Raw genomic sequence first — 72089 nt, 5'->3', positions numbered from 1 at the left:
GTTCGGAAAGTAAATTTACACAATCTATAAGGAATTTGTTTGATAGCTGACTCAATATTTTTTTAGCAAACTACAAAGACTAACCACATAATGTTGTCTATAATTAAAGTTTTTCAAATCTGTCAAAATTGTTTTATAAAGAAAATAAAAACATAAAAAAAAAAAATTAAAAAACAAAACAAAACTTAAGTAGAAAACGAAAGTGTCAGGATTGAATCTAAAACCTTTAATATTCTCACAACATGCACTAACCATTTCTAGTGTTCTTAATTCGTACATTACAAGGAAATAACCATATTAAAGAGAACTCATGAGTCATTATATAGTTATATTCCACGAAACATTGTTAAATTTTCGTGAGCTAACCTAACGACACATTCGCAAAAACATTATTGTTAAGGCATGGCCCATTTAGCGTAGTCCAGACCTCAAAATCTGGAGCGATAGCGTTGTCTGGCGACCTCCAGATGCTCGACTGACGACCCCAACTCCTTAACAATTGGGCCTAAACCGGATGGGCCTAAGGCCTGACTTAACCTCCCTTTGACCTAATTCCAGTAGGAAATGACATAATTGCCCTTCTAACCTAATTGTCCCCTATAATTAAAACATGCCCCCCACATTTTTAAGGGATCTTCACTGTCCTAAAAGAAAACCTTAAAGGACCTCTCTTTTCTCTCTCAACCTTCACACATCCACCATGGCTAAACATATAACCCGTTCATCATCTTCATCGATCTGACTTGATCGTCGGAGCTTGCTTCCGGGGATCCGGCCCCAGAGCAACTCTAACAATCGGTTATGGTTCTTGCTAGGTACAAAGTCGAGAATACGCAGACGGCATCAGACCCGGATCTCGGACCCTGAACTAAGACTCAAGACCCAAAAACCCGGTGAGATGACATAACAATTATCATGATTGCGAAAAACTAATAAAGTTTGCACGTTATTGTGTAGAAAAAGCAAAGTTTTAAAAATTGGTTTGAATTAGGTGAATTGGGGACCGGGGAAGAGAACGGTCTAACTAGCACCGGTTTTATGTATATTTTTGAACCAAAACGAATTGGCTGCTTTTTATAGAAACCTGGTTGAATCGTTTAAATTGAATAAAAATACATAGAAATGAAGCATATTGCATAATAAACATTGGTGATCTTTTTCACATCTATTTAGCTTCTCTGAATAAAAACACATTGTAAATGTTATAAAGTTTTTTGATGCGTTTGTATTTATCAAAACTATATTTTGTTTTGGTATTATACTTTTTTATGTGTGCGGAATTATGTAAAACTTATAGTTATATGCTTTTTTTAAATATATTTAAATTAATCCACAACTTATTTTTATGTATTTTTTAATGTTTGAACTTATGGATATCAAAATTTTGATTTATGTATGTATTTATGTATGTATGTATGTACGTATGTATGTATGTATGTATGTGTTTAGAAAAATAGGAAAATGGATGAAAATTATAAAGTTGGTTTATCCGACAGTCGAACCGGTTAAACCGGGAACCGACGAGCACACCGATTCAACTAAAAATCCGGTTTTTAAAACAACGAAAAAAAATGATTTCAAGAATTCACAATTTTTTTGCGAGTTAAATAGTCATTTAGTGAAATATTCTAAAGATGGATTGTTGAGTGATATGTCAAACTTATTCGATCGTTTTAGTAATAACTCTAAAAATTGGCTTGGGAGCAGATTTAAAATAGGAATGTAATAGTATAACTGAAATAAAAAGTGGTAATAAGTATCATTGGTTTATGAACGTGGTTGTTGATAAGAAACTATTAACTGGATCAAACAAGGGGAGAACGTGGGAAACATCAAACATGCTTCATCATGTTGTTTGGTTAAACTTGACCTATGTTCTTCACGTGCTATTCCTAGCACCTTAATCTTGTAATATTTAAAATTAAAGAGATTGTACATATTTTTTTATTAGCTTTTATTTTAGAAACACTTTGTCACAAAGTTTATATTCTTTTAAATTCACCATTTTACGACTTCAAGTATTATCCCACGCAGTTATAAAATTAGTTGATTTATTGTGATAGGTAGCTACATAAATTAAAATTATGGATTGATCTTAGTAATGATGTTAAATTAGAGTTGTAATTTGTCATTTGAACAAAATTTTGAAGCCACTTGTTCCATGCTAAGTCATTAGAATTAGAATTTTAGGTATTAGGTCAAGTTATTTAAGCCAATGAAGAATTTTGGAGTTTTCTCGTAATTGAGCAGATGGATGGATTTACACACCTTTATAACCAATTAGGCGAATACTTGTGCGTTGCATAGAATACAATAATATATTTGAAATATTTACAAATATATGATTTTTAAATATATCGATAATGTTCTTCTTAGCTCTTATAATAAGTTGGTATAAACATTATTTGTTTTGAATTATATAATAATATAAACATCTTTTAAAATTCTATAATTTCAATTGTCTTAATGATCTTTACATACGGGTTAATAACAGATAAAATTAAATCTAATATATGGTTTGATGATATTTATAGTTGTTATGATTAATTAATTTTAAAAAGTTTATTTACTTAAAATTTAATTTCTATCATTGTAATTATTTAAAACATCCAACGTTGTTTTTGTTTTTAAATGTAACAATATAATTTTTGTATATAATGTTACCTTTAACCGTTATTTTAAACTACGGAAGTACGTTGGATACACCAACGAATTGAAAAAAAAAAAAAAAAAAAAAAAGGAAATTTGCACAGCTGCAGACATTAAACCGAGTTTTCTGCACCAACAATTGTCCATAGAAAAAATATCAAAAATGATCAAAATTAAGCACTTAATAAAGACACAAAAGAAATTCTTTGTAAGGTCTATTATAATATTCAATCTTGCTTTCATTTATACACAAAGACTCAAAGCTTCATCTAGAGGACTCTTTGCAGTCGCCTCCTTTAAGGCCTCAACACGTCTCTCAGCTTCACCTGGTCTGAATCTGCGAACCTGATCTCTTTGGTCTTATACTGTTTATCATGTCCAACTTGTAATTAGCTTGTGGATCTTTAAAGGGATAATGACTTAAAAAGATAATATATTTTTCAATTTTTACACATTTGATCACTGAGTTTTTTTTCTTTTTCATCCACATTTACCATTTCAACTTGTTAAACTGTACACATCCAGTCATTATGACCGGTTACTCCAGGTTAGCCGGGAAAAATGACTTATTAGGGTAATATATTTCTCATTTTGTACACATTTAGTCCTTAATAATTTTTTTTTTTTTTCTGTTTCAAAATAAGTCATTTTTTGTTTTTGTACAAATCCAGTACTTATGAATGATTTATTTAGGGTTTTTCTCACGACATCTAATATGAGACTATCATTGATGACATGGATGGTTCTCTTTGGGTGTCCGCAGTGGCACCGACAACCCCTGCCTTTTTCTATACGCAGTGTAAATTTTTCAATATATTTTGATTTTTTTCTTTTCTCTACTTACCAGCAACACCTACTACTGACCGGCAACACTTACTACCAAATCTTGCGTCTGTCCCTGATTGATGAGGTTTTTGGGGCTGTTGATGCTTATGTCCATCACAACTTCGACTGATTGGTTGCATATGTCTTGTGGTTTGGCTTAGGTTTTGTATTCCGAACGTCGTAACTTCTTCATACGATACCTGATTTTAACGATTTTTATATCTACGTGCTCGTTTTTTAAGTCTGCTATAACTTTCGTTAAGATTACTCCCATTAAAAAATAATATGTTTTTACTTACGATTTTATAAAAAAAACATTCATACATGCATTCATAAAAAACGTATGGATATAAAGATCTTAATTAAAAAAATATATTACTTTTTAACGGGAGTAATATAAACGAAAGTTGTAGTAAACTAAAATACAAACGCATAGATATAAAGATCGTGAAAATACGAGATAGTATGAAAAAGATATAACGTTAAAATCACATGATCTAAGCAACCAAGTAGTCGAGATCGCGATAGACATAAGCATCAAAAGCCTAAAACACCTCGTTAATGATTGTTCCATGTAAGATGTTGTGAGAAAAAACTTAAAGATTACATTCATAAGTATTGAATGAGTACAAAAACAAAAATAAATTATTTTTCAACAAAAAAAATTAAGGACTAAATATGTACAAAAATATTAAGAACTAAATATGTACAAAATGAGAAATATATTACCTTATTAAAACATTTTTACCGATTAACCTGAAATAACATGTCATAAGGACTGAATGTGTACAGTTTAACAAGTTGAAGGAGTAAATATGAGCAAAAAATAAACTCAATGATCAAATATGTACAAATCGAAGAATATATATTACCCTTTTAAGTCATTATCCCATCTTTAAATCTAGGTTGTGGTTCAATACATTAAAATACTATTTTTTGGTCAATTAAATCATTGCATATTAGTATGTAAAAATGAAATAATTTTTACCAGATACTTTAATTTTGGTCATGACCAATTTGGCCATTTTGGTAAAAATAACCATTTTAGTCGTTTTCTCATTGTGCACTAAAATTAACATGCAATGATAAAACTTCCGAATAACCTTGGTTTCTTCATGGTATGAACACCGCCTTTTAGTAAGCTGATGTGGACAGTGGTATAATTAAGCACGGCATGGAAAGCATCAAAATGAACATGACAATATGAATGTGGTCCAAGAAGATATTTGGGTGGAGTTCTGAACTCATGAACTCGTAAATACATTCCATAGAAAAAAGTATTAGCATTTTGCAGCATTCCCATGTGGAAGTCTTAAAACCCTGTAAAAATATAAGGAAAATGGTTAAAATTGTGGAACTTTATTGGGCTTAACAGTTCTATTTAATTAAGTATCATATTTAAAGACTTCACAAATATGATAGTCTGAAGCTCAAAAAAAGAAATATAGGCCTACCACGTATTAGTAAAATAAACATATGAGTTTCTTATTCAAGCTCTCCTGTGAACTGAATTTTATGAGTTTTAAAATGGAATGTCCAAATGTAACACGATGGATCCATTGGAACAATCAATGGAATGGAATTAAATTCCCTCCACTGAGGCCATCAACCCTCTTTCGCCTCTATATCTCAAAGGTTCCTTCCTGGTCGTCATCAATGGAATGGAATTAAATTCCAATTAAAACCAAATCTAACAGAAATCCCCTCTCACAATTTACATTTAAACTTGACTTATTAACTTTTTTAAAAGATTTTTAAAAAAAAATATATATTGAACTGCTTTTAAAGGGTATTTTGATAGACTCACCAAATCCAATAATGTTGTATCCAGCCTCTATTCTTTTGACATGCTCTTCTCCAATAAATAGAAAACTTACCTCTTGCATGCCATACCTGCAACCATCTGAAATTATTAAAAAAAACACACACACACATCCAACCATAAAAAAATTAATATAAAGGTGTTTAGTTATTGATTGATCATGTTGTTAGTTTCTTACCAATCTGGGATACACGAAACTTACTTCATTGGTTTAGAAATTTCATGTGATTCTTTAGTAGTTCTCAACAAATGTATCTACTTGTAAGAAAAAAATATGCTTAGATTGCAGGTATGAACAGGTTATAAAAGTCTACACAAAATGCATCAGATAATTAATTCTTTAACAATATCAACACAAAAGTTTTTCCACTTTTCAGTAATCGAAGCAAATTAATTGCAGTCATAAAAAATTTCTTACGGATGAAGAAAGAAAATTGAAATTATTTTGAAATTGAAATGAATTCATACTGTCATAATTAAGAACCTTAGAGAACACTAATGTTGGTGTTAGAACATACCATATTTGTGTGTTACAAATAATAAATTTCTAAAATTTTCAAACAAAATCCCTTACTCCTCTATTAGATGTCAAAATCAATTAAAGTAAGATAATGAATTATTAAAAATTTAAAACAACAGAAGCCGTAAATTCTCCAAAGCATCATTATATCAATAGGAACATGAAATCTATGGGAGAGGGTATTAGAAAATGAGACCTGGTCTTTTTTCCATTTGTATCTACTTGTAAGGAAAAAAGCTTAGCCACCACCAAATTTTAGCATAATTACTTTAAAAAATTGAAAGATATTGTTAAAAAGTTGAAGAAACTTACCACAATGATCCTGCATTTCCTTCAACAAATTCATATCCTCACGTAAGTTGTAAATTTAGATCTTGTTTTCAATGACATTAATATTATAGTCTAACAATACTCTTCAATAATCGTCTAACAAAGAGGCCATTCATTCCTCCATAAGGGCAAAATGGACCAAAACCCCACCACAAAAAAACAAAAAAAATCATCGAAAAAACAAAGAACCCAGCTAAAATCCACACAAACAGAATAATCGTGTTGAGTGTACCTCAAACAGAGACTTGGGCTTATCGAATTTCATCATGGATCGATGCGGTTGTAGGCGTACGACCGGTGAGTCAGTGACCTTTGTGAAGCAGAAAAGAGGCGGTACGTAGGTGAGTGGTCCCAATGATAGATTATGTTGCTTTTATATAAAACCCAAAACTAATCATCAAATTTGATGATAATAAAAGTAAAAATGGGAAGAATCTTAGATTTAGGGGTGGTTGGTTATCTTTTTGGAAGCCAAAAGTCCTTTTGGCAAAAGTTACAAAAAGTCAGCATTTCCTGATTTTTCCAAAAAATCACTTTTCCTTATATCCAAAATCCAAAAGTAGCTTTTAAAATGTTTTTACCAAACATCTTTTGCATTCTATCTTTTCCAAAAAGAACTTTTGGCCCCTCAAAAGATAAGTCAAACACCCCCCCCCCCCCCTTAAGATGTTCAAAATTGCTATGCATAACTATTACCATTGTGACTGGAAGTCATAGCGATGACAACTAGGAAGGAACCTTGGAGATAGAGAGGTGAAAGAGGGTTGATGGATTGAGTTGAGGGAAATTAGGGCTTACCTGCATTTATACCCAATTCATACCCAAAGTCAGGGGTATATCGACGCATCAAACTCCTGGAGGTAAAATTAGGGCTTACCTGGAGAATGGTTGTGAGTTGAAGACGATGGATTAAAGAGAAAGGGAGGAAAAAAGTGGTGATGTAGACGTGTATTGTACAGATGGAAAGCAAGGCGGTGGATCATGTTGATTGGAAGTACAGGGAGGAAATCGGTTACCGTGGTAGAAACTCCTCTTGCGTTCATCCTTGTCTCTAAAAAATAAAGGGAGATGAGGCAGTGTAGGGAAGATGCAAGATATATTTTACTGTGAAGTTAGGGAGGGACTAAACTACAAGAGAGAAGCATCTGGGGGCAGTGGTGGTAGGATCGGGAAGAGTAGCCGGTGTGGAAAGAGCTGAATTGGGTTTAATGGTGAAGAGGAATGAAGCGGTGGATACTCACTAGGGATGAACAGTTTTTCCCAAATCTCGATCCCGTACCGGAACCGGTATCGAACCTTACGAATTTAAAAATATGGGACGGTACTTGGTACTCCAAATACACAAAATTCGGGATTCGGTACCGTCGGTATTGGTACTAGTACCAAAAACCGGTACCATTCCCGGTACCGATACCGGTGATTTTAATTCGGTTCGGTACTCGGGATTAACTTTTGATCGAATTTAGTTTTCGAGAAATCGGTAATGGTACGGATCGGTACCGGTTCCGTCCTACGCTCATCCCTAATACTCACCTTAATTTCATTGTTATTGGTTAAACAGGCGGTGCAATCAGGCAGAGAACACGTTGCTTGGTGTTATTGACATCCACTCCACTGCCCAAAATTAATGGAAAAGATTATAAAAAATAAATTAAGAAGTGGTCCAATAGGAAGCAAGTCCTGTTCACCTGGCACTTCAAAATTAGTGTGTATATATATATATATATATATATATATATATATATATATATATATATATATATATATATATATATTTGGAAACTCTTAATTATTTTAATTTGGTTTCAAAATTTTAACTTTTTAAAATTTATTTGATGAATATTGTTTGTTTCTTTGATTGCAATTATTTCAAACAATAAACATTGTTTTTGTTTTTAAAGATAACTTTATAATTTTTATATAATATTATTTTTTAACTATTCTTATTGTAAGTTATATTTAAGTTACTTATTAGAAAATTCTTAATGATTTTAAAAAAATAGTTTCATGGTTTTTTGGTTAATTTAGTATTACCATTTCAGTTTAACACTATAACTTATAACTTTTAACTATTTATAGAATACTCTCTCGATTTTTTTCAAGTTTAGCTGAAATTTTGATTTAAGTTAACCGTTTAACATTATATTGAAATTAATAACTTAACTATTTTCCATAAAATCATAAATTATAGAAAAGTTGTGACTTTAAAATAACAATTGCTCTTATACAACAACATATCTAAATTAATAAGTTAACTATAATATTTTAAAAAGTTAAAGTCATAATTTTATAAATAGAAGTAAAATATGATATTTTAATATTGTCGTTTAGTTAATTTATGATTACAATTTAGTTTTTGCATTAATTTAGCATTATTATCCGATTTATAATAATTATTAGAAAGAAATCGAAAAGTCATGGAGGTTATGCATGTGGTGCAAGTAAAAATGTTTTCTTTATAAGTATACCAGGCGAATCTCTGCGCGTTGCGCGAGAATAGAATTATATAGTTAAAATAATAACTTTTACCAAATTAGTATTTAATATTTATACTTTGAAACAAAATGTTAGTAGTAAAGTAAACATATAGTTACCATATTAGTTTATTAAACATTATAGTTTAATTTTGAAAAAACATCATAAATGGTCCCTGTGGTTTTCCAAAATCTGAAGTTCAGTCCCCGTGGTTTAAAAACCTCATAGATGGTCCTTATGCTTTTAAAAGTTTTGACGATTGGTCCTTATTACTAACTCCGTTAAGTTTGTCCGTTAACTGAAATGGCATTTTCGTCATTTAACGACCACAGGGACCATTTATGATATTTTCATTTATTAAAAAAAAAAGAAAAAAATACACAAGGGGTCCCACCCCCATCTCTTTCTCTCTCTCTCTCTCTCCTTCTCCCTCTCTCTCTCTCTCCTTCTCCCTCTCTCCCACCCTCTCTCTCTCTCTCTCTCTCAACCAACATCATTGACGTAACTTTCTTTCCTCCTTATTTCTGTAAACATTTACAACCATTGAAACCTAGCACCCATTGTTGTTCGTAATATGCTTTCTTATCTAGACACTGACAGAACAACCACTACCGACCTATGCCCCTTCCCTGATGCCATCGATTTGCCCTTATTATACGCTTTATCTACATTTTATTCATCTTTTTTTTTTCCTGTGGTTTGAGGGTTTTAGATCGGAGAATTTTTCTGAATCATAGGAATGGTGTTTCTTTTTCCAGACGATGAGAAAGACGTCGACTGACATTGAGAAGGACGATGATTAGACATAGGGGTGGATAGATTAGAGATATCAATTAGGAGTGGGAAGTGGTCGTTGGAGTTAATCAGATACCAGTGACCTGATCTAGACCACCACCTGTGAGTTTGCTTTTTCATACAAACCAGGAACAATAAAAGTTTATGAGAATTTTTAACTTGCATCTTAAATCTATCGATTTACAACTTGCAAATAGAATTTGAGTAATTTTGGGAGAAACACGTATGTGGAAGAAGGTAGGATTATTAAATGTATGTGTGTTATTGATTAGGTTAAGAACATAATTTTCAAAATCATCACAGTGGGTTAAGAACCCAAATTTCAAAATTTTGTTTCTACAAACACACACGCATACACGATTAGTGGCAGAGGGTATTTGAATGAGATCGACGAGCAGAAAAGGGAAGAGGAGGAGGGTTGTTATCTCTCATGTTTGCACCGAAAAAACACCCACTCCGATGGTGTGTTCTTGACAGAAAACAAAGAACGAAGGAGGATAACAGTAGTAATGATCTTCAATGGGTGTTTGTGGGATTGCTAAATGACCAGAGGGGGCTGAGAATTTGTGAGCTCGTCGGTTCTTCTTTCCCCTTCTTCACCGGAGGTCAAAATATGTGTGTGTGTATGTGTGAGAGAGAGAGAGAGAGAGAAATGCAGGATGAGAGCTAGAGGGAGATGAGTGTCAAAGATACTTCGTGAGCGTGCAATTGATTTGGAATTGTATCTGATCTAATTCTTCAAAGATTTGAGTAAAATTCTAAATGATTTTGGTTGTACAAAAATCATATTTTCTTTTGAAAGATATGGTGGAGGATTGTATTGATGGCTTGATTTTTTTTTGGATGGAGAGAGAGAGAGAGAGAGAGAGAGAGGTGGGACCCCTTTTGCATATTATTTTTTTTAATAAATGAAAGTATCATAAATGGTCCCCTGTCGTCGTGAAATGATGAAAATGCCCTTTCAGTTAACGGATAAACTTAACAGAGTTAGCAATAAGGACCAAACGTCAAAAGTTTTGAAAGCACAAGGACCATCTATGAGGTTTTTAAACTACGGGGACTGAACTTCATATTTTGGAAAACCACAGGGACCATTTATGATGTTTTTTCTTTAATTTTTAAATCATTGTGATATATACAACTATTTGATAATTTTATATACTGTTTAAAATTTTTGTAAATTATATATCAAATGAATGATAATATAACGGGTTACAAAACATATGAACAAAAATATGAACTGCAACTTTTAAAAACATAAAAATAGAAAAACATTTATTATAACATGTGTATTAAAATATATATATATATATATATATATATATATATATATATATATATATATATATATATATATATATATACAACGAATAATAAAAAAATATGAGAAATAAACACTATAACTTTTAATAATATAAAAACACAAAAAGATCTATTATAACATTTATATTAACTCTTCATATTTAAATCACAAATCTATTCAAATACATTAATGTTTTTAGTGAGCAAAACTTTATAACCTTATAAAAGAAAGGAAAATAAAAAGTTATTAGTGATTACTAATTAATAATCATAAGTTAAAAACTCTTGAGTTGTAACTAATAAATATACATAAATTAGAAAACTCTTGAGTTGTAGTGTGAGTTTCAAATGAATGTGGTACTTGAAAATGTGTAATTATTATTATTATTATTATTATTATTATTATTATTATTATTATTATTATTATTATATTCGTCTAAATAATTGGTTTTGATGCATCATTTTAATCCATTCAATTATTAAACATAAAGATATTTAATTATAAATTTATAACATACATAGGTGCATATACATGCTAAACAAATCACATATAATATATATATTTTTTCGTAAATGTCATATATAATTATTGTCGTAGTAATATGGATAAATTACTTTCATATGAAGAACATATTATGATAAGTCTATTATAATTACATATCAAATGTTAAAAATTATGTTATCTTTTAAATATTGTCTTTGAAATATGTTGTGTAGGATAACCCAACAAAAAAAATAGAAAATAAACATGATCAGAATAGATAAACTACAATCAAATAAATAAGAGCATTGGGTGGTTGAATATATAAATAAAGATGTTACATAAACATACATTTAAATTAAAAGAAAAAACTAATATTCATCAACTTTGCCCAAGCAAAAAAAAAACTTATATCCGTTTTCTGAATCTTTTTTCTTCATTTAACACCATTCAACCATAGAAACTTGATGACAAATCTTCACTAACCTGCAATCAAAATATTTTTCTTGAAAAAGAAGAATAAGAAATGTATTCCAAGCAAAACATTGATGTTTGGAAAGTTACATTCAAGATTGAGTAATACATACAAATCACAAATAACGATTAAATGAGAAACTGAATATAAAGAAAGAATAGAAAAACTTCATTTGTTTTGGTTAAAAGATATTCCAAGCAAAACATTTATATTATGACATCCTTCTTACATGTAAGATTTTATATAACACAAAAGATACAAAAGATTGACCTTTTTATAGTAAATTTTTCACTAAATGCTAATTAAACATAATATAAGTTATAAAACTTTTGAGGGTTAAATCATAATTAAGAAAACTTTTGAGTTTCATTAGTTAAAAAAGGGGGTTTCAAATTAATGTGGTTTGAGGAAATTAAAAAATAGGGGTTTCAAATGCATGAGATTCAAGAAAAAATGTTAGCTTTATAAGTATGTATGATATATATAGATTGATATATATATATATATATATATATATATATATATATATATATATATATATATATATATATATATATTACAAAACCTTGTAACACATCTGAATATCCTAGGAAATGCAATTTGAGGAGTTGTTGGATGATATCCTACACTTTTGGGGTGAGTTGTATACCTTGTAACACTAAAGTTTACTTTTGACTGGAATTATATATTATCCAATTACACTATTTATCAAGGATTATTTTTAGAATGAAGTATTTGAAACAGACCATTTTATTGATATTTCTTAAATGAATTTTTGAAGTTTAAAATTTCACACCCCTGAACCAACGAAACGGCGGAAACGTCCGGGGGTTGGGTGACTTCATCTTGTAATATCATCACAGTATATATAATTGAAACAAGTCAAGCATCATCATCACACATACAATATAACAACCATCATTGATTACATCAAGTATTGTATCATAAATTTACATGCCAAAATATTCAATGTATAATGATAACAAAATACGACAAAAGTTCGTGTGTTCTCGATGACCAAATATGTTTAACGATTCCCTGAGAATACAAGTTATTTTGAAAACGTCAACATATATAATGTTGGCGAGTTCATAAGCATGTTGTAAGAAAAGTCTTGTATCACTTTGTAAACACCAGAAAATCCGATATTTTCTGTAAAATGGATTGAAAGTTTTGTATCAAATCTTGTGTTAACACATGTGTGTTTCTGTTTTGAAAATGTACAAAAAGAGTATTCTAGAAAATCCTATATTTTTTTGTTGTAAGTAGAAGGTACTGTATAATTGTATGTTTTCCCAGAATATTCGATATTTTCTGTTTATAAAAGTGTTGTGGTCTCAAAACCCTAAGATCGGATACCAGTGTATGTATGTATGCTTTTGTATCATAAAAACTGTATATGTATTCCGTAAATTTTATAGTGGAGTTAATCTTAATGCGATTCGTTATAACATACTAGATAATGACTGATCCGCCTGTCATGACGTTTTTCAGGCACCGACTTGTTTAAGTTAATGTTTGTCACCCTAGAATGGCCTAGTCTAACTGTAGCGAATAGCTCAGATGTGGGGTGTCAACCTCGTATAGATCTATACACAAACTCTCACTCTCCCTCAAGGAGATAACGATTGTACACTAGATAGGTACAAATAAATGAAATGTCTCACAAGAGTCTTAATTGAATTTACGCGAATTTTGTATTACACTATGTAACGCAATAAATAATGTTTTTGTGTATGTTTTAAGTTTACTAGGCCCAACAAGCATGTAAAAGGACAACAAAGGCCTAATAAACATATAATGTATATTCCAGACCTAATAAGCATCTAAATGGACCACAAATAGAGATGTCAAAAAGTCTCGTGGGACCCTGATCCCGTTGGGGGGCCCGACCCGTATGGGGGCATTTGTTGAAAAAAATCAGGGACGGGGGCAAGGTTAACCCCCGTTTTGATTTCGGGGGCGGGGCGGGGGTTGGTAGTCTCGTCCCGAAACCCCGTGGGGACCCCGTTAATAAATTATATAAATTGACATATATTAATTAAATAAATTCAATAAACAATAAAATGATTTTTATGTACAAAAATTCTAAAAAAAACATGTTTTTAAGTTATTTGTAACATGTAAAATTATGTTATAAATATCTATTTGTTATCCAAAAAATAGTTTCTTTAGCCCAAACAAGAACTTCTTTTAGCCCAAATAAGGTAGCCCAAAATCAATCGGGGGCGGGGAACAGAAATTTTTTGGGGGCGGGGGCGTCCCGTTTGCCCCCGTTGACATCTGTCACACCCCCGAACCAGACAGCGGAAATGTCCGAGGGCTCACGTGACTTTAATTGAATATCATCACAACGAATACATGAATCATAACATAAACGTCACCATGCATCAATATATTACAACTGGAATTGTTCACATTAAGTACATTGTTTTAACATTACACATTCATAGCATAAATTGTTTGAGTACATTTAACAACATAACATCTAACATTACTTCTTATTACTCTTTCGCTTACCTGTTATCTGAGAATACAAGTTGTTTTGGAAAAACTTCAACATATGAAATGTTGGTGAGCTCATAAGCAATGTTGTGATAAAATGATTTGTGTAGTTTGTAAAACCCAGAAAATCCGATATTTTCTGAAAAGAGTTTTGTTTATCAAATTGTGAAGATCCATAGTTGATGCATGAGTGATTTCAAAAACATATATATAAAGGGTATTTTGTATTATAGTTATTAAATTTCGAACGAGTAGTATTGAATTCCCCGTAAAACCCAATGTTTTCCGATTGTTGAAATGTATTCGTGATTACTGATTTTTGTATTGTCTTAACGAATGAATATTGATTAATCCACATTGTATATCGTCCTAATTTTGTCTATTTTGATTTCTCGTAAGCCTTAACGAACGAAGAGAAGGGGAGCATTATGTCCCACCATTATCGTAAGTACCTTAGGTTGTCTGAATTTTCTATAAATAAACCCGGTTTTTTGACTTCGTTTTAACCCTTTTTAAAGATCTGGTTTTAGTGATAGTTTGTGACTGTTATAAATCGTTTTGACAGTTGGAGTAGTTTTTGGACAAAGAAACCTACCTTGACAGTTTTTCATACAAATGATATACATAATCATTCTTTGGTCATTTTTTTCCTGGTACAAGAACAATCACGAAATCATAACTTCATATTCTCTATTCTAGAAACTCTTATGAGTCTTATCCGATTAAAGGTTGGAGTACCACCCAAATACTTTAATCTGAAAGTGTTTAACACGATTCTCAGGATTTCCAAGTCATTCCATACCCCAATTTTATAACAACCCAGAAATTGACGAATTTCTATGGGTGTTGTTGGGATTGCCCATCCTTCGATAGCTTGGATTTTAGAAGGATCCACATGAATTCCTTCCTGACTAACAACATGTCCCAAAAAGTTCACGCTTTGGAGCCAAAACTCTCCCTTGGATAGTTTTGCGTACAACTTTTCGGTTCGCAGGGTTTCCAGGATTTGTCAAAGATGTTGGTCGTGATCTTCTTCGCTTCGGGAATACACTAGGATATCATCGATGAAAACGATTACAAAATTATCAAGAAAAGGTAGGCAGATTTGATTCATTGGGTCCATGAATGCGGCAGGAGCATTCGTTAGACCGAAGGGCATTACAAAAAATTCATAATGTCCGTAACGAGTTCGGAAGGCGGAATATTCTCCTCCCGGACCCTGATTTGGTGGTATCCAGATCGCAGATCTATCTTTGAGAAATGACTAGCTCCTTGGAGCTGGTCAAATAGGTCGTCGATTCGTGGAAGTGGATATTGGTTTTTGACAGTGAGCTTGTTAAGTTCTCTGTAGTCGATACACATCTTGAATGTACCGTCTTTCTTCTTGACAAAGAGAACTAGAGCTCCCCAAGGTGAGAAATTGGGTCGGATGAATCCTTTATCCAAAAGCTCACTGAGTTGGCTGGACAACTCTTGCATCTCCGTAGGAGCCAATCTGTAGGGCGCTTTGGTGATGGGGGTAGCTCCTGGTACAAGGTCAATTCGAAACTCGACTTTTCTTTCTGGGGGTATCCCCGTATGATCATCAGGAAAGATATCCGAGAATTCACAAGCTACTAGGATATCTTGAATGCTGACCTCTTTCTTGGATTTGTCTACTATGTGAGCCAGGAACGTCCAGTCCTTCTTTCGTTGGTACTTCTGCGCTTTAATGCACGAGATAAGACGAAGGTTCATGCTGGGTTTATCCCCGAAAACAACTAGGGTTTCGTGATTTGGGAGATGAAGGCGAACGGCCTTCTCGTGACACATAATTTCAGCATAATGGGGGCTTAACCAATCCATGCCGATAATCACATCAAAACTCCTAATGGAAACATGCATTAAGTTTATTTGAAATACGTGGTGATTTAAGGCTAGGGTACATCCTCTATAGATTTCCCCAGTAGATTCTGTCTTCCCATTAGCCATTTCCACCGTGAAGGTTTCATTAAGCTTCTGGGGTTGTTGATTTAACAAGTGTTTGAATTTATTGCTCACAAAACTCCGTTCTGCTCTGGTATCAAATAGGATGCATGTGTAAGTGTGGTTTAGGAGAAATGTACCGGTAATAACAGTGGGATCCTGAACCGCTTCTCCCTGACCCACAGCTAGCACCCTTCTTGTTCCTACGTTCCCAGGGTTGTTGGTGTTGGGGCAATTCCGACGGATATTCCATGACCTTCCACATCTGTAGCAAGTGGGGCTTGATCCCGTGTTGTTGTTGTTGTTGTTGTTTTTTCGGTTGTTGTTACTGTTTTTGTTGTTGTTTCCTTTTAGTTGACTTTAGGGAGGATAGGTCCTGCAATACTTTGTTGTGTGACCCATCCGATTGCAACTGGTGCAATGCATTTCCATGCATTCTCCATTATGGTGGAGACCATATTTGTTGCACTTTGGAAGAGTTCCTGAATACTACCTAGGAGCACTTGAATTAGCTGAGGTTGGAGCATGTGGTATGAAGGGTACTTGAGTGGTTGCAGCATTGACCGTCACCGTTTGTTGCTTCTTTGCCGATTCCGAGCCTTGTCGCCCTTTTCTCTTGTTGTTCTTTCCTTTCTTGTTGTCATTCTCTTTCTTTCCCTCGATTTCCGCTGGCTTCTCGCCCTTTTTGTTGTTGTGGTCGAACAGCTTCTTGGCCAATCTCTTGATACTGTCGAACATTTCAGGTTTTGCAGAGATCATGTTCCCTTGAATTGGGGAGGTCAATCCCCAGATGAATCATTCAATCTTCTTTCCTTCAGACGTAATCATGCCAGGGCATAGTAATGACAGCTCGCTAAACTTTGATATGTATGCATCTATATCAGAGTTTCGGACAGTGAGATCCCACAGCTCTTGCTCCATCTTCTGGATTTTGCCACGAGGGAAATACTTAGCCATCATCATTTCCTTCAACTTCGTCCATGGCATAGAGTTGGCTACAGGGAGAGTCATGGCCTCTATATGTCCATTCCACCAAGTGAGAGCCTGGTCGACAAAGGTGCACGCGACAAACTTCACTTTCAATTCCTCGGGGCATCCACATATTTTGAACACTAATTCCACCTTCTCAATCCACCTTTTTAGGGCTATCACACCACCCGTTCCATTAAAGGTTCGCGGCTTGGCATTGGTGAAATCTTTGTAGGAGCATGTTTTGGTTGGTCCTTGATTGATCCCGTTGTTTGAACTTCCTACCCCTTGTCCGTTGACTCCTCCATTGTTTCCTTGGTGAATCTGTGTCATTGTTGCGGTGACCGCAGCAGACACACCTGCTTGGAATGCAACTGAGTCAACTTCTGGAGGGGTTGGCCCAGGGTTACCGCGAGTTGGTCGTCGAGGCATCTTTTTGTCATGGAACGGAAAGATGTTGAGTGCCTATGGTTTTGTGAGATTGTGATCCTATAAACTAGGTTTATATCATGTATTTAGGTAGTTTCGTATATCAACATATAAACATAGAAGCATAGCACATAACAAGTAATCACAACAAAAACTCATATATTTTTCATTAATAATATTCGTACTTTGTTACATGAAAATTTGCTTTAAAGAGCATACATAAGCAGTGCAAGTTCGACAACATAACGACTCTATGAGTAGTTTAATCACTTAAACATAGAGTTGGGGTACATAGCATAGATCACATAAGCCTAATACTAAGGACGGGTACAACTATTTCCCATACGGTGAGGCCTATATAGCAGGTAGCAGAGCAGGCCCTATGAGTAAGAATGACGTCGTCGCTCAATCGTCGAGATGACGTATCAGAAGTTCAGCCAGTTCATCCACTTCTTGGTTGATTACCTCTACTTTTTGCTTGGCTCGCACAACCCTTGCCTTGGCCATAATAAGTTGAAGCTTTAGGCTGATAATTGCCTCCTCGAGAGAGCGTAGATAGTCTGTATCAACCCCATGAAACGTGCGAGAATCTGGCGGGGTTTCCGACTGGTGATGTTCACTGCGTGCCTCCTCTACGCCCTTTTCTTCGTCTGACTCCTGGCCCAGTTCATCAAGATTGAAATTAACTATTACGTATTCGTCATGTTCCTCTTCAGTTCCAATGTCGTGTGCTCCTCCTTGATCTACCTCTGGCTCATTCTTGATCCTCCCGTGGGCTACTAGGACTTGATGAAACTGAAGGCCCTGGTGTTCTCCTTCCATATCGACTAAGAAGGGTTATGCGAATAACTATCATTACTCCTATGATGCTTTTATTATTGTATAGATTAAGTTCCTGTTCTCTTTTTGGTGATAAAGGGGTACGTTGTTAGGTTTATTTACTATCGCAGTTTCCTCGGGGACTGCGATAGTTGTACTTCAGAGGAAATGTAGTTAATCAGGCTACATTCCTTCCTTAATACAACCATGTACAGTCCCGGCTTACCCGAGATGATAGCATTATCTTGTTTGGTTTGGTATTATATTTTGTTTCCTAATTCACACAAGCAAACATGTTTTATAGTTGTGTTTTTATTCATTTTGTTTTGTTCAGAGTTGGGTTTGTCCCTTTTTGGTTTATAGTTGCATATCAATGTGTGGTTACATATGCTAGTTCGCTATAAACAATGCTCTAATACCAACCTGTCACACCCCTGAACCAGACGACGGAAACATCTGAGGGATCACGTAACTTTAATTGAATATCATCACAATGAATATACATGAATCATAACATAAATGTCATCATGCATGCATCAATATATTACAACTGGAATTGTTCACATTAAGTACATTGTTTTAACATTACACATTCATAGCATAAATTGTTTGAGTACATTTAACAACATAACATCTAACATTACTTCTTATTACTCTTCCGTTTACCTGTTACCTGAGAATACAAGTTATTTTGAAAAAACGTCAACATATGAAATGTTGGTGAGTTCATAAGCAATGTTGTGATAAAATGATTTGTGTAGTTTTGTAAAACCCAGAAAATTCGCTATTTTCTGAAAAGACTTTTGTTTATCAAAGTGTGAAGATCCATAATTTGATGCATGAGTGATTTCAAAAACATATATATAAAGGTATTTTGTATTATAGTTATTAAATTTCGAACGAGTAGTATTGAATTCCCCGGATTACTGAAATGTATTCGTTGAAATGTATTCGTGATTACTGATTTTTATATTGTCTTAACGAATGAATATTGACTAATCCACATTGTATATCGTCCTAATTTTGTCTACTTTGATTTCTCGTAAGCCTTAACGAACGAAGAGAAGGGGAGCATTATGTCCCACTACTATCGTAAGTACCTTAGGCTATCGCAGATATGTAACGACCATAAAAGTTCCAATCAATTTAAACTTTTCAAAAACAACCCAATTTCATAAAGTTATTACAAAAAGGTTTTCAATACATTTATTATCAAAGTATTTCCCAGAACCACATCATAAACACATAAATCATGAGGAGCGGTACGATCACGCCTTTGCCTTGCCACGGTCTCCTGAAGTACCTGAAACATTTAAACCACAACTGTAAGCCCGAAAGCTTAGTGAGATACCCCCAAAATACCAACCCCATATACCATTCACATAACATGCCATATCATAACAGAACACAGAACAACCATGCACTTCGGGTCTACTGTGTGACTAGTCCGCCGCACCGGGCCTTCAGTCCACCTGGTCCACCCTCCGAGTCTAGCCATATCCATCGAGTCTGCAGTGTGGTTGGTCCACCCGCACCGGGCCTTCAACCCACCTGGTCCACTCTCTGAGTCTACAGTATGACTGGTCCGCCCGCACCGGGCCTTCAGTCGGCCTGGTCCACTCTCCGAACCACAACACGTCTGGTCCACCCTCGTGGGGCCTACAGCCTATTCGGATCGCTCGTTGGGCCTTCGGGATAACTGGTTCGCCCTAGGTATGTTGGCCTACAGCACAAAGCAGGACCCGCCTCAACCCAACCCCAGTCCAACAACCATGTGCACATAAACATACAATCATATAGCAATTCACATCCAAACACACCGATCGAGCAGATCACATAACATAATATCATCCTAACTAGGATACCGACCTAACCGGGTCTCTAACGTATACCACCCTAACTACCAGGATGCAAACATAGCAAAGCAATAACATAACAACGATACCCGGATTACAATCCGATAAAGGGCCGGCCTTGGTGCCTTAGACCCTGTCGATATAGTGAGGATAACTCACCTCGCAACTGCCGAAACTCTGAACTGAAGAAGCAGATGCTCGAATCACCGCCTCACCGAGAATCCCGAACTATCCGAAACAGCAAAACAATCATTAGCTCAAGCACAATATCCTTCCAAGAGTAAATTGACCATTTTACCCTTAACCGGAACTGGTCCATGACTAAGGCCCAACACCAGAATATGAAGGGCCCAACACTAGGTAAGCTTCTCAAGCCCACTAGTGACCCATTAATGGCCCAATTTGCTACATTGGGCCCAATCCCTTAATGGGCCTCATCCTAAGCTCACAATATATTCCTTGGTCCATATAATATGATTTCTGATGGCCCACTAAGGCCCAAATACCCAAACATGCCCCCAAACCACGACCCAAAAACTCAAGGCCCAACTGGCAGCGTTACGCGGGGCGTAACTCAACGTACGCTTAGCATACCAACTCCATGACGAGTACGTTGGGTGTACCTGCACGTACGCTCATCGTAGTGCTCTGTTAAGTCATTTCCTCATTAAGTGCTCACTACTCCATTCCAAGGGCTACAAACTCAGATCCAGGTCTTATTTCACGACTTAAACGATAAAGTCACTGACTTTGTGACTTAATATGGCTCAAACCAACTCAAACTTCCAAAATGATCTTCTACATCTAAGAAAAGGACTAGATCTCATGCATGGGCTTAATAGAACCCCAAAGGTTGGAACTTTACTGCTTATGGGACTCATATGACTCTAAGGGAGGCAACCCTAGTCTTAGAAATGAGCTTAACCCACCAAGACCCAAACTTGGGACCAAAAAGGTCCATAAACTTGTACTAGAGGTCTGAAATGAAGCACTTACCCCGGATCTACAAGCTCTAGCTTCAAAGGTTCCTCCTTGCCAACCTTCTTCTCTTTGCTTCCAAGCTTTAATCCACCAAAATGGGTATTCCAAGGTCAAACACACCCAACAATGGAGGTGGGACGGCTATCTAGGGTTTCTGAGGATAAGAGAATGTTTATGGAGGCTAGGGTGAGAACCATTATGTTCCTTTTATAGTGGATGTCCCAAAAATTAGGGTTTAATGACTCTGGGCGTACGCTAGGCGTAACTCTAGTACGTTAGGCGTACGCATCCTGATACCCGCGATCACTCACCCTACTATGTTGGGCGTACCCACGCGTGTTCCCAAACGCATGGATGGTCCTTTTCATCAATTTTTCCATTATGGGCCATAAATGTCAATATCTTTAAAGTATCATAACTCCTTCATTCTAGATCCGTTTCCGACGAACTTTATATGCACGGAAGGTGGCGAGAAGATCTACGCTTCTAGCAACACACCCCGATCCGAAACCTTCCCGAATAATAACTCATTGCTCATGAAAGACCGAACGCCCTTACTCTTGATCTCGGGATTCCATGATTAGATACTTTAAAAACGGGGTGTTACATGATGCGAAAGACACGATGGTCCAACTCGCATGTGATTACTGTGACCTTACTAGCTTTTCTAACGGGAGACTTTGGCCCACTATCACATAAAAGCTATTGAAAGTCCTTTTATAAAATATTGGGTCATTGAAGGCCCAATAACATATAAGCGTTATCCCTTTAGGCCCAAAGATCATGTTGATGGGCTTGCAAGGCCCAACAAGCATGATTTGAAACTCATAAGCCCAACGTTTGTAGGTTTATTCATTTTAGTCATCACATAACTATTGGAGAGTTTTGATTTAACGATTGTTGTTTTGTATTGATTCGAGAGCGAATCAATTCGTTTATAACGATATTTGGTATTGAAGGTGTATTCGTTTTTCCGTTTTGTCGCCAGTTGGGTATCTTGTATTTTGTCTTAATGAATTAATTTGTTTAAAAGTATGATTTTGACCTTTTCACTACCTTTCTTTTGTAAAATAACACTTTTAGTCCTTTATCTAAAAGAATTTAATTTTTAGTCCTTAAAACATTTTCTTGACACTTTTGTATCATAAACTTGTTGAAAAGACAGTTTTAACCCAAAATTAGTTTTGTTAACAGCTTTAGCGCTTCCAGAATGGTATTTCTCAGTTTGACCCCATTTTTCGTAACTTTTACAGTTTTGACCCTAAAATCTAAAAAGTTTACATTTTTGGTCCTTTTTGAAATTGAAAAGAATTTTTGACCTTTGAAATAGTTTTATTACACTTCTTATCCCTTGTTTTGCAGAATGTTACATTTCATCCCCTTTAAACTTCAAAATTTCGCAATTATGGGCTTATTGGGCCGAAAAGCCCAAATTTAGTCCATTAAGCTAAATTTTTGCATTTCAAGTCCTTTGAAAATTCTAATATTCAGAAAAATGATTATAGAAACTGTTTTGACTCTTTTCACCCTCAAGAAACCGTGACTTGACAGTTTTTAACCCAAGTTTTGTATTTTTGACAATTTAAGCCCTAAAATGGGTTTTATGTTAGAATATGTTTCTCATAACCTTGTAAGCTATTTTTCTTGACTTGTTTAGTGTAAAATAACTTAGATTATGTTTATTTCCTTACTCAAGTCATATATCTAGAGTTAACACCCTTTTGGTTACATATTTATCACAAAAACACATAAAATCACACACATACATGCATAAAATCACACACATATATGCATGAAATCACACATAGCATACATATACATATAGATCTACATATTTTCTTGTATTCTCCCCCATAAAACATATAAAAACCGAAAAGAGAGGGGTATAAAGCTCACCTTGAGTTGTATTTTCGGTTTTGAAGAGAGAAAAGAAGAAAAGTTCGATCCTAGCAAGTCTTCTTGGTAGATCTCGAGTTTAGTGACTTCTAAGGTGCAAGATCACAAGTTGGAATTGATTTAGAAGAGATTTTGATGAAATGAAGTAGCTAGATCATGGATTAGTCATCAACTTACCTTAGATGATGAATTACTTGATGAAAACCTCTTGAAACACAAGCAAATTTCAAGATTTTTGGATGAAGAAGAAGATGATCTTGAGAGTGGTTTAGAGAGAGTTTTTGGTGAGGTGTGTGTGTTGTGTTCGGCCGAGATAAGAAAAGAGAGAGGAGGAGAGAGTGGTGATGGGATTGTTGCATGGAGATATAAGTGAAGGATTGGATGTATGATGAATAAATGGCCTAGTTATCCTCTAGACAAAAATGATGTGGCAAGCAAAAGTCAAATTTCCTCCTTCTTTGTGGGTTTGGGTCGAGAATGGAGAAGGAAGAAAAGAAAATTGGGCCTTGAATGCTTAAGCCCATTTTATGGTTAAGTTAGGTGATTTTTGGCCCAAATAAATCAAAGCATGATTTTTATGATCTATTAGGGCTAAATTTAAATTGGTTGTGACCCATTAAGGCCCAAAATATTATGTTTCATGTATATGGGTCAATTAGGCCCCATTAGAGAGTTCTAGATTCAAGACGGATAAATTGGAAGTTTATTAGTCCATTAGGCCCAATAAGGAAATCCTAGTCCAAAATGGACTTGAATCAGGATTTCAAAGGTTTCCAATTCTTTGTTGACCATTTGTAGTGTTAGAATGAAGTATTTGATGGAGTTTTGTTGTTATAGGATAAGCATCATGCATGCTTTCATGTTATTGATTCATAGTTGTTATAAGTGTTGTAGTTACAAGGCCTCAAAATTCCTAGTTGTGACAACATCCCTAACCACAAAATGATCAATAAACATGTAATGTATATTCCAGGCCCAATAAGCATGTAAATGGACCACTAAGGCCCAATAAACATGTGATGTATATTCCAGGCCCAATAAACATGTAAATGGGCCACTAAGACCCAATAAACACGTAAGGTATATTCCAGGCCCAATAAGCATGTAAATGGACCACTAAGGCTCAATAAACATGTAAGGTATATTCCAGGCCCAATAAACATGTAAATGACGTATTTAGTCCATTTGTTATTACATTGTTTGTTTACCAAAATGACATAAAAAGCCCACTTTTTTTAATAATGACATTTTTGGTCCATAAAACCGAAAATTTACAATTAAGGCACATTTTTGGTAAAAATGACACTTTAGGTCCCTTAAGACCAAAACTTTACATTTAAGGGCTTATTTCAAATAAAATGACATTTTTAGCCCACTTTTGTTAAAAATAACATTTCGGCCCAATTTTAATGAAAATTGACATTTTAGGCCCAATTGTATTGAAATTTACTCTTTCAGCCTAAGTTTAACAAAATTGACATTTTCAACCCATTTAACTGAAAGTTTACATTTTTGCCTCAAATTTGTTTAAAATGATAATTTAATCCACAAAAGTCAAAAGTTTACAAATTAAGCCCATGAAACCATGAAGGCCCAACTCTAAGCCTATTTTGTGAAAATTTACACTTTTGGCCCTTTTAAAACCATAAATATCTTTAAGACCCATTTTTATTTAAAAATGACTCTTTTGGTCCTTGAAAAACCGTGAATGTCCTAAAGGCGTCACATTTTTGTTTATTTGTCAAAAATGGCCCATATTGTTTTCTAGTGCATGATAACATGTTTTAAACTTTCCATTCTTATAGTAAGTTGTATGTAATGATTTAGTTTGCAAATATCACCAAGTTTTGTTAACAATTTCGAGTTTCATGTAGTTTTAGCACATAATCACAACATATAACATGGAAAAACACACATATACATACATAAACACATAGATCTAACACAAAGCAACTTGTATAATTTGGATTAGTGTTTAAGCCCATAACTATAGTTGGTATGTACTTGACCCGATTGTGCATGGTCCTTTTGGGTTGCCTTCACCAAAGCAACTTGATAGGATCATTTATGGAGAAAAAGGATTAATTATGATTTATTAATATATTATATGAGTAATATATTAAAGGAGAAATCATATTGTTTAATTAATATTAGTCAAGAATTAATTGATAGTTAGTTTTGTAACTAAAAGACATTAATTAAACTTAAGGGAATGGAATTGTAATTATAAGATAGTTACAATTAGGCCATGGATCACCTTGGAACATAGGTTGGACGAATTCTATGGGAAGCCCATAAGGAATTCGTCCAAGGGCTGTTCTAAAGGGAGTCTATGGGCTGCTTAGGGCTTAAGTAGTCAAATTAGGGTTTCCTAGCTGATAACCCTAATTGTTTCACTATATAAGGACCCCTATAGCCCCAAAAACGTGTGGAACTCCTTTAGAAGAACCTTGGGTCATTTTTTTTGCTCCTCCTCCCTCTCATAAGTCATTCTCTTGCTTGTGGTGTTTGTAATACATTAAAGGAGTGACACTTGTGACTCTAAGCTCCAAAGAAAATAAGATTCAAGCCATTCCACAAGAGGTACTCATATAGATCTGATCTTATGTGATAATTTCAAAATGTATATGCTAGATTAGGGTTCTTGAGTCTTGGATGAATTGCATGTACAATAGATAAACCTAAATCCAAGCATTAGGGTTTGTATGAGCACATAAGATGTTCTTATGTATAAAATCATCAGTGGTATCAGAGCCTTGATTGGTTTCTGTTGTATGTGATGCAATAATTGTTCATCTACTGAAAATCGAGTTTTTGGCCTCTGTCCGACCCGACTCGGCGAGTCAGCCCAACTCAGCGAGTCCAGGAGTCAGGCAGAGGATATTTCAGGATTTATTGTTGTTTTGTTGTAGGATAATTGCTAAAATCGTTTTTATATGATAAAATCTGAATTTTATTTTTTCTATGTGATTATCCTTACCAAAACAAAAGATAATTTCAAATTGGTTGAATAATAATTTCCTTATATGATAAAAGTTAATTATTTAGATTATTTGGTGAATTATCGTGCAAATAAAATTTATTAGGTCAAATATAGATAATCATTAAATTAATTGTTAATTTTGAATTATTTGCTACTTGATCCCTGTGTTTTGAAAAGTTTAAAAACTTGCCCTTAAGTTTTGGAATTTAAATTTTTGATTAAAAGGTTTAATTTTGACATATTTAAATTCTAAACCTTAATGATTTGAAATTTTGCAAAACTTGCCCTCAAGTCTTGGAATTTTAATGTTAATTAAAAGTTTAATTTTAAAATGTTAAATTCTAAAACCCTAATTTTTGAAAAAGTTCAAATTACACCCTCATGATTTTGTTAAATTAATTAAGTGTATAATTAAAAGAAAGGTAATAAATTCATAGTGATATGTTTACATTTAATTAAATTAAATGTGTAATTTATTAAATTAGACCACCTATTATTTTAAAAGTATAAAAATACACCCTTATACTATATATAACATTAAAAGTCTAATATTATATATGTATAACTTAAATGCTAGTCTTACCGTTAGTAGGCCTCATTCACAAAGCCGATCTATAAGGGGGTATAAGGTTATAACTTATAAAATGGTCGTTTAATGCGTGTCCACTCTCACCCACCGCTTCCTTGATTGGTGAAGGTTCGTTAGCCGAACGGGTAGGATAAGGCAAACCATTTCCATTAAAAGTATGTAGTATTTGCTGTCAAAATTTCAATAACAGTCACAGGCCACTATTTGAATTTGCGGTTATCACGATGGTATAGCGGTGTTATAGCGGTTTTCTTAATGTTATATATATATATATATATATATATATATATATATATATATATATATATATATATATATATATATATATATATGGGATATCTCCAGAAAAATCCCGATATTTTGGGCAAATTTTTAATAAAGTCCTAAATTTTATTTTTTGAATAAAAAAGTCCTAATTTTTTTACATTCTGAATAGAAAAGCCCAAGAAACTGGCTAATTTATTCACTTTAGTCCTTTTTGACCTGTTCAGCAGGTCATAAGACCAGATTGTTAATTTTTCGAAAATAAAGTGATTTTTTTTGCAGATTTCGTCAAAATTTTTATACAATGTATGAACATATTATTTACATATCTATATCTATTTTTACGTATTTTTATATTTTTTATATTTTTATAAGTATATATTTATGTATTTTTATGTATTTTAAATGTATAAACGTATTTTTTTACTTATTTATATGTATTTTTAACCATTTTACATATTTTTTATGTATTTTTATGTGTTATTTTTTATATATTATGTATTTATATGTATTTTTATATATTTTTACGTATTTATGTATTTTTACGTATTTATGTATTTTTAAAGCTTTTTATATAGATGTTTATGTATTTTAAGTGTATAAACGTATTTTTTACGTATTTATATCTATTTTAAAGTATTTTACATATCTTTTATGTATTACGTATTTATATATATATTTTAAAGTTTTTATATAGATGGTTTTGTATATTTATGTATTTTAAATGTATAAACGTATTGTTTTACGTATTTATATGTATTTTTTTAAGTACTTTACATATATATTTTTTTGTGTGTTTTTATGTGTTTTTTATGTATTATGTATTTATATATAATTTTGCGTATTTATGTATTTTTTTAGTTTTCTTATATAGATATTTATGTATTTTTATGTACATTAAATGTTAAAGTGTATTATTTTTACGTAAAAAATATATAAACACATAAAAATAATACAATTAAACATTTAATATACATAAAAATACATAAAAATCTATATAAGAAAACTAAAAGAATACATAAATATGCAAAAATACATATAAATACATAATACATATAAAAAACACAAAAAATATGTAAAATAGTTTAAAAAATACATATAAATACGTAAAACAATACGTCTATACATTTAAAATACATAAATATACAAAAACATCTATATAAAACACTTAAAAAAATACATAAATACGTAATACATAAAAAAATATGTAAAATACTAAAAAATAGATGTAAATACGTAACAAATACGTTTATACATTTAAAATACATAAACATCTATATAAAAAGCTTAAAAAATACATAATACATATAAATACATAATACATAAAAAATTACACATAAAAATACATAAAGAAATATGTAAAATTGTTTAAAATACATATAAATAAGTAAAAATACGTTTATACATTTTAAAATACATAAAAATACGTAAATATATACATATAAAAACATAATAAATAAACAAATACGTAAAATTTGATATAGATATGTAAAAAAAATATGTTTATACATTATATAAAAATTTTGACGAAATCTGCAAAAAAAATCTCATTATTTTCGAAAAATTAACAATTTAGTTTCATGACCTGCTGAACAGGTCAAAAAGGACTAAAGTGAATAAATTAGTCGGTTTTTTGGGTTAATCTATTCAAAATATGAAAAAGTCAGAACTTTTTTATACAAAAAATAAATTTTAGGCCTTTATTAAAAATTTACCCAAAATATCATAACTTTTCCGAAGATATCCCTATATAATATCATAAAACCTTAAAAGTCATATAAAAACATAGGTTTCCAATTATTACAAAAAGAGATGAGAACGTTGCTTTGGATGTCGCCTACCTTCTAATTAATTAGCTTTGTAATTATTTGGGCTTTTTTTAAATACATATAGGCTGATTAAAAAGCCCATCACATGTTTTTCCTTGTAAAATTAGACAAATGATTCAAATGTGAATGAAAGTACGATATCTGTTGTAACACTGATATTACGGTCATTAGTATCGTTGTAAATAGCGCTAAATAATGTCGCTAATAGTGCTTTAGGATTTGTAAACACTATTTTGTAAATAGTGGTTATGTATCTCCAATAACCGTTATACTGCTCGATTGATAGCATAGAGCAAAAATATAATATAAGGATTTCTTCGTAAATAAACTAAAAACTATTTAAAATATATATATTTTTTATTTTTTTTAAATATTATCTTGTTATCTTAGTATATTTTTTTATCTATCAGATTAAATTATCTTATATCAGAGAATATCAATTATGAAAATAATTTTTTTTTATAAATAATTCTTTTTATAATATTTCTATTTAACGTAATGTAATATCTTACATTAATCTTTTGGTATTTTCTTTATCTGATAAATAATATCTATTATGAAAATAGTTTTATTTTCTTCTAAAAATAACCGTTTTTATAAAATTTATGTCTAACGGATTATATTATCTTACATTAAACTTATGGTGTTTTTTTGTATTATTATCATGAAATATATTATTTCTTTTAAAATTAATCATTTTTATAATACTTATGTCTGACAATTTTTCATCTTACATTAATCTTATGGGTTTTTTTTTGTGTGAAAAAGAATATCTATTATGAAAATAGTTTCATTTTTCTTCTAAACATAGTTGTTTTAGAAAATTAATATAATATACACTATGTTATACATAAATGTTATAAAAACGGTTAAATATAAAAGAAAAAAAATTATTTTCATAATAGATATTATTTGTCAGACAACAACATATATACTAAGATAATAAAATAATATCTAAAAAGATTAAAAATAACATATTTTAAAAAAATCCTAATATTTTTTAATTTATATATGAAAAAATCTTTATATTATGTTGATGACCGGTTACCGAGTAAAATTATCAAAATAAATACAATTGATTGTTTTTGGACTTAATTGATAAAAAAATATATATAAAATTAAAAAGTCGATATATAAAATGTTAATTAAACTATAACATATTCTTCCTTAGCTATTTATAAATTTTAATCTACAACTAAATAATTTGTTTTTATAATTTTTATAAAATTGATTAATATTCAAGTTAATATTTTTAAAATGATCTAACTCTAAAATACCAAATTAATATATAAAATAAAACAAAATTATATATATATATATATATATATATATATATATATATATATATATATATATATATATATATATATATATAAACAATACAACCAAGTTATAATTTGATTTAGATTTTATTTTAGTTTGAATCATTCAAATTAATGTTTTAAAAACTAAGAGTGTGTTTTGTTGGCATGAAAAGAATTGAATTTGAGAGAAAATGATTCAATTTCCTCCGATTCCTAGGATTTCATTGGACTTAGAAGGGGGAAGGGATTCCTAAAATTTTAACCACATAGAGGAAAATGGATTTCTTCCAAAGTTGTTTGGAAAACATTTCATCTTATCAAGAAAAGTGACAGATTAAAAAAATACCCCTTGTATTTATCATAAAATTCACCACCACCAACCACCGCCGCTGTCATCACCACTACCACCGATGCCACCACCACCACCGCTGTCGCCGCCACTACCACTGTCGCCACCGACCACCAACCAACACTACCGCCACCACTATCACCGTCGCCACCAACACCACTACCAACAACCACCCACCAAAACCACCACCGTCACCACCACTTCCAACGTTGGTTGGGAAAGGAATTCCTAAAATTTTCACCATATGGAGGAAAGTGGATTTCTTCCAAAGTTGGTTGGAAAACATTTCATCTTATCAAGGAAAGTGACAAATTATAAAAATACCTCTTGTATTTATCAGAAAATTCACCACCACCACCCACCACCAACCACCACCGCTGCCACTACCACTACCACTGATGCCACCACCACCGCCGCCGCCGCCGCCACTACCATTGCCGTCATTGACCGCCAACCAATACTACCGCCGCCACTATCACCATCGCCACCAACACCACCACCACCATCACCACTAACAACACTCCCACCACCACCACCGATACTACCACTACCATCACTCACAACCACTACCAATGTTGTCATCACCGTTGCTGCAGCCACCATCGTCGCTGCCACTGCCGCCACTACCATCACCGCCGTCGCCGCCACTGCCACAATCACCACCGCCACCGCTACCATAATCAACACCACCACCACCACCATCGCTGCCACAAACCACCGCCACCGCCCCTAACACCATTGTCACCACCGCCGAAATTTTACTATTTGTATGTTTTATAGAATTTATATTTACATATAAGTTAGAAAAACAAGGTAAAAAATTAAGCATAACAGAAAAATGATAATTTTGTCATTTTACATTAATTCCAGTTCAGTTTTCTACGAACCAAATAAATTCATAATTAATTTCAATTCTATTTTCTGCCAACTTAACCGTATATGGAATTGGATTCAAAATTCATATTAATATTCTACCAACCAAAAAACACCTTAAATCACTTTGGATTCTCGTGGATTGAACTTGATCCAAACAAGCACCCCTACACTTGCAAAATTTTAAAATTCATTATATATTAATCAATCTTTTTCTCTTTTTTAAATTTTAAGTTGTAGAGAGTAGTAACTGAATTTGAATCTATTCACCCGTGAAAACAACTCAAACAGGGACTACCGGCGGACACATGCCAACCAGCTCCAACGACGCGGTTTTGACGCTATATATACCCTTCATTCCACTTCACATTTCCATCAGAAAAAGAAAACCACCTTAAATAATTCAATCCAGCAATGATGACACCAAAAATGGTAGCACATTTCAGGCGATCTGTCTCGTTCTCTAACACCCCATCACCGCCACCACCGCCGCCTTCTTCCACCTACAGAACCACCGCAAAAAGGATCCACTTCAGATCCACCAGTTTGCCCACCAGATCCCACCCTGTCCTCTCTCAACTTAAATACCACCTCAACCAGCTCAAATCCCAGTGGGGACCCGAAACTGTATCGGAATCAATCAATTCTAGTCGGATCACCGACGCGTTGATCCGTTTACGCATCATCCTGGAGTCTCTCGACGACCTTCTTGATCTTGCTCCATCAAGAGACTCCCTGCGTCGCCACCCTGAGTGGGTGGAGAAAGTTCTTGAAGACTTTCTAGTGATGGTGGATGTTTATGGAACTTTTCAGATGCAAATCTCAACGTTGAAACAATGTAATGTTGCAGCGCAGCTTGCGACAAGGAGGAAAGACGGGTTGAAAATGGTGGTTTGCTTGAAGGGTTTGAAGAAATCCGGTCGAGAAATCTTCAAGCTCATGCCATTTCTCCAAACGATCCGTGAGCGCCCGGCCGATTTAACTCAGTTGGATCCGAACCCGGATTTTGAACTCGTTGAAGTGATAAAAGGTGTGATGGAAATGATTGTTGTGATTTCAGAAGCTGTTTTTGGTGGGATATCGGCTTCACTGGAAACCCGAAAAGCTTCATGGATGATGGGATTGAAGAAATCCAAGAGGGAAAAAGGGATCAAAGAAGTTGAAAATGGGATTTGGAGTTTGAGAAATTATAAAGATGAGATTTTGAACAAGAAAATGATGAAAGAAATGGAAGAATGCATAGAAGGGATCGAGGGTGGAAGTGAAAGGGTGTTTAGGAGCTTGATAAACACTAGGGTTTCACTACTCAACGTACTTACACAATAGCATACAGTACAACAAGAAACTTAAAGAATTTGATTATGTATATTCTGGTTCATGATTTATTTTTAAATATTTACTTTCAAAATGGTTTACAAGATTCTTTTATTTTATTTGAATAAAATATTAAACAAATTGAGTTTAAGATATAAAGATTTGGCGGCATGGGTTACAAGTAAGAAGTAACAGTTTCCGTTTTATATTTTATTTTTATTTGATAAAACTTCAAACTTGGTCCTTATGGTTTGTCTTTACACCATTAATTCAAAATGAAAATTTTCTTTGTGGATTTTGTCCCTTAAAAATGTAAAAAAATTATAATACCCTTTTAATTTCTTTTCTATACTTTCTAATATTTATTTTTATATTTCTAGAATTAAGATAAATAAAAAATCCTACCATATCTCTACCCTACCAGACTCGGACCCCCCCCCCCCCCTCCCCCCTCGGTTCTTCCCCTTGTTCTTAATAAACCAGATTTTCTAGAAACCCAAAAATTCGAATGGAGACAAAGCATATCAAAAACTCAAAACATGAAGCTTTTGAAATTAAAAACCCTTCTAACTTTTAACAAACTTAACTCATGGAAGATGAAGTGATCGGTTGTTACGATTTTGGAGCCTATTGCGATTTTGTGAAAACCCAGCAAATCAAAAATCAGATGTAGCAAAATCGAACTGCTTTGCTACCCCCTGATTCGAACCTATTACGATTTTGGAGTTAATCCTTATTGTTGCTTGATTTGGTGTGATACGCCCTATGTCCAATAGTTTATTTAGTTTTTTTATTAACCATTAATATATTATATTTGTTTTAACATTTAATCTTTTTGTATTTAATAATATGTCATACTATCCTTTTTATTATATTAAAGTTTTGAATATATTTTATTTTTATAAAAAAAATATATATTACAAATGTTTGTATATTAAAAATTATAGTAGAGTTTAATAGAAAACCATATCAAATAACATTAATATGTATATTAAATTTTAATAAGTATGAGGGTTTTTATAAAACATTTTAGATAGTTGAGGATAAATCAGTTAAATTATAAAAATAAATAAATAAATAAATAAACTATATAGAAAATTAACCATTAAAGATGGTATTTAATTTGGGATTAAAGTTAAAAGAATAATAATGTGATATTTATTTTAAGTTATATATAACTTAACCATTGAAGATGCTCTAAGTAGAACATGAACCTATAATATCGTAAAAAAAGAACAATTCACTATACGGTTATCCCAACACCATAAGAAAATAGCGGTTCAATACGAGTACATTTACCAACTTACCTCATTTTTAAAATAAATTACAATTAAGAATTAGAAAAAGAAGTTAGACATACTCACACTCACAAACACACACACACACACACACACTCTCTCTCTCTCTCACGTATTTTTCTTCGAACATGAGAGCTTGAACTTGCCTCCTCTATCTTCTTTTTTGAAACACACGCACACACATAACTAAAAACAACCACCAACACATACCTTCAACTAAAAACACAAACCCTCCAACATCTCCAACTAAAAACACGAAGTATGTTTGCAGATTTCAATTAGACGGGATTTACTTATTCTGGTTTCGTTATCGGAACTGTGAGTTTTAAACTGCACATGGGTGAGTAAGTTTTTTATCCGTTTTTATTCATGGGTACTTGAATAAAAACTTTCATACTGGTTAATAACGCATTTTATTGCACATTTTCCCACCACTACGGATGAGCTTTTCATACTTAAAACCAAAAACCCAAAACAGGTTGGAACCGAATTACTCAAAACTGATTTGGTTATCGGATCCGTCATTAGCCTGAAACCGAGTATTGGTTTTTGGGGTTATGCTTCATCTGGTTTAGGGTTATCCGGATCCAAGACCCACAACCAGAATTTGAATGGGCTTGAATCAATTTGCTTTGTGAAGTATTTTTGCTCCAGTTCAAACTAGTATAATCGATTCGTTATAAGTCCATTCGACCTGACTTTTTTCAGAATATAGTTCAATGTTTTGGATTTATTTTAGACTCTAAAAACACTTTACTTGCATATGTATTGACTGACTTACATGCCCTTAAACAAGAGATATCAAATTTGATTTGTTGTTTTTGTACACTGTGTTAGACTTTTACATCACTTTAAACTGTCTTAACTGCTTCATTATAAGTCCGTTCGGCCTGATTTTTTTCTCAAAATTTTTGGCTTTATTTTAGAATCTATGAACACTTTGATATGTATTAACTCACTTACAATCCCCTAAACATGGTGTATCAAAGTTGAATTTTTTTTATAAAAATAAACTTTTTTCATCTGCTTCCAAACCCAAACTTCTGATTCCAAGTCAATTTCAAAATCCATATCCAGCTCCAAACCCCAAATCCAGGTCTAAACTTGGTTTACCGAAACTATACACATAACCGAACCAGAACCGGTATCTTTATATGCATTCGGTTTCCAGTTCCACAAATAATCAAATTTTGGTTCTAGGTTCGCATCCAAACCCAAACAGATCATGCGGTACTAAATTGGTACTCACAACATCCTGGTCAGGTTCTATACTCGTTTATATCCCTAACTTCCACTTCGATGTAAAAGTTTCTTAAGGTTTTATGTTTTTATTTTTTGAAAAAAATTTAAGAGTAAATAAATTAGGTATACTCCTAATGGTAGAGTCTAGGCATGAGATTTATAACCTGATCGGACCCAGAACCGGTTGAATCGGAGTATGCTAAACCGGTCCGGGTATTGGGTTTTACGAATAGCCTTATTCGGGTTTCGGGTATTCCGAGTATAGGTCCAACGGATCCGGGTAAACCGGGTAAAATAACCGGAATCGAGTAATTGGGTCAGAAACCCGGAATGTAGATAGTTTTTTAAGCTACGTTGACCTAGCCGTTAGATTAATCAAATACATACGCACATCCTTGTCTCCATATTTTTCACATTGTTCGGTGGTGCTCTTCAATCTCTGATCGACATTCCTCTCCATTGTTGATTTTTTCCTTACTTAGCCATTGTGATTGACATCAACCTACTCTCTATGATCACGTAGCTAGCAAAAAAATCAATTCACACCTCTACTCTCTGTGATCACGTACTAACCAATCGTATTTGTATTTATTAAGCATCTTTAGAAAATTGAAAATTGGTGATTTGTCTCTTACTATCTAATTGTATTTGTATTTATTAAGCATCTTTTGATTACAGCAACATTCTCAAAATTATTAAAAAATAAAATGCCTTATTATACACAAAATAGTATATAATAGCTGAATCATTAGTAATTTACAAATTCGTTTGTTATCGTATATTGTTTTAACGAGTTTGATCCAATGCTAAAGTGCCATAAGAAAATCTAAATTGTTAGACTTTATAATCAGCAAAATAAAACCATAACAAAATATTCAAACATTCAAACCAATTATATATAAGATGATAGAACCCCTAAAAAAGTGATGACATAACAACTCATCCTAGCTATCTAAAGCCTAAAATATTTCAACATGACACATTCAAACCAATTTTTATGAGTTTGATCCAATTAATATATATATATATATATATATATATATATATATATATATATATATATATATATATATATATATATATATATATATATATATATATATATATAAGTCTTACGATCTACAATCTTCATTGAAAATTAAATTTCATTTTCTTAGGTTATATATATATATATATATATATATATATATATATATATATATATATATATATATATATATATATATATATATATATATATATATATATATATATATATATTACTTAAATTCATTTCAAACCATGAAGTACAAAAATTCAGTTTTTTTTTTTTTTTTCATTTTTCCGGTTCCAGACCCACTTTACCCGGTTCCACCCTACCCACTTTGATATTTCCGAGTTTTCTGGTTCTAGATCCATGTTACCCGGCCACATACCTGGAACCGGTTCGTATATATCGGTCCGGTTTCCGGATCTTCGAATATTTCAATTATGGTTTTCGGGTTGTCCGGGTCCGGGTCTAACGGGTCGGGTTCGGACCCACTTTCATCTCTAGTAGAGTCAAATGAGTTACAACGGGTATGTCGTATTTCAAATAGATTAACTTTGCACAAATTATTGTTTTTGACTTGCGATAAGTAGATGAAAAACAAAAACGGCATGTACTAGTTCAATAATTTGCGCCGATAGAACTAGAAGAACACCACACACCACTACGTCATTCTAAAGTTTGAAAAATTAGAAATAAACAAAAATTCAATTCGGTTGAGGTTTCGAACCACACCTAATTTTGATATATCTTAAACTTAAAACTTGAGGTTTAAAATCTTTGGAACATGGAAGCAAACCAGATGTTGTGAGTGCTAGTTTAGTACAACATGGTCCGTGTTTAGTACCTTGATTTTGTCGATTTATATTGATGTTCACACACCTATAGTTAGTTTTTTATGATAACAATATAAGAACCTAACTTATCTAAACATTAAATACTCATGTGCTGAGAACTTGTTGAGGACCAGCAAAATCGAAGAACAAAATTGATTGCCCATGCTCGATTTGGTCCTTGGTTGAAGTTTGTTATCGTACTAGTTTGGTTCTCAGTTTTATAGTTGTTAATTTGAATGGATCTAGTTGATCTAATCTGATCAAATGAATCCAAGTTGACATTGATTTTTAATATATAGATTCGTAATTTCATATATCATGAACTCAATTAAAAATATGATTGCAGTTTGTGGTTTCATAATTCATAATTCAGTTTTCAAAAGTAGAGACATTATATAGAACAAATGGAGAGATAGGGTAGGATTGAGGTTCAGATTGCGAGGTTTGGCTATAATACCATATGAAAACAAGGAAAAATAGTTTCGTATATTCTAAGTTGTGTTTCTTGATTACTCAAGGAATGGTCACAACTAAATAACAAACAAAACTGAAAAAAATATACAAGACTTTGACAGAATAAAAAATGAGAATTGAGAAGAAAACCCCTAAAACTTGGAGAGAGACATTGATTGACGGGGAGAATTGATAGAAACATATTTTTGATAAGAGTAAATTATATGAATTGTTATATGGTTTGGGATAATTTTCATGTTTGGTCTCTAATTTATTTTTTAATTCAGAATGTCTCTTCCGTTTGTTTTTGTTGCGTTTGGTTCTTGTTTTACCTAGAAAGACTATTTTGTATTTGATTTTTTAATTTATTTAAATAAAATGGGGTACATAAAATAAGGTAATGTAAGGTGGAAGTGGGGTTGGAAGTGTGTTTATTTAAATAAATTAAAAAATCAATGACAAAATAATTTTTTAGGTAATACATAGGGACCTTTCGTGTAATTTAGGGATCAAACGTGTAATTTAAATAAATTAAAAAATTAATAACAAAAATAAAAAGTAGTTAGGGACCAAACATAAAATTATCTCAAACCATAGGGAGCTTTCGTGTAATTTACTCTTTTGACAAATAATTTCAAGAGTGTCCGTACAAGCACCAAGTTTTCCAAAAAAAATAAATCCACATGATATGTTTGTCAACATAGTTATCGGAAGCATTGGCAAACGTAACTATAAAGTTTTAAAAAAATATAAAATAACAAAAAACATAAAACTAGAAGCTCCAAACTTCTAAAAGTTTTCAAAAAGTACTTGAACTATCTTTTGAATTAAATTTTTTGTTTAAAATAAAATGTTTAGGCTCCAACTCCTAACGAACTTTTCTTTATATAATTCAAGTTTTTTCTTAAAAACTAAATATTAAAAAAATTTCAAAAGCTGGTATTTTAGCTACGTATTTTTTTAACTAAAAACAAGCATAAATATGTGTTGGATATCATGGTATGCTTTGAGATTGAGACGTGGACACACCTTTCTAAACAAACCGAAATCAAACTGCTTTATATTGAATATTAATTTAGCATTTATTTTTTATGTTTATTTTTGTCGGGTTAACAAAAAAATGTGATAAAATAATGCACAAAAGATTACAAGACTTTGGCGAAATATACAGGGGAAATTGTGGGACATATTCTGACCTCTGAACTGGAAAATGTATAAGCAATTCAGATATCTGAACCACTTGCATGTTATTTATAGCTGGATGAAACCACAACCAGGAGACCTATATTCTGAAATCTGAACACAATGCACATGGTTTTCATTTAATTAATTCTTTACTTTCAAGATTATTGGTGGTTAATCAATTAATTAAGTTCATTAATTATTACAAAAATGAAACATTTGTTGAGCCTTTTCAAACTAATAATGCAGTTTAATTTTTTCCAAAAGAATAGGATCCACGTAATGATTTGGCTTTTGATCATTTGAAGAGTGAAGACTTATCAACAACTTAATCATATGGAATTGCGTAGGATTCCGCTGACACGACAACCACTTTTAGCTCATCGATTTTATCTTGTTCTATTCCAAGAACACCAAGAAGCACGTTTATGAATATGCCATATGTTTTTTTAGACGAGCTCTTAAGAAGTCAAAATATTTTAAATTAATTGCTTTTTTATGGAATCTATTTACATTATTTACGGTATTAGTTTATTTTGTAGATGTAGAACTCTTATGTATTACTAGAATGTTGATTTTGTTTTTTGTTAAAATAAAAACAAATCCAAAAATTCGGTTTTTAAGTTTTCAAACCGATGTTATGGATTTTTTTTTCGGGTTTCATAGTTTAAATTTTCGGGTTGCATAGTTCACGAGTTTTGAGTCCAGTCGATGTGTAATGCTTGTATTTTGTTTCAGTCACATTTAATACGTATGATGTTTTTGTTTCGATATAGTTATAGGCATAGATTTATCTTTTGACATGCTATGGGCTAAGTAAAGTTTTAATTCATTTTGGGCTAAACTCTTATGTAATCGAGTGATTTGAGTCGAGAAAAAGATTTAGGCTTAGCCCAACAAAATTTATCCCAATAAACCAAATATAATAATAAAAAATGGAATTGTGATTCGTAACTTGCGATTTAGATCATCTTTTATCATGCGAATAACGTTCAAGATTTACAAATAATCTCAATAATCGATGATAAACCAGATATCATATTTGAGATTACTCTTTATAAAATACATGGACTATTTATGTAATTTTACCTTATTAAAGTGGTTAGTCATATACTTGCCTCCTGTTACTTTGATACACATGTCAACAAGAACATGTGCCACTCGAATTTTCATGCCACGCAAAGACGCATAGTTTTCATATATACCATGATGATTACCATTCAAAGAATACGCAATTTTCACGAAAATGGAAAAAGTCGAACGAGACAAAGAGCAGACAAAAGTGGTGGCGGATGACGCAGCCGGCAGCCGCAACGCCAACAAAAATAGACTGAGCCACCCCGTAATTTCAACCATGGAGCCTCTCACTCACGAAGCATACGGCGGTGGAATGTACGGCAAAGATGACGATAAAACACCACCCAAAAATCCAAGGCAACCACCGGCAAGTGAAACCCAAAGCGCCGATGGACCTTCAGACACAACTCCGGTGGAACTTAAACATAAGCCACCTCCGTCTTCCGGCGATAGGGATATTGACATCACCGGCCAATCTTACATCCAGTAGTCTATCAAGATATATTTTAAATTAATTACTGTTTTAAGCAATCTATATATAGACATTATCTCCGGTATTATTATCTTGTAGATGTATATTGTCGTGTAAACATAAAATCTTATGTATTACTATAAACAACAATATGCACGAGCTTCTGCTTTTGATTTTTTTTTTTTCTTTGAACGGAGAAAAGAACTGATGTTATTCATTTTTTTTTTCGTGTTTGGGTTCCATCATATAGATTTTCGGGTTGCACAGATCGCGAGTTTTGAGTCCACTTGATTTGTAATTCATGTATTTTTATTTCTGCTATACTTAATACGTATGATATTTTAATTATCGGCATAGATTTATCTTTTGTAATGCTATCATTGCTATGGGTCATGGGATTGGGTTTGCACAAAAAAAGATTTATCTTTTGTAATGCTATCATTGCTATGGGTCATGGGATTAGGTTTGCACAAAAAAACCGGTTCAGGATTCGACCGGTTACTGAACCGATAAACCGGTTCACTATGAACCAAACCGGTCAATAATCGAACCGTCGGTCGGTTTGCACCCGTTTGAGAACCGTGAACCGGTTTGGAACCGGTAGTCAAACTGATCGAACCAGTTTTGAACCGATTGAACTGGTTAAGAACCGGTTTAAATAGGTTCGAGTTTTTCTATAACGGAACTGGATCTTCGATCCAGTTATGGTTAAACCGGTTTTACTATTCAAGAATCGAAAATCAAACCGGTTTAATGAACTGGTTCGATTTGAGGAAAAAAACGGTTTGTTCACCAGTACATGGGTACATGGGATGAGTAAAGTTTTAACTCAATTTGGGTTAAACTCTTATGTAAAATTGAGACACTTTTGATTTGAGTCGAGAAAAGATTTGGGATTAGCTCAACAAAGTTAATCCCCATTAAATTCCAATCACTAATAAATATTTTTTTTCATTTATTTTGATAAATGTTTTTTGGTTATTTTAAATTAGATTTTTTTTATATATTATTTTATGGTTTTTTTATTTTATTAAATTTCATATAATATTTAAATATAATAATTATAATAAATATAATTATAAATGAATATTTATTTTATTAATTGATTTTTTATTATTTTTATTTATGTTTAAATTTAAAAATATACATATATTTTAAATTCAATAATTTAAAATTCTTTTTCTTATAAATTCAAACTTCAAAAATATTTAGAATTTCATATTTAATTTTTATTTCAAATGATACATAGGTTTTACACTTAATCTTATGCTAAATGAATTCTTTTTTGCCACGTATCATTCTCATTGATTTCAAGTTATTTTTACATAAATTTCACTAAAAACAAATAAATAAATAAATCACCTAGTGATTCTTTTCCATTTTATTATTTGGATGGCTGCCACGCCCAACAGGATAGAAAATGCTCCCGAAGGAAAATCGAACTCAACACCTACGAGGAAAGTGTAGTGTCTCAACTACCAAGCTAATAATTTTTTGATATGTTTTTATGTTTTTTCTTCTGACCGCAATTTTGATATGTAAAGAAAGTTAGTAATTATACATATTTATATGATACAAACATATTTATTTGCTTCTCAACTCCCAAATCATATTGCAGAGCTATATTTTTCTTTCGGATAATGACTTAACAAGTTAATATACTTTTTATTTTGTACACATTTGGTCATTCGGTTTTTTAGTTGTCCACATTCAGTCTTTCTAGTCTTTCTTATGACCCGCTACTTTAGGTTAAACCGAAAAATAACGTAATACGGTAATATATTTTTTAGTTTGTACATATGTAGCTTTTATGATCGGTTTCTTCATTTTTTGTACAAGGCATCCTATTTAGGACGATCATTATTAAGGTGTTCTCATATGTGGTTTGTCTTTCACTTATATCAGTAATTTAATTCACGAATCAATCAAATAATGTTGGTGCTCTAGTTTTTTCCAAGCAGAAGATGTCATAAGTTTCGGTTTCATCTAAAGCGGGATTTTTTGTGATTACTTCTTCCTAACTCAAATTTACACTTCCAAGACAAAGAATCTCATTGTCTTCTATAGAGATTTATGAAATTGAAGTCGAAAACATCTTATACTTGAAGAGAACTAGGGCATTAACATTATTTAACTCATTCGTGAATTAGGTTACCAATATAAGTGAAGGACGAGCCACGTATGATAACACCCCATTAATGATTGTCTCGCGTAGGATGTTGTGAGCAAAATATGAAAAAACAGTCATAAGAACTAAATATATACAAAACCAATAAGGACTAAATGTGTACAAACTAAAAAATATATTACCATATTAAATCATTTTTCGGTTTAAATTGGAGAAACCGGCTGTAAGGATTGAATGTAGGCAGAAAAACAAGTTAAATTGTCAAATGTGGACAAAAAAAATTCATGATCAAATATGTACAAATTAAAAAATATATTACCATTCTAAATCATTATCTCTTTTGTTTCATTTGAATTATATTTAATGACAACAAATTTATTTACTTCCCTCCGTACATAAACTTACATACACAGAACTTTCAAATAATGAAACTTGTTGCAACCCTTCAGATAAACATGTTTTTTTATATATTTAAATATTAATAAATGCAATGTTAAATATATAAAGTTTAGATATTAATACATACTTTTTAAATATATAAAAACATATATATATATATATATATATATATATATATATATATATATATATATATATATTATCATTTGAATATTTATTTTTATAAATAAAAACTCTTTAAATGTTTGAATATGTATAAAAACATTATTTATAATATTTATTTTTATAAATAAAAACTCTTTAAACGTTTGAATATGTATAAAAACATTATTTATACGCTTAAATATTAATAAAAACGTTTTCTTTCTTTAAAAACACAAAAATTGTTTTATTGAAAACTATACTTTATTTTTTGTTAAAAAAAAACATTAAATACAACAGAATTCATATTTTTTTTTCTTTATATAAATAAAAATTAGCAATGGCATATTTTTATGTTTCTTTTATTGAAATTCATAGTTTGGAACACAACATAAAAGCATCCAAAATTAATTAATTCAACGGAGAGTTGAATGGTGTCAAGTTGGTAAGAGGACTCAACCATCTTTCATCTTTTAAAGCCAAAATTTTACACTAAAATGTCTCTTGATTGTTTCAATACAATAAAGTCAACCGTCTCTTTTTTATTTTTTATTTAATTTTATTTTATTGAATCTTATTCAACTCCCATTATGAATGCTTAAAGTTTCAAGTATAAGAGATCGTAACAAAAACATAATAACTTATTTTGGACCAGACTCGACCAATTACATGTCACATTTTTCAAAATGCATTTCGGCTAAAGTTCCACTAAAATGGGTTGGCTACTAAGTCCCCATCAAGGGTTTGGTTAAATATCTACTTTTTTCAATTTTTACATTTTATAAAAGATGAAAAAGTTAAATTCGTTTAAAATAGGCAAGGTCTAGAAGACTAGAAGTCTAGAACCGGTTAAATAAAGAGCGGTAACACGGGTTGTACCTTTTTACAACCAGGCCCGGTTAAGGCACAGGTCCATGAACTCAAGATACACTTATTGGAATGTGTAGGCCCAAAACCCGATTATAAACCAGCTAAGGCCCATTAAGGGTCCGGTTATGCGTAAGATCATCAAACTTCTCCCGGACCAATCTTTGTGGGCATGATCCATGCATTACTCTTAGTTGCAAAAAGGCTTAAACATAAAATACCTAAACTACCCAACCAATATCAAATGAATGAACAATATGTCTATGAAAGAAGAAATACAATTGGGCAACAAATCTAACACCAAAAATGAAAATAATGAAACAAAAAAGTCAACATGAGGTTTGAATCACTGTCAAGGTGGTGATGAAGGTGAAGAAGGGTCATCTTTAGGAGGTGATAATGAAGAAGAACCAAAATCAAGATACGGGTACACACCCTGACCCGGTGGTTTCTCTTGTGGTTGGATCGATAACAGTTGACTTGAATCACCAACAACATCAGCCCATCCATAATGTGGTTCCCCCCTTTTAAATTTTAATCAAAATTCAATACATAAAACTCAAACTCATTTAATTAATAAAACAAAAAATATATATATATATATATATATATATATATATATATATATATATATATATATATATCTGTCAACTTACTCGTAATAAGTTTCCTCATCTACAACAATATCCCAACTTTCACCCGTTGTGCTTTTCCCATACTTGTGCACCTTTCTGCTAGAAAAATAAAATAAAATAAAATAAACAATGCCAAATTTGTAAAAACTTTGTTAAGTCGTTTATTTATTTGACAAACATACCCGTTTCCCAAGTGTTCTTCCCCCCATGTCCTTGACCAACCTGATACATACATATATATATATATATATATATATATATATATATATATATATATATATATATATATATATATATATATATATATATATATATATATATATATATAATTAAAAAGTGTCAATAATTATATTTTAAGTAATTTTTATAAGTTCTTTTTTTAAATAAAAAAATAAGAATAAGACGTACGTTCACCAGCAGGGGATACATGCCATGTTTCTCCTTGACGAGAGCCGATACCCGCAAAAAATTTCTCCTCCCATTTGTCTCCCCATTTCGTTCCAAGTTCAGTTTCAGCCCATTTATCAGTCCTAAAAATAAAATTAAAAATAAAGAAAATATTGAACTATTTACTTGGTTTTTCTTTATTGGATATAAAAAAAAAAAAAAAAAAAAAAAAATACCATTTTAAAACAGATCCTCTTCCATCATAATGTTCTCCCCATTTCTCCCACCATGATTGTTCATTTAGTCTACCATATTTATGTGCTCCTTTTTCAGTCCAACCCTTGGCATCATATTTCTCCCACCTAATGTGACAAAACATCTATGTGTGTAAAAGACGTAAATGCCCTTCAAAATAGCCCTAAAAAGCTACATACATACCAATTCTCATACCAACCCGCGTTTTCTATGCCTGATTTTGCTTGCTTTTGTGCACTTCTTTCAATCCTTGCTAAATTACTGCAGTTTACTTACATAAACAATTCGTGTCATTAAGATAAAGACGCATAATTTCATGAAATTACAATATTAACCTCCATTCGTCTTGGTGAAGAGCTTCTCGCCATGTTTCCCACCATGAATCCCCTTGAGAATTTCTTCCGGATTTCTCAACACCTGCATATATTTATATCCATATTTTTTAATCATTCAACTCTTACAAGCATTATATATATATATATATATATATATATATATATATATATATATATATATATATACCTAGTTCTTTGTATCCGCTCCAATCACTTTTCTCCCACCACTGTCAATGACATCAACAAATCCAATTAATGCATCTACCTGGGGTGAATACTTTATAAGCAAGGTTATATAAACAATGGAGTTCATACTTCATACACATGTAATAAGTAATAAATACCGTTTCTTTCCATTCTGAAGAGCCATCGTCACTTTTACCACCCATCTTTGTCCATCTACATCTGAATCCATTTTCACCCAAGTCTTCTCCGCTTTCTCTGTACCATGAACTACCATCCACATTGGTTCCAGATTCATTCACATGTTCACTCAAACTGATGCCCCAATCCTTCTCGTTTGCAATACCAGTGTCTACAATTACAAAAACAAGTAAATTGAAAGAAATTGTTTTGTGTTGAAGGATTCATATATCAGAAGTTACCTCTTTTTGGTGGAGTGTCACGAGATTGAGGCCCGGAATTTCTTGTGGTGCAGCGTGGAAAGAACTTCTCTTGTCTTGAAGGATTCAGAGATCTACAGCAATTCGAACGCAAGTTAAATTTCAAACTTCAGGGTAAATCTATGTATGTCCCCCAATTGAATATTAAGAAAATGAAGGGAGTGTGCTCCTGAAAATACAAAGTATCGGAAAAACGTACTGTGATGATGCAAAGGGTAATGCGGGAGCAGCTTGTACTCGGACTTTGTGGCTCTTCTTCTTCAACTCAATCGGCCATTCCTCGGCATTACTCCCACCTTTACGACCCGACCCATTAGCAATTCTCCGGATCGGCACTACCTTGCCGGAACAGCAGTATAAAATTCTACAATCGCTGCCGCGAATCAAAACCCTCCGACGGAGAAGCGCCGTTGGGCGGAAATCCACATCCGACTTCCGCAGCCGCAACCCAAATGCCGGCGGCACAGAAGGGGTCGATGCCATTATCGAAATTTGAAATGAATTTGTTCGCAATCACGAGAATGTCATTAAGAACCTAATGGATTTTGCCCAGAAAGACATAAAATTAAAACCCTAGTTTGCAGTTATTCTATTTAAAAACCTTATAACCATAACCTCCTAAATTTTCGAAAAAATTGCGTCGCTCGTCTGATTTTAAACGGGAATTTCTAGGCTAGAAAATGCTATCGAAGCTGCAAGGGTAAAATTCGGAGTTTATGAAGAGGAAAAACGAGCAGCAAATCTTTGGGAGTGTTCTCTAGAGACTAGAGTAGTAGTTGTTGGTCGAAGTTGAAAGCTGGATTTCGAGGTTTTGCGTTTGTATGAGAATGGAGATGATCGGAATGGGCGTGTTTTTAAGATGTTTTGAGAATCCCGGAGTTGAAGGTGGGCTCCGCCGTTGATGGTAATAGTATATCCTATTATTCCATTCATTTTTTGACACGTGGCGAGGTATTTTGACTCGTACATACATGACGTGGTATCGAAATTAAGGTAGTGTTTGTTTTTTGTCTGCAGATCTGCGAGACGTTTTCTGTCTGCGCCGTGCAGACCACGCGCAGACATTAGTCTTCGCAGACTGTTTGTTTTTTTGAAAACTGCAGACCTAAAAATGTCTGTGCGCCCTCTTCTTGACGCAGATGTAGACCAGAGTCTTCTAACATCTTCAGACATCTACTAGCTTAAAAAAACATATATATCTTTATTTTTTTAAGTTTTTTTTTTAATTTATATTTTTTCCAACTTTATTAATGATAAACAATATGAAAAAAAAAATTACAAAACTTAAAAAAAAAACATTTGACGATACAAACATGATATTTTTAACAAATTTATAAATAAAAATTTATTATAATAATAGTCGTTGAAATTGTTTATATAAATATGAAAACAAAAAAAATCAAAATATATTCTTATATTTTTTTGCCAAAATTTTGTAAAACTTTATTTAATAGAGTATCATCAATTTCTCGAGAAAATATTTATCGTACGTTTTTAATAGATTTATTTGAAAAAATCGAAGTTTATTTCCATCTATTTATGTACAAATTCTTTGATCACTAATTATAATGTTTAGTTATAACTTTGCAATCAAAGTTGTTGGTTTTTATCAAATATGTATATGAATTAATACCATTTTTATTTTTATTTTTTATATAATAATACATAAAAGTTGATCTAGATTCGTTATATATTTATAATAAAGTCGTAAAAATATATAAAAAATTCGCTTTGAAGTTTTAAAAAATCAGTTTATTTAGATTTCAGTTTATTTTAATAGCCCGCAGATGTTAAAAAAACAAACAGTCTTCTTTTTTCAGACTGCAGACGTTTGGTCCACCTCTTCTAACGCAGAGGTCTACAGATGTGATCCGCAGACTGCAGACATTTTGCCTCAGAAAAAACAAACAGCACCTAAGAGTTGTTAAAAAAAACACCTATATTATAGTATGAACACTCTAATTAATTTTTTTAATATTTTTATTGGATGAAATTATATTGTTTTCTAGAAAAACTGATTATAATTAGTTAATTATTGGTTACTTTTAAAAATTAGTCAATGAGGTATCTAAGGGATGTCTTATTAGCAACACCCTCGAAATTAATATGTAAATAACTAAGAGAAATTTCATCCAGAGACCAAATAGATTGGGTATTTGAACATTTTGATCATGAAAATTTGAATTTTGTAGAATGATCAAGGGATCCGCAGAGGGGATTTTACGGAAGCCTTTTACCTTCTGAGGAATATGAATAGAAACGAGGAATTGAGGTGGTAGGGGAAATAGACAAAAAAAAAAGTTTGTTGCATATTTCCTTAAAGGAGGCTCTGCGGAAAGTTTGTTGAGGCTCTATGGATCTGTTGTTCATTGGCACACCTCTAAGGAACTGTTCTTCGGCTAACCATAGCAAAAATCGGGATTTCATTATTGTTTGAAATTATATGAAACCCTCGATATTTGATTTATTTTGAATCAATTATAGGCTTTTTAGGGTGTTTCCTAGGTTAATCGATAAGAAACAGTAATGAAATCCCGATTTTTTCCATGGTTAGCCGAAGAACAGTTCCTCAGAGATGTGTCGATGAAGAACAGATTCGCAGAGCCTCAACAACCTTTCCTCAAATCCCCCTCTAAGGAAGTATGCAACAAACCATTTTTTTTTTGTCTTTTACCCCTGTCACCTCAATTCCTTGTTACTATTCACAGTCCTCATAAAGTGAAAGGCTTCCGCAGGCCCCCTCTGCAGATCCCTTAATCATTCTACAAAACTCAAATTTTCATGGTTAAAATGCTAAAAACACCCCCTTCCTTTTGGTCATTTGATGAAATTTCTCAATAATTAGTTGTTTTTGGTACTAAATGATTTGTTTTAAAATACAATATTGTATGAAAGTATAAATTATTATATATGGAGAAAAAAAATGTTATGTAGAATTATTTCTTTATTATAATAAAATATTACAAATTTATATGGTTGACAAATTAAAATAATATTAACTAGCCTGGTTGATAGATGGTATTCCCTCTTGTGTAAGCCTGAAGTTCAAGGCATTGAGAGTTAATCTAATTGAGGTGTACCATTAAAAAAAATAACATAGATACAACCAAATACATTTTATTCCATCGGTATCAAGTGTTGTTGAATTGTAGAAATAAGTTAATAAGTTTATAATTGATAAAACATCAGACCTTAAAGCTTATTTGTAACACCCGGTTCCCGGTACGTATTTTAATTTAATAAATTGTATGATTTTACCCTGGGACTCGGCGAGTTGGAGGCCCAACTCGGCGAGTAGACTAGACTCTTGGATGCGGGTTTTAAGTAACCTACTCGACGAGTCGGAGAGCCCGACTCGGTGAGTATGACTGTCTGGATGAAACCCTAATATTTAGGGTTTGCACCCTATTTAAGCACATTATCTTGTCCTAACCCAGCCTCCATCGTCCTTCCCAGTCCAGTAACGCCCTAACTCGAAACCCTAATGGAGTGTTCTTAAGCCATTTTTGTGTGTTTTTGGTTGTTTCAAGCTTGAAGAAGGAAGTATGAGTTTGGGGGTTCCATACGAAGCAAATAGATCTAGAGGTTTTACTTCGTTTCCAGTTCATTTAAGGTAAAAAGCTTCAACCCTAACCATCCATTTCTTAGATCTATAGTTAGGGCTCATTTCTACCTTTTCTAAGCCTCAGAAGTACCATATTTGGGATTTTGTGGTTAAAAAGAGGTATGAATTCAGATATGGAACCATTGAAGGTCCCCATGGCATAAAGGTGCCAACTTTGTTGCCATAAGAACCACATGCATCTTGTGGACTCCATTTTAGGGCCATTTGATCCAAATACCCCATGCATGAATGTCAAGTTTGTAACTTTATGTGTATTGTGGACATCAGACCTTAAAGCTTATTTGTAACACCCGGTTCCCGGTACGTATTTTAATTTAATAAATTGTATGATTTTACCCTGGGACTCGGCGAGTTGGAGGCCCAACTCGGCGAATAGACTAGACTCTTGGACGCGGGTTTTAAGTAACCTACTCGACGAGTCGGAGAGCCTGACTCGGTGAGTATGACTGTCTGGATGAAACCCTAGTATTTAGGGTTTGCACCCTATTTAAGCACCTTATCTTGTCCTAACCCAGCCTCCATCGTCCTTCCCAGTCCAGTAACGCCCTAACTCGAAACCCTAATGGAGTGTTCTTGAGCCATTTTTGTGTGTTTTTGGTTGTTTCAAGCTTGAAGAAGGAAGTAGGAGTTTGGGGGTTCCATAAGAAGCAAATAGATCTAGAGGTTTTACTTCGTTTCCAGTTGATTCAAGGTAAAAAGCTTCAACCCTGACCATCCATTTCTTAGATCTATAGTTAGGGCTCATTTCTACCTTTTCTAAGCCTCAGAAGTACCATATTTGGGATTTTGTGGTTAAAAAGAGGTATGAATTCAGATATGGAACCATTAAGGGTTCCCATGGCATAAAGGTGCCAACTTTGTTGCCATAAGAACCACATGCATCCTGTGGACTCCATTTTAGGGCCATTTGATCCAAATACCCCATGCATGAACATCAAGTTTGTAACTTTACGTGTATTGTGGACCCTAGGAGGCTAGATCTATGTTTTGGATGTGTTGAACTCGACTGAAATCAATAGTTTGGACTTGCACATTGGGGGACTCGGCGAGTCGGGGTATGGTTCCCTAACCCTTTTTTGTTTCGATCGAACTAGTTGAGTCTAGAAGAGGACTCAACAGGATAGATGTGAATATGGACCTGGAAATCATGGAACTCGACGAATTCAAGAGTAGAACTCGACAAGTTCGAAGCAAGTCCCAACTGCATGAAGGCGTACTCGACGAGTTCATAAGGAACTCGGCGAGTCCAGGATTTAATATGTCTTCTTGCATGAAGAAGGTCTCGACGAGTTCAAGGATGAACTCAACGATTCAGTTTAAGAAGGTCCCGACTTTGTAAGAAGTAGAACTCGAAGAGTACATGCAAGACTCGGCGAGTAGGATTGAAGTCTTAGTGTTGTTTAGGAATTGGAGACTTGACGAGTTGTGGGGTCAACTCAACGAGTTGAGTCAACCAAACGTTGACTTTGACCCATAGTTGACTTTGACCAAGGTGTTGACCTTGACTTTGGCTTTGACATGAGTAACCCTTATAGGGGTTAAGAGTATGTAATGGTAAATTAAGGAGGGTTGTTATGTGTAGGAGTTGAGAGGAGTTGAACCCAACATCGAGTACAATTCAGACTTCACGATACTGAGGTGAGTTACCTTCCAGTAGAAGTGGGTCTAAGACCACAATGTCGACCCACTAGTAGAGTTGTTTGGTAGATGATTGTCTTTGTGATATTCATCTGGGTTTGCTACTACCTTATATGTTTATGTGTTAGCATGATATGGTGTTATGTGGTAGTAGGTAGTAAGGGGAATAGTCTCCGAGTACGGTCGTAAGGACCAAAGGGTAGGTCAGGCACCCCAGAACTGCTTGACATTGGTAGGTCGGGCACCCTAGAATTGCCTGGTAGGGTAGGTCAAGCACCCCAGAACTGCTTGACACGTGTAGGTCATGCACCCCGGAATTGTCTGGCAGGGCAGGTCGGGCACCCCAAAATTGTCCGGCAGTATGTTTGTTGTATGGTATGTGGTATGATGGGGGAACTCATGAAGCTTTGTGCTTATGGTTTATAGTTTTGGTTTCAGGTAGCTCTTCGTTGAAGGGGAAGGAGGTGACACGGTAGCAGCGCATCGCACACACACTATTTCCGCATATTGAGATTCATGAGATTGTACTCTGATATTATTACTATTGAAGATATGATTTTGAGACATGTGATTATGGTTTTATAGTTTTATATGATATCAATGATGTTTTTCAGTAAACAGTTTATAAGTAACATAATTAAAAACAAAGTTTTTGGTCATGAAAAATTGGGATGTTACATTACTGCAGAACAAGTCAAAACATTAGAATTAATAATCTGTTACTGCGGAACAAGTTTACATAGATACTACCTTCTATTCCATCGGTATCAAGTGTTGTTGAATTGTCGAAATAAGTTAATAAGTTTATAATTGATAAAACATCAGACCTTAGAGCTTACTATAGATCAAGTCAAAACATTATATATAACAATCTCTCACTAACAATCAAATATAAATAAGCAACAAACAAGATTGAAGAACTTGAGAAGTTCATTGTGTCTCCTCTGATTGCAGCTCTTGCAAAACTGGCACCTTTTGCTAATCCGTTTGAAGACTTATCCAAAATTATGCATGAAGAGTTATACAAGATGAAAGCCCAAATTGATGTTATCCAGGTTTGTACAAAAGCTTGTAAAGAGAAAATGGACGCTCAAGTTGAAAATGTCACGAAGGCAATTGAAGTTTTTGTACATATTATGAAGGAATCAAAGGAATATTTTGAAAGCTTTAAGGAGGTTGTAATAAAGAAAAGTCATTTAAAAAAAGTTCTAACTCTCGAAGTTAATGGATGGATATCCTATCACAAAACCTAAAAAGGGTTTTATTTATTCGAACAATGGGAAGAAGTTGTTCTTTAAAATTGATAAAAGTTAAAATTATTCTACTGTTGTCCTCAAATATATTTACAACACATTGAGGACCATTTTTAATCATCATAATCATCTCTGAACTGAATTTTTGGACTTGATAAAAATGGAAAGTCATGTTTAGAGAATGAGTTGGAGATTTAAATAGCATGGTTGAGTGTTCAGCAACTACATGTTAGGTGTGTCAAACCCAACAAATAATAGGGGTACTATGGACTCCAAATACACTGCTTAAATGAACTAAAAAGTAGTACAAGGCAAGCAGGGTCGATCCTCAAAGAAACGGAACAAAAGTCTATACCTTTCTGCACAAGTTACATTAGGCACAAAAAGGGGGATTTATATGCATAATATGATATAATGTAAATAACAATCTAATTTGAAAACATGCAAAAACTAAATAGATTTGTAAACAATTTGTTGGAATGGTTCTATAACTAGTTCTCAATGTTGTCATTTAAATTGATTGTGACTTGATGTAATGTATGATTGCTATTCAAAGTTGGAACTGAAAGATATTAACACGCTCTAATACCTCTTGCTTGCCAAACTATCTAACAAAAACACGCTCTTTGACTAGACCTAGCTTTACTAATTCATCCTAAACACGCTCTTAGATTTTATTGAAAAACTATATTAAGTTTTGTACAAGTTTCCTAATAATGCTCAGTTCTTCTCATACGTTCGGAAGTGTGAAAACATGTGATATATGTTCTACAATAACACAACATATTCTTTGTTAACAATCATTAACTTTATAGAACGATTAGGTGTCCTAAAAGTTAATTAACTACACAATAATTTAATTAATATAAGTGGTCAATCAAATTCAAGGATTTTAGTTTAAACAAGAACATAATCACTAAAATAGAATCATAAACCAAATATCAAGTCATATGCTTCAAGTCAAGCAATCAACATGTTGTGAACAAAAATTAGAAATTAGGGTTTCTTAGTCACACATGGTTAAGAACAAATCAAGCAACAAAAAGATGGAATTGGATTTGTTTAATGCTTACAAATTGAAATCAAAAATGTTTTCAATGATTTTTTATCTTCAAAAGCCTCCAAGAATTGCCTAAAATCATCCTCTATAGCTCTAGAAACCATATGTCTGTAAAAACAGATCAATTCCTCCTTTTTCACCCCACACATGATTGCTCACGTGCTTACCACAAGACCACGTGCAATGTCCCGATTGCCAACCCTGATTTTTTATTTTTATTTATTACAATATATTCGAGTATAATTACAATATGCGGAAACATATTGCATTTGCGTGTGTGTACAGTCGAACCTTGCCCTTCACATGAGTACCTAAAAAACATTTATATTCAACTGGGTAAGCACAAAGCTTAATAATTTTCCCAAAATACCATATACCACAATACATATATCGGGCCCGACCCAATAAGCATATAAACAAGCCTCGCCCAAACTACATAATGAGCCCCTCTCAACATACCTATAAACAGGCGTCGCCTAAACTACCTAATATGCCCCGCCTAACATGCATAATAGGCCCCTCCCCGCATACACAATCATATTACACACATATTGTAACAACCCGTCATTTCAGGTCATTGAAGATCGAGTCTTGTAACCTCTTTGAAAAAGGGATTAGAATATCATCGAAAAATGAAGTATTCAAAAGCTCTGTTTGGAGTACGCTATGTAGTAAATATTGTCTTAAGGTTTCCAAGCATATAAAGAACACTAAAATCCGAGTTATAACGAAGAAGTTATGACCATTCTAAGTTTTCCGACAAAAACCGACAATACGAAGTTACGTAAAAACGCAAGGTTTCAATAAAATACTTTTTGACCTTAGGTGTCTAAATGAAAGTCATAGATATCGTTAAACTACAAATGTTCATAAAAAGAACGTCCAAAACGGACATCGTATGAAAAAGTTATGAATTTTTAACGAATTTTCTTACCCCGACCTTTTAAAAAAATAAATAATAAAAATAATTTCAGAATTTGCCGACGGAATCTAAACGAAAGTTGTAGATCTTAGTCTCACCTACGCGTGGATATAAAGAACGTCGAAAACGAGGTTCTTATGAAGGAGATATGAATTTTTGAAGTTTGATAAATAATTAATATATATTTTTATTGAAAACTTCGGTATTATCCGAAGTCTGAGTCACGCGAGTACGCCCAGCGTACTCAAGGCCTTGGCCCCAGTTCGTCCACGTCGCCCCCTATGCAAGCTACGCCTCGTCCCATCCGAACTCCGGGGTAGTCGAGGACTCGGTCATGCATGACGCACGGGTACGCCACGCGTACGCCCCGCGTACCGAGGCCTCTCAGCCCCTATAAAAGGGATGCGAGGGTTCCGGGAAAACTTGCTCATTTCCTCTCGTTCTTCTTGCGTTTTACCTCGTTTCTCGTGCCCGTGCAAACCCGAAGCCCTGGTTGCTTAGCTCAAGTTCCGAAGGTCGTTTATACTCCCGAGATTTCCGAGAATCCCGAGAAAATCCGCTTTTTCAAGCCAAAGTTCTGCTCGGTTTTCGTCACACCTTCTTCAAACTATCAAGTGAGTTCATACCCCCTTCAAATACATTTTAAATACATTTTAAATGCTTTTATACTCTTTCAGGGGGGAATACAAGTAAACATACGGTTATTATCGTGTATTTTATAAAGTTTCACTTCACTTGTTTTTATCAAATAAATCACTTGGAATTCATTACTACTATGGAAAACTCTTGTCATACTTTGCATGCATTAGACTTATACAAAGTATTTAGTGATTTCAAAGTACCTGTCGTTGCTAAGTCGTTTTATACATTCTAAAAACTTATGATTTATGCTTTGTCAAACATTGTGAAAAAGGATAAACTTTGCATACAAAACTATCACTTTAATACAGACTTAGTTGAGAATCCATGAGACGTGTATATCTTCAAATACTAATTTCTTGTTAGAAAGTAATACTACAAGTCCTGTCTATAACTAGAGTCTCCCGTTAGGAGAACGTGTCAAATGTGTATAGATTTATACGGGAAGTCATGATCCCACGCCCTGACTGTTAGCTACAGTCCGTCCTTTGGGGTGACAGTTGTCATAACGCTACGACGCCTGAAGAACGTCGCTACAGGCATATTATGTTTAGTATGGTTATAAAACTCATCGGATACACAATTATTATAGTACTTCTGATTGATGAACGAGTAGCTATTAAAACTATTCTTTATCTAACAAACGGAAATCCTTTGATAGGTTTATTATATAGATCTATGTTTAAAAGCATGTGTCTTGCTTCCAATTTTTACTCTTGGACATTAAACAAACTATTACTTTAGGAAAATATGGGAATTTCCTGTATACAAACCAAACAACTATTAGGAAAATAAGGGATTTTCTTGGTTCAACTATCTACATTTTTCAATACAAATACTCTCATGCATTTCATACTTTTATAAGAAAATAAGGGATTTTCTTGGAAAACATACACCCATTTTGGAATGGCATTCAATTTTTCTAAACCACTTACGAACTCACCAACTTAATTGTTGACCCTTTCTCTTTGAAATAACTTGTATCCTCAGGGAACCGCTAAGCAGGTTTGGAAATCAACTTTTGGGATTAACGCGCTGTCGTTAATTACTTCTTTTGGAAAGATGTTTATGTATTTATCTTTTGAACATGTAATGAATACAATTATGTAAACATTTTTAAAACCTTTATATATGTATGGTGGTGTGTACTTTCCTTTCTATGAACTGTTATGATACTGAATATGACGTCCTCCGCCCCCAAATGTTTTCGCCGTTCTGGTTTGGGAGTACGGGACTACGACGATTGAAATTCCTTTCTTTTTCTCCATTCTCGGACTCGATTCTAGGCCTTCTCCAATTGATTCTTCCACTCTTCTGTTGAATCGTTGTTGCTGTTCTTCACTCTTCAAACTTTAGTTCTTATTCCTTCTTCATTCTTGGTTTCTTCGTTGCTCAAAAGTCAAAAATCATTGTTCATTGTCCATTGATTTGATGAGTTGCTGCTATTTTGCTGTCATTCAGTCATTGAAATGGTAACATGTAATGTGTTTGTATTTTAAATTTCAAAAAAAAAAAAAACGAAGTGGTGATGCTGTGATGGAGGATTGGAGGTTCTTTAATGCACTACTAAAAAAACAGCCTTTTACGATGCTCATTGCGCGTCGTAAAAGGCTCAGACGACGCGCTTTTGCGCGTCGTCTATAGACGACGCGCATTTACGACGCTCATTTATGACGCGCAATTACGACACGCGTTTGCGACACGCAATGCGTATCAAGGAAGGCCTTGTCATAAAGGAAGACGTCACGCATTTGTGTGTCGTAACCTTACGACGCGCATGTTAATGACACGCAATGCGTATCAAGAAAGCCCCTGTCAAGAAAGGTCATATCATAAATGAAGACGACACACATTTTTGCATATCATAATTTTAAATGTTTAAAAAATATATTATTTATAGATTTACTAGTTTTCAAATTAAATTTGTATTTAATGTGTCATAATAAAAATTAAAATACCATATACAAAAAAATAAAATTCATTGCATAATATTTAATGTCATACAAATAATAGATGAAAGTACATTGCTATTTCTTCTATTTATCACTATGTTATTCGATGAAATTTCAATGTGACATTAAAGTAATCTCTCCAATGTGACATAAGAGACAATTTGATTACATACAACTTGAAAAATGTGAGCACCCGACCTCAAAATTTTCTATCTTTGCAAAAATCTTGTTACGCACTCCCCATGTGCTAATAACCTACAATTTTCCATAAAACTTACAACTTAAATGAGTATATGATAAGAAACATCTAATGGAATCACAAAAGACAAACTTCACCTCCTTATCTTTATCAGTGAGAGTTGGAAGCTCAATACATATTTAGGATACATGCAAGGTGAATAACGAACCAGATAGAGTAACAGAATTCTTTATCAAACAAACATCCTCTCCCTTCACCTCATTTACCTGTGCATTAATAAATCAAAATTTGATAATTTGCAAATGATCCGTGGTTATAATTTTTCCTTACCTCCAATTACTTATAAGTTAACAGTTGACTGAAAAAAAAAACAAATGATTAGACATTATATAAAGTAGAAAGTTATAAGATTGTATATTTGTGCCTTATAAAAAATTGTTTAAAAAGTTATATAGAAGGAAATGTAGCTTATTATTATATATACTTGAAACACCAAGCAAGGAAATTAGGAAACAACATTGCTAAGAAGCTTTACCAGTTCAACTTGACTAGTGATGCGATTCTCAAGCTCTTCCATGACCTTACTTAGCACAGATTCTACAAGCTGCACAAGCAGAATAATATCATAACAAACATGAGAAATTAGTTGTTGTTATGACACAAACTTGCAAAACACCAAATTACACTTACCATGGGAACCTCATCAGGTTTCAACCAACCTAATTAGACACTCCACCACCTTCAAATTAAAAATATCGACATTTATTTACTTTTATTCCCTTTCATTTTGCAAATTGAGGAACATTTATTTATTTAAAAAATATTAATAACTTACTACTTTATACGCTCCAGAAGAGGCTATTAACCGACATCCATCAATCTCCATTGTTATCTGACATAGATTGGAAGCAAGAAGCAAACTGAAGAGAAGGAGCTATAAACAAAAATTATGACATTTATTTAGTCTCCATTTATTTTCTAAACTTAGTAATAAATGAGAAATAAAAAGAGACAAACCTTTGTTCATCTTCACCTTTCAACTAAAACCATATACCCTAACTTAGTAATAAATGAGAAATAAATGGATGAATACTGAAAATTGTTTGTTGGAATGTAAGGGTAATATATATGATCATTTAGTTTCATTTAGAAGGTTTATTCAGTCTAGGAATAAAAAGTAGTTTATATATGCAACACTTTATCCAGATATGAAACATTAAGTCACTGTACACATACAGAACCTAAAAAAAGATATACATTTTAATAAAAAAGAAAAGGACAATGAAAAAAGATAAGGAATTAAGAGACTACTCACCTCAAGATATACAACATATACAAATTTTAGACCTTCTTTGGTTGCAGAAACAAGCTTCTTCCCCTCAAACTCCTTCTACTGACCATCCTGCTTCTGTTTCTCATCTTCACTCTCATCAAGTTTTAGATCTCAATTGCCACTGTTCCACTCCCAGCTGCTGTAAAATGTATCCCATCTCTGTCATCATGAACACAATTATCAGACAATATATCAAGTGTTTGTATTTAATAAGCTATGTAATACGACCTAATAAGTTATGCAACACAAATTTGTTAAAAGTCAGGAGTTAATGGGGACAATCTCATTTTTCTTGCTTTTTTTTTCTATTAAGTTGTTCTTTTTGTATTAAATAATAACAAAATACCCATATATTAGGTCATGTTCCTATGAAGTCCTTAAGATAAAAAAAAGAAGTAGCAACATACTTGTCTAAACATACACTAATAAATGAAATGATAAACTACAATTTAGGAACAAATAAAGCATATATACTTATAGAAAGCTGGTTGTCAACCAGTCAGGTCGTTGTTGAAGTGAACCAAGAGCATGTATCCACTGTTGTTCCAGCATGCATATAAGGATCTTTCACAGGTAGTAGACTTGAACAAGCTATGATATAATATCACTTAAGCAACAATCCCTTGTTCACCAAACTTGGTTGCACTTCCATGACTCAAATGTTGACACAACTGATTTATACATATCCAAGATCAAGTCATTGGCCTTATCTCCAATGGCATTAATAGCAACCTGATGAAAAATTGCTCAACTAGTAAGTTATTTTACATATTTACAACCACATTGTTAAAGATAAATGAAAAAAAATTAAAAAAAATACCCGGAGGCCATATTTATCGGATTGAACAGTCATGTTAGATAAGCTTCCCATATCTGTAACTTGGAGGCCAATATTCCAAGGATCATCAACATATGGCTACAAGAAACATGAAAGAAATGTTATCATATAAATAATATTGATTTAATAAGATTAAGTTAGAAAACAAAGAAAAAAATAAAATTTATTTACACCTTGTGTAAAAGTGCACTGTTAGATCCTAAGGATCCATCAAAAAAGGCTTTAACACCACCTAAGAATATCCACTAGCTCAGCCTACGTCTTGTTTTTTGTATTATATCCTAAAAAGAAAACAAGAACATCAAATTTAATGTTAACATTTAATTCATTAGAAAACATAAACATAGAAAAATTATCATGAAGTAGTTAGTAGTCAAGTAAAGTCATACAAGCAAACGTGACCATGTTGGCATTGGAAAGAAAAGGCAAACCCTAATCATCATTCTTCCTGATAAATCAAACCATTTGTAAACATATGAAATTCACAATAAAGTTAACACTTTATAAACATCTGAAATTAACAAGAAAGTCATCATTCTTCCTAATAAATCAGTCCATTTGTAAACATCTGACTGGATAAATTTGATCATCTAAAAATAGGAAAAAACTGTTTAAAACAAATCATTTCAACATCATGCTGCAAAACCAGGATATAACTTTATAAACCTACCTCGATAGAAACATAAAGAGAAATTGGAATATTTGGCAAATACAGTGTAATAAGGGCAAAGATATTTAAAATAAAAACCTGAAAGAAATATACCATAACTAGTAAAGGTAAATACAAAAAAAGAAACATCACACATAATTCCTCTCACATCAGCAAGCAAAACAATACCACAAATCTGTTGCTTGGATTGAACTGTTGAGAGTCACCATTAACCCAAAGCATTAAGTAGTGATACTTGTTGTTTACAAATACAGCACTACAAAGTTTTGTGGAGAAAATTATTACAAGCAAGAAAAATAAATAAATAAATAACAAAAATTAGTCACTTACCTGCCTATGGCCCTAATTAAACACAAGGAGAGAAGAACACCAAAATGTGTAGCTATTACTTTGTCAAGTTTCCTCTCCAGTGTACTCCTCTTGGAATGAACATTCATGGAATTCATCATTACCTGGCATTAAAAGTAGATTTTTAATATGAAAGAGTAGGGGTAATAATGGAAATTTGAACCTAGAGAAAGATTCAAAACCTCTGTCTCGTGTCCAGTAAATATTACAGTTCCAACAATGTACTCTTTGTTACGTAGACTGCATCCCTGCAATGCAATAAATAAAAATAAGAATAATTGGAAAACAAAATACATAAATATTCGATCTCAAAAAAAAAGATGCAAACCTTTAATTTCTGAGGCTTTCTCAAGAGCTAAATAATCTCATGTCTTCTCCAAAGCTTTGCTGATCTTAAGATTTGTTTCACAATCAAGATTTGCAGCCTGATACATAAAAGAATAAAAAAGATAAAGATAACCTATATGGTTTCATGTATCATGTATCATATAACATAAACTTGATATTAAGAGAGAGACCTCAATATAGCAGACACCATCAGTGTTTATACTTGCAAATCAGCTGGAAAGAAGGTATCCTGCTTCACCTACAACAACATAAACATTCAAATTTGCATCAATTCCAATACGAAATGTGAGAAAAATATGACTTCTCAGTATGTAGAGCCCCTTTGGTAAAAAGTTAGTAAATGTATGAAATTAGTTACCTGTTCATAGATCCCCTATGGTAAAAACGTGGCAACATTGTACTTTGCTACTGTTGAAAACGCAGGGTCATTTTTGGTACATGTACTTACAATATAAAGAATGATAAAACGTTAATAACAAGATTAACAAAGTGAAAAAAAGGAACATGAAAGATGCACTTACAATGGGATCAGGGGTGTCATCTTACTTACACATGACCAATGGGACCCAGTGTCAAGACCCACTGCCATTTAGGCTGGCCATTCTGAATAGAATGATAGAAAGACTATCCCCCAAATCGATCATTTCATGATGCATGCAAACCAACATAAACAGCTCAATCATGAAAAAACTTCTTCAGACCCAGAAAACAACATAGTGTGTAGAGAATGCATTGAGTAGAAGCACTAGACACTTACCTATTGCTTCTTCATGTTTGTCCAAAATGATTTTTTCCTGTTGGCATCTATTAAAAGTTACATGAGAAAAAAGATGATTTTGTAAAAACAAAAAAATATTGAAATTGTGAAGTTACCTGAATGCCCCTTTACGAGAGTCATTGGCTTCACCGATTTAGATTATTATCATTGCCATTGGAATGAGAGCACCTTGGCGATTTTCCCTCTTCAGTACCTTGCAAACAGGAAAAAGAAAGATTATATATATTTGTAAAAAATACATTCTAATGGTTATAAAACACATATTTTATGAGAATGAAAGAAAAATATGGCATATACAGTCAAATAGAGTCATAGAAACGCAAGTTTTAAAAAAATGATTCACCCTAATTGATAAAGCATTTTTAAATTTTTCATGAGAAATGGAGCTGATGGATAGGAGAAATAAATCTCAAGGAGAAGAAAAAAAAGGGGAAAGGTCACCTGTTTGTTGCCTGAATCCAACATGCAACTCGGGGGACTACAATGAAACTGAAATGACAGCAATCATATTCTCAGAGCGATATATGTAGAAATAGCATTTGTAAGTGAAAGCGTGGGGAGAGGACTGAGTTTGACTAGGGTTTAGATAGCCTCCCGGGCGTTAAACCCTTTCAAGTTATCCAATCAGATATCAACGAGGTCAGCACCATAAGATTTCACCGAATTCCTTTGAATCAACATCTGATCCACCGTATCCGCCATTATCGGTGCACATATTAGGGTTGCATTCCTCCTAATCCCTTCACGTCCACCATTCCTCCTAATCCCTTCACGTCCACCCATTTTCTCGGATGAATTAATCCCCTGAACCATATATGAGCTAATCGGAAGAAGAGTAAGCCCTTTCTCCTCCATAGTTTCATTGCTAGATTTAGGTTTCGTTGTAGGCTGGGTCGCTTTCTGTTTCTGTAGCATCAACCTCTGATTGTACATAATCCATAGCTTGACCTAATATTAGGGCTTTTAGACTCCAAAAAGTTATTGTCGGAAATATTGAGATTAACCCTCGATATGATATTTTCCCTTTAATCTGGGTGGTTTATCCCTAATATAAGGAGAGTTTTTAGGGTTCAATGGCGGTGGCAATAGAATGCCTTAGGGTTTGCAGAGAGAAGGGAGGGGGGGGGGAGAATGGTTTATCCCTAATATAAGGAGACTTTTTAGGGTTCAATTGTGGTATCAAATGGAATGCCTTAAGGTTTGTAGAGAGAAGGGGGGAGAGAGAATGAAGGGAGATGTACAGAAGAAAGAGGATTAGTGATGTTATTAGGGTTTTTTTGGGTATTAGAGTGAGAGAGATAGAGAGAGAGAGAGAGAGAGAGAGAAGAACGATGGAAATAAGGCAGAGGGTAACAATGGCGGCCTTTCAAACTTTTGGGATTTTCGTTTCCCCCCAGCTGCAAAAAGAAGAGAATGCGCCTTTCATTAAAAAAATATAAAGCGACATTTCTAGACGACACCCATTTTTAAATAAGCGCCCTCCGTGTTTTTATTTTTTTTTGTTCGACATTAATTTTAAGGCACGCATAAAAGCGTGTCCACTATCCTTCAAATTTTAGAAGAGATAACATTATTTTTAGGGCACACGCTTTTGCGTATCGTAGATCACCGCGTGTCATTGTTTGCGCGTCATTAAAGGGCTATTTTCTAGTAGTGATGAGTAAATGCAATTTAGGTTATATTACTCTGGAATACTCTTGGGTGTTATTATAGTTTATTTAAATGATCTTTAGTTTCTTTGTTTTTTTTTCAACATAAGCCGATAGGCAATTTTATGTATAAGAATAATAAAAACTATAAACTGTTTGCAATAATCTTGATATAGGAGCTTTGTCGGTTGAGAAAAGTGGCCAAAGGTAATCAGATTGGTATGACTCATTTGATTGGTTGATTCTAAAGATTGTATATTTTAGTCTTTTAGGAAAAAAAAACACTTTATATATATATATATATATATATATATATATATATATATATATATATATATATATATATATATCCAGTAAGAAATGTCTTTTGGTAGCAAGGTAAGAAGTTTTTTTTCTACATATTTTTTTGACGAACAAAAAAAATGAATCACTAGATGATTCATTTGTAAGATGATTCACAAGAAAAAATTCTCAAAAAAGCATTTATATGATTCATTTTTAAGTAAATTAAGAAAAAATTCACTTTTATGACAATTTTAGTGAATAACAACAAAATCATTATATAAATAAATCATCGAGATGTTTTTTTTGAGAATTTTTTCTTGTGAATCATCTTACAAATGAATCATCTAATGATTCATTTTGTTTGTTCGCGAAAAAAATATATAGAAAAAAAACTTCTTACCTTCCTACCAAAAATTTCCTTCTTATTTGATCTTCACTCTCTCTCTCTCTCTCTCTCTATATATATATATATATATATATATATATATATATATATATATATATATATATATATATATATATATATATATATATATATATATATATATATATATAGGAAAAAGTGAATATGTGGCTGTCATGCATGTAATATTAGGTATAGAACTATCAAAATTGACTTCATTTTGATTAGAAAAAACACAATTTTTTTTCATTGTTAGCTTCTTCCTATTGCTTTTGAGCTTATATTATTTCTAATTTAATAATTTATCCTCAACATCTATGTATTTCGAATGTCTAGTTTATGTTAGATCTCTAGTCGACTTCATAACTTTCATTGACACCTATCATATGTACATTTGCATGGTTCTTTTGGATGTATTATGGGAAGAAGTTTATTGGGTTTTTAATGAATAATCTCAATCTTTCACTATAGTTTTCTATATTAAATTTGAATATGAAGGCTTATAGGTTGTTGATAATGTATTCTTATACATGGTTTATGGTGCAAAATTAAATATTTGAAACTCCATAAAAATATGTACAAATCGTACCAACTAGTCTAATAGAGGATACAAGAAAGATACTAGAGAGATTTGATTGCATTTAGTTAAAACTATTTTTTTATGGTTCTATACCTAATATTAGGTACATAACAACCACATATTCCCTAAGCTCATATATATATATATATATATATATATATATATATATATATATATATATATATATATATATATATATATATATATATATATATACACACACGACGGATGTGGAATTGGAATATGAGACACCCCTATTGTTGGGGTTAATAGCCAATTAATTAGGGTTAATCTTTTGACAATGGACATGAGTAACTAGATTATTTTAACAACCCATTAAGCCACATAATTCTTATGAATCTTTTACAATCTTACGAATGGTTTTTTTGTATTTTAATTGTTTTTGGCTTTATCCAAATGGCATGGATGATCAAAGTTGTTAATCTTTTAAATTTTGATTTTTGATTTCAGATTGACAAATTCTATTGTTCACTTATTCCAGATTGACTGATTTCATTGTTCACTGATTCCAAATTGTCAGATTCCATTGTTTTTGAGCTTTCCATTATCTCAGGGGCGATATAATTCTAAACGATATCTTCTATACTTATAGTTATTACTAATCAAATAATTAATAATCATATCAAAAATAAAATACGAATCCGGTGCTTCAAAAAGGAAACGAAAAATGCAAGAAGAAGTTTTTATAGATAAACATATACAAGTCCGGATAAATGAGGAGGGTTTATAACATTAAGTATAGTAAATATCAAAGGACCCCAAATTTTTTATTCGCTTATGACCCCTAAACTTGTTGAGCCGATCCTGGTTGATGATATTTGTGTTTAAGAAAAAAAAAAGGTTAGATTGTATTTTTAAATATGTTTTTAATAACTTAACGTTGATACTTATATAATGGTTAAATTAAATATTTGTTTGAAATGAATAGTTTTGGTGCCTATTTGGATTTTTACGTCAGCATACATATATCTTTATGTGCATGTTCTTTTTGTGATGTTTGGACTTTGGAGACTTTACCCAGTTTGGGTATTTCCATCACACATGTTAGATTTTGTTTTTAAGTATCTTAATTTGTTTATGTGAGTACCTTTGGTATGTATACGTATTTGTAACTTTGTATGTGTATATCTTTGTGTGCAAGTTTATCTTCGACATGTGTTGATATATAGTCCATTATTATCGAATTTGTTGTCTTTGGATTTGTACTTTGAATGACAATTGAATTTATACCTCGAAAGAAAATTTGGTGTTTTTCCGTTCTGCACTAATGTAAATACAAACATTATATTGTAACACCACAAATTTTCAAACAAATTATTTTAAAATTAAAATAGTTTATCTCTTTAATACTTTTCATAAAAATCTCATTTGTTTAAGTTGCAATACATAAATCTTTTGTTCAATCAATTAATAACCAGGATCTTCAAAACAAACGCTCCCCCTGGTGTGCACAATTGAACCGGTGCCGTTCCATGAACCTGAGAAACCTGAAACACAAAACACTGTAAACACGAAGCTTAGTGAGTTCCCCAAAATACCACTCTAACACATATTAGCCACTTAAGGCTATAACTCTGCGGGCCCTTGGGCCCTAACTCTGTGTGTCTCAGTGGGACCCTCCAATCCCAACTCTCTGTGTACCCTCTGGTCCTAACTCTATGGACCCAAAGGTCCTTACTCTGATAACTCAGAATCATGGATAACACATATCACAATAAATCTCAGAAAATAAATAACATACAATTACACTGGCACATAACTCTAAACCTAACTCTGTGGACCCTCTTGTCCTAGCTCTGTGGACCTTCCAGTCCTAACTCTGATATACACACATCATAAATCACAAAGAAACAATGCAGTGCCACACATCACATAAATAGCATACAATAACTCTGTCACATAAGTCCAATTAGCACTCAAGGTAAAGTATAGTGAGAAGACTCACCTGCTACTACCGACTGAAGAACAAGATCACGCTGCTCCGACCATCGACACGAACTCCACTACGGAATCACCGAAACCAATAAATACCAATAACAACCAAAATACCCCTGGAAGTCAACTGGTCAACTCTTTGTCAAAGTCAAAGTCCTCAGTCAAAGCCAACCCTCCTGGCTGACTCTACTCACCGAGTCAACCCACTGACTCGTCGAGTCCCCATGCTCTGAAACTCCCATAACACGACTCAACTCGCCGAGTCGCCCCAAGACTCGTTGAGAACCACAACTCTGAGTCAAACCGTACTCAACTCATTGAGTCATCCCTTAACTCACCGATTCTCAGCTTAACCAGAAAAGGTTAGGACCTCAAGACTAGACTCGCCGAGTCCAAGAACAGACTCGTCGAGTTGTTCTTCCAACTCGCAGAGTTTCTTCCTATCTTCATGCAACTTGCCGAGTGTACCCATGTGACTCGCCGAGTACCACTAGCTCTGAACCCATACAGAGGCTTTCCAAGCGATGCAGGGTCTCAAATCCATAGATCTACTCTTATACAAGCCATCTATCACGTAAAGTGGCAAACTTTACGTGAATCCAAGGAGATCTAAGCATAATACACTTGTGGGCTAAGGGTGGGGCTAAAAGACTTCATCAATAGCTCTTGAATAGGGACTTTATGCTCTTTTGGATCATTAATACTCTAGATCTGAGGTAGCAACCTCAGATCTAACCTCAAAACTCAAGATAGCACTAGATATACACCCAAAAATCCCACAAATGATAGATCTAGATGGATAACAGCTTAAGCAACGAATCATTACCTCAAAAGAAGGCTCCAATAGAACAATAAGTCAAAACCTTGAAAAGCCCCTTGCCCCAAGCCTCTTAATCTTCAAAGATCTCTTCAACAAACACCTCTTCAAGGTCCAAATGATTTCTAATTCTCTCACAACGAATTTTTAGGGTTTCTGGACTTCAAGGGAGAGCAAAGAGGCTGGGGAGAGGGTATTATGTTCTTTATATAGGGCCAAATCCCTGGGATTAGGGTTTTCTCCACACAACACCAACTCGCCGAGTCCAGCCACCGACTCGCCGAGTTGGCCACTAGACACACGACCCTACTCGTCAAGTCTCCCCATGGACTCGCCGAGTTGACCATTCACATTTTCACTTTGAACCCTGAACTTTGCACCCATGAACTCGGGAAGTTACAATTCTCCCCCACCGAAACCCAAAACCTAACTCTTCCCTTGCGGTGCCCAAACCACTGCCTCATCCTCTGATACCCACACATATCAACCGAGTATCACTCCATGATACTTCACTCGCTCCAAATCACAATGATCTCTTGACCCTTACACAGCTAGACATCACCTCGGACCATCGGGTTCAGACCCGATACCAAACTGCTATCCCTTTCCTTAATTAGCATAACCTTTATCGAATTCACTTCTGGGACTCATCCCGCTTTCAATCCGAATCCAAATCTTTTCTTTCTGTGCTGACAGAATGACCCATCCTACAGATTCCGAACAACTCTCCTGAGCTCTCCTCTGCAATCGCATACACATGCTGAGCCTGCTCTACATCCTCGGGTTGGAAAAACCCGACATACTGACGATACCATCCGACATCCCCAGGATGAACTACCACTATATACATAACCTCCTAATCACAACCATACTCAAAATCCAAGGCTCTATTCTTGCATTTCTTCTGAACTCCTCTGGTCCTAAACCACCAGAGATTCTTCCGCAACCTTAACAGACACCCAACCCGGATGCGCTTCCATACCACTGGCACAGACACAGTGTTCAACCACCATACTCTTAATCATCCATTCTCACTACGACTTTCACTTCCGTGAACCAACACTCCTCCCGGAGTTACATACCTTTCTCTTTCCTTACCCAAGGAAATCTACTTGTCAACCTTGCCACTTCAGACAAGTGTCACGGTGCTCACACCCCACTCTACACAATCCCTAGTAGAGTAACCGCTACTCCATGTATCGCACATGCTCTGAATCTACTCGCAAGGACTCTCGGGTCCATGCACCACCTCTTCCCATCAAATGGGGGTCTGACACCTCCTCCTATACAATAGCTCAAAGGGTGGCATATCAATGCTCGAATGATGGTTATTGTATAGGAAAACTCAGCCAAAAGTATATATGTGTCCCAACTCTCTCCGAAATCTAATACACATGCCCGAAGCATGTCTTTGAGTGTCTGAATCGTCTGCTCGCTCTGAAGTGTCCTCAGACATCACCATGATAAACTCTAACTCATTTCTCATATCCCACTTCAATACTGAGCACCAGGTCGGCTTCTGACTCCACATCTGAACCTCCAAAGATCACCTATAACATGATCCAGAATATCTCACTAGCTTCCTCCCCGTGACCACTATCTCGGCCCAGTGACTCAGAAGTCACGAAATTCTCTTTTCCTCATACGAAAAATAAAATCCAACCGAGGATCGTCTCGACTCTGACCTCCAGATCCGCCCTTGGTTCAACCACTAGGCTCCAAAAACTCTATACTAAGGCTACTCAAGCCTAAAACCCTTCTGCATCATACCCCGATCGGGGAACACTCCAACCTCACACTCTCTTGTCGTCTAGTGAGTATTACGGCTCCCCGCAATAACACGACAACATCTGACTAGTGAGAACTACGACTCCCCATAGCACCACAACTGTTGGATTAGTGTCTAAGTCCATAACTATTTTGGTATGTACTTGACCCGATGGTGCATGGTCCTTTTGGGTTGCCTTCACCAAAGCAACTTGATAGGATGAATTATGGAGAGTAAGGATTAAATATGATTTATTAATATATTATGGGAATAATATATTAAAGGAGAAATCATATTGTTTAATTAATATTAGTCAATAATTAATTGGTAATTAGTTTTGTGACTAAAAGAGATTAATTAAACTTAAGGGACTGGAATTGTAATTATAAGATAATTGCAATTTGGGCCATGGATTGCCTTGTATTAAGGGATGGACGAATTCTAATGGGAAACCCATAAGGAAGTCGTCCATGGGCTTAATTAAAGGAGTCTATGGGTTGCTTAGGGCTTAAGCATCCAAATTAGGGTTTCCTTGTTAGATAACCCTAATAGCCCAACTATATAAAGACCCCTTAAGGCTCAAAAACGTGGCTAAGCTTCTTGTAAGAGTTTACACACGTTTTTGGCAGCCTCCATCCTCTCTCCTCTTCATCCTCTTGCTTATGGTGTTTGTGAACCATTAGAGGAGTGACACTTGTAACTCTAAGCATTCCAAAGTCAATACAAGGAGATTTGGGATTGTTATTGCTACATAACAATCAAGGTATGATCTTAAACCTAATTACATATTAATATGATTACTTGTATGCTAGAATTAGGGTTTATAGTCTTGGATTCAAAGCATGTACAATAGAGAAACCTAGATCCAAGCATTAGGGTTTGTATGAGCACATAGGATGTCTTATGACCAAAACCCATCAGTGGTATCAGAGCCTAGCTTGGTTTCAATTGTATTGATGCATTGTATAACTGAAAAAATTCGATTTTTTGGATTGTGGAGGCTGGACTCGCCGAGTCCATGGCTGAACTTGCCGAGTCCATGCAGACTCGACGAGTCCATGCCTGACTCGACGAGTCAACTCGTCAGATAATGCTTATCTCGGGATTTCTTGCTATTTTTGCATATGGATAGTTACCTTATCATGTTAGATCAATATAAATCCGATTTTATGATATATATGACTATATTCTTGATCTAATTAAAGATAATTATCAATTAACAAGATAATTGTTTCCTTATAAGATAATTGATTAATTATTTTGAGTAAATTGATATTGTTTTGCAAGAAATCATTAAACAAATCAAATATGGATAACTATGTAACTAAATGTTAGTTTAGATTATTTGTTATTTGATCCTTGTTGTTATGAAAAGTTTCATATTTTCCCCTTTAGGTTTTATAGTTTAAATTTGAACCCACAAGTTTTGAAGTTTTGAAATTTAAATAGTTAAAACCCTAATGTTTTGAAATGTTTCAAAACTTGCCATCAAGTTTTGGAATTTAAAAGTTGATTAAAAGTTTAATTAAGAATGTTAAATTCTAAAACCCTAGTAATGTTTTGAAAAGTTCAAATCACACCCTTATGGTTTTATTAATTAATTAAGGAGTATAATTAAAACAGATTTAATAAATCCATAAAGGTTTAGGTTAACCATTTAATTGAATTAAAAGTGTAATTGTTAAAGTTAACCATATAGTATTTTAAAAGTATAAAAGGACCTTGATCAATGGAAAGTACATTGATAGGAAAAGGTGAGCTGCTTAACTGCTTGGAAAACGTGGTGGTCAGTTGTGCTACCACAAGGCAAGAACCTTATTGGGTTCTTCAGTCACTTCCCAACTCATATAGTAAGTTCGTAAGAGAGTACTATATGATGAGCTACGACGTGACCCTTATAGATCTCACCTATATGCTTATTGTTGCTGAATCAGCAATGGTTTGGTGCAATAGAAAAGCAAAGTTGATTGGTGAATCTGCCTTCAACACCTCTATGGATATAGACAATGGAAATGAAAGACATGCAATGATCGAAAAGTTTGATCATAAGAGAAAGGCGATGTCTGAGGTAGTGCCATGTGTTGTTCCAAAGGAGTCAGTTTGCTTTTATTGCCAAGAGAAGGGGCATTAGAGACGAAGTTGCCCTATTTACCTAAGAGATCTAAGAGATGGGAGAGTCAAAAGTATGACTACGCTTTAAGTAAGAATCCACTATCTAACTCCATTAAGTTCCTATTCATTGATTCTTAATACATGATGTGATAAGATTGCATTTGAATGTTTTGAAGGATCGGTGAAAAGAAAGGAAGCTTGATAAGAGAGCAAGATGAATCTAATCACAAGAGATGGATCTCGATCTCATGGACTTGAAGATTGGATTTTGAGCTTAGATAGTTATGATAGAGTTGTTAGAAATTTTTCATTTTTTTTACATAGTTTTCAATGGATTTTGCATTGTAAGGACAAATGTTTTTCCGCTGCTTTTATAAATAAAATAAATTTTGACTCACTTATTTATTTGTTTCCTTGCAATGAAATCGTTATGAAAATTGATGTTTGAATATTTCTACAACGAATGGATATGATTCTTAGTTATGTTATTTATGGAAATGTCAAGAATTTACCAAATAGGGAGAGTTTCTCATCGCCCAAGTTTCAATTGGACAGAAACTTGGAATGATGCAACGTGGATGCACGATGAATGAGAAATTTCGTATTTGGAAATTAGACTAATTCATTGACAAAGTGTCAAGTGAAGGACTAGGAGATCGAATACACAAAGTTGTGTGTTTTTAAGTTCACCATAAGAGTAACAAAGATATTCGTCATGATTTACTAAAGGTTTAGTAAATATGATTATACTTACAAGATTAAGTATAATTTTGAATTGATTAAAGGGTTTAGATCAATAGCAAAACGAATAAGAAGAATCAAGTAGGCAGAAAGATAAGAGTTTCTCCATTCTAAGAAGAAGGGAGAGTAGCTTTTATGCTTTATGATAGGTCTTAATGATTAAGAACCATATCTCAATTGATCCTCTAAGTGAGTCTTGGTACAATTGTATGTCCAAGA

At 33.4% G+C, this 72089-nt stretch overlaps 3 protein-coding genes across 4 annotated transcripts; 2 read left to right on the top strand and 1 right to left on the bottom strand.

The window, feature by feature from the left end:
• Positions 1-31644: 31644 nt before the first annotated feature.
• On the top strand, positions 31645-32693 carry LOC145014070 (DUF241 domain protein (DUF241)). Its single transcript, XM_078972439.1, has one exon. It carries the CDS (start codon positions 31700-31702, stop codon positions 32609-32611), a length of 912 nt encoding a protein of 303 aa, XP_078828565.1. The 5' UTR covers positions 31645-31699; the 3' UTR covers positions 32612-32693.
• Positions 32694-39882: 7189 nt separating this feature from the next.
• LOC145018455 (transcription activator-like protein) lies at positions 39883-40284 on the top strand. Its single transcript, XM_078976338.1, has one exon. It carries the CDS (start codon positions 39884-39886, stop codon positions 40202-40204), a length of 321 nt encoding a protein of 106 aa, XP_078832464.1. The 5' UTR covers position 39883; the 3' UTR covers positions 40205-40284.
• Positions 40285-43927: 3643 nt separating this feature from the next.
• LOC145017243 (protein EARLY STARVATION 1, chloroplastic-like) lies at positions 43928-46800 on the bottom strand. Of its 2 annotated transcripts, none has more exons than XM_078975306.1 (11): positions 46156-46800; positions 45939-46030; positions 45678-45868; positions 45521-45560; positions 45334-45415; positions 45182-45259; positions 44980-45105; positions 44765-44886; positions 44539-44578; positions 44378-44455; positions 43928-44245 (listed from the first exon to the last, which is right to left on the bottom strand). In XM_078975306.1, exons 1-11 carry the CDS (start codon positions 46437-46439, stop codon positions 44074-44076), a joined length of 1305 nt encoding a protein of 434 aa, XP_078831432.1. In that variant the 5' UTR covers positions 46440-46800; the 3' UTR covers positions 43928-44073. The 2 variants fall into 2 exon arrangements, with proteins under 2 accessions (XP_078831432.1, XP_078831433.1); XM_078975307.1 differs by having other exon boundaries at positions 44378-44452; positions 46156-46799.
• Between the last annotated feature and the right edge of the window lie 25289 nt (positions 46801-72089).

The sequence above is a fragment of the Lactuca saligna genome, chromosome 9 (genome assembly GCF_052625555.1).
Source record: "Lactuca saligna cultivar CGN05327 chromosome 9, ASM5262555v1, whole genome shotgun sequence".
Lineage (NCBI taxonomy): Eukaryota > Viridiplantae > Streptophyta > Magnoliopsida > Asterales > Asteraceae > Lactuca > Lactuca saligna.
Note: the sequence above shows the minus strand (reverse complement) of the source record. Positions and strands in the feature narration are given on the sequence as shown.

Excerpts from the sequence above, each read along its gene's own strand:
- LOC145014070 (XM_078972439.1), top strand. The coding sequence starts at position 31,700 with ATGATGACACCAAAAATGGTAGCACATTTCAGGCGATCTGTCTCGTTC.
- LOC145017243 (XM_078975306.1), bottom strand. The coding sequence starts at position 46,439 with ATGGCATCGACCCCTTCTGTGCCGCCGGCATTTGGGTTGCGGCTGCGG. Across the intron at positions 45,260-45,333 it reads CTTCACCAAGACGAATGGAG|TAATTTAGCAAGGATTGAAA; the intron begins GTTAATATTGTA and ends AGTAAACTGCAG. Across the intron at positions 44,246-44,377 it reads GATGAGGAAACTTATTACGA|GGGGGAACCACATTATGGAT; the intron begins GTAAGTTGACAG and ends AAAATTTAAAAG.
- LOC145018455 (XM_078976338.1), top strand. The coding sequence starts at position 39,884 with ATGGAAAAAGTCGAACGAGACAAAGAGCAGACAAAAGTGGTGGCGGAT.